A 67850-nucleotide genomic window follows, 5' to 3' on the forward strand; every position below is an offset into this window, starting at 1 on the left:
GGCGTCGCTCATCAGCCGCCCGGCTGCCGTGGCAGCCGAAATCGGCCGTGCTGGGGAAGGCATCGCGTGCTGTAGCGATTCCAGTATCTCTTGCAGAGGCGCAGCGAGGTTCTCCTGCCATCAACAGCCAATAGGGACAGCTCGCCGCCGCGATTCCAGTCGAGCTGCATGCCCATGGTCCGGTCCCACGTAGAACCTCGCCTTGGAGCTGCTCGACGTCCGGGGGCGGTGAAGGGGAGGACGGCGCAGATCATGGAGGATCTGGATGGTCCGCGGAGGACCACGAGAACGTGCAGGCGCGGATCTCCGGTGAATCCATGCCGCCGGCGGGCACGGAAGCCATCGCCATGGCGGATCGGACGAGCCGAGGATAGCAGGCGCAAACGAGGAACTGAATTGAAAAATAATCATCCGAATTAGGGGGTTTATTACAAATATTTGGATCGCGACTATTAATCGCGATTCAAGTCAGGATGTTTATTGAAAATATTCGGATCGCGACTATTAATCGCAATCCAAATCAGGGGTTTTATGTAAATAGTTGGATCGTGGAGAATAATCGCGTCCCGCCGCCGGGGGTCCGCGGCCGGCGTCGATGGCGAGCCCGCGGGGCTTCCGTCCGCAAGGAGACCACCTAAAGCTCCTCCAGCTCTTCACCGGATTCGCCGGAGGACACGCCATCGAGGCAGAGACGGGAGGCTACGCTCCCATCCTGTCCGCCACTGCCTGGCGCCGGAGACGGACGGGAGCGTCATCCAGAAGCTTGGAGACTTGGAGGTTGGAACCCTCGCTGCGCAGCGCCGAAGGTTGTCTCGCGTCCGCCGCCTCCACCCCATTGGAGCTGCCAAGCCGTGGCCTTTCGTTGCCCCTGTCGTAGCTGACAACCCATTCCATGGCAATGGCAGCCTTCGTTCCACGAGGAATTGAGGATCCATGTCTCCACTGAAATCTACACAAGGGTGTGATGTGGATCCTGGTGCTAATGGCTCTTTCCATCCCAATACCACACTCAAAACAAGTTATCTGATGTCAGTCAGTTGACAGTCAGAAATTTCAGTGCATCATCTTATTTCCTTGCTGGTAATGAAGATCAACACTGAACAAAAGTTCAGACACCTGCTGGTAATGAAGATCGACTAGCTGACTAGCACCAGCCACCAACAATCTCGCACCCAAGGCTTTCTTCCCAGTTTTGCTTCAACTTTTTGAAAGATAAAAGTCTTGCTGCAACTTGCATATATATGTTTTCCTTCACCCAAATAAATCCTCAAAGGATCACAGTGACAGTGACGATTGCGAACCACCGCAAAGGTAACAGAAGGCCATTGCCCAGGCCAATCACACAAAGCAAGCAAGACTGAAGGTGGTGGTTTATTGAACTGAGCACGAGTCCACTGAAGATGCCCTTACTCTTAGTGCATGGCAATGACACTGCAAATGCAGCTACATGAACTGCAGGGGTACCAGAACACAACAGGATTAATGAACACCAAAAGATTGACTCAACATTCATGGAATGCCTCAATGTTCACTTGCGCTATTAGGAAAATCTTGGCCAAAATTTAACAAGGTCTACTCTACATTTCAAGTGGGTAAGTAACCTTTCCCCCAACATGCAGGCGCATAAAATTTCCTTGACACTGTTCAATTAACCACGATAAAACTGAAAGATTCGCATTCAGGTAATTCTTAACCAATCACTGCGACCTCAAGGATCCTTTCCACTCCGTACACCATGCTGACAAAAACTCCAGTAAAAGTACATGTGTATTAGACATGCGAACATCTGAATTAGTCAGAGCGTAAAAGAAGAAGAAAAGAAAGAACCCAATGCATATATTTGAGTTTTGTAAGAACAAACTGTACAAACTGGCCAATTAGTAAACCCAGTAAGCACCCTCCTTGCACATTTTCTTCAGCATTGATATTCAGAAAAACATACTCCGTACTAGTTTAATGCAAATGGAGCTTACTCTAGGAAGAAAGAAACCCACATATACACAAGCACGTAGCAATGTGCAAAAGAGGCGCAGGGTTTTGGTTCTAGATTTGTACAAGTGTCTCAAGGAATTATTGCTGGAGGAGCATCACGGGAGGAGATATTGCAAGTTTGCAACAGTGGATGTGAATCGCCACCAGCACAAGCTGATTATATTCCTGGCCCCCTTATGCCTCACGGTTCTTCTGAAACGAAGTTAAAGAGAGATCGTCGTCGGTTTGTCGTCATACCAGAAAAGATCAGTGCTTTGCTTGGCTGTTGGCTCAAGATTAATCAATCCGGAAAAGATCACCGATTCTCATTTATGTTGTTTCTCTTTTCAGTAGTTTACCAAATGCACCGATGATGTTCATAGTTCAGGTTCTGATCATACCACGCGTGGCTCAAGATTAATTTTCCTTAAGCGCAAAAAAGGAGCGGAAATCGGTTTGAAAATAATGTACTCTGAATCTCTGATCGACAACTCAACCCATCAATGCTTTCCTGGGGAAAGCGTCGCGCAGCTCCTCCCAGCGGCGGGCCATCAATCGGGAAAACTCGCCAACGCGATTCCTGTCGAGGCGTCGAGCTGCCTGGTCCGGTCCTGTACAGAGTCAAGAGACTGTCACGGACCTGCTACCTGATGAAGCAGCCACTGACGAAGCTGTTGCTGAACTTGAAGGGGGTGAAGCCATCGACAGGCCGCCAATGAAGAGTGGACGGGTTCGCAAGCCCAACTTGCGCTACAACGGTCCAGATTGGCAGCCCAAGTAATGTCAGCTCACGAAAGGAGTCTACTATCTATTTGAAGAGGAATCAGAGGAGAAAGGAGGCAGGAAGGAAGATGACGTTGGCCGGCTGTGTCCGGAGGAGGCAACGGGGATCTACGGATCCCGTGTGTACCCTAGTTCCAGTGGTTGCTGAATGAATCCTTGCACTCGTATTCCTCGGTGAATTCATGAGAGCTATAAACACTATACACCACAAATTGGGTGAACGTCATAGTTGGTATTCAGAGCAGTCGATCCCAAGGGCAATCGGCGGTGGCGGCGGCATTTGGGGTCGTCTCTGATCGGGACGGCAACACTTGGTGATTCTGGCGACGTTACCCGATTATCTACTCCGGCCGCATTACCGGACGCGGGAGCAGAAGAAGACGGCGGCGATGGAGCAGAGTGTCAACGACATCATGGACATCCTGAAGGAGATGAAGGCCGATGATGTCGCAGATCGCAAGGTGATGGAGTCGGTGTAGAACTCCCTTGATGTGAAAATGGTGGTAGTGAAAGATCTGGCATCATGGAAGCCAGGAGTCGACTCCAAGGTTGAGGAGCTTACTACTACCTTGAGAGATCACTAGGACAGGGTGAATCGGTTAGCTGTGAAGATCGAAGAATACAGTATTCCCGCCCACAAGGTGTTCGACACAAAAGATCTTGACCTCACGAAGTCGATGGCCACCCATCTGGCCGCTCCCTCTTTGAAGGCGACTTCAGGCCTGAAGGCCACGGCTTTGCACATGCTCACAGGGGATTTGGTCAAGGGGTGGTCACCACCCTTGTGCCTTCCCCGGTCACAGGTGCGAAACAATACTCTGGTTACACTCCAGTACCTTTCTCTAATGGTGATAATAGTAATGCTGGGTTGTTTGCTAAGAATTAGAATTGGAGTGCTTTACTATCTCAGTTGAATTTTCCTGTGTTTGATCGTAGTTGTCCAAAAGTTTGGAAGAAGAAGTGTGAAAATCTCTTTGAAATCTATGTTGTTCCCAGTTACAAATGGATTAAGTTAGCTACAATGCATTTTGATGGCTCAGCGGCCTTTTGGTTGCAAGCCATGGACCCTAAAATTGTTGAAGGAACTTGGGCAGATTTTTGTTCGACTGTCTGCTGTAGATTTGAGAGGGAGCAACATAACCAGCTTGTTAGGCAGTCTTTCCATATAAAATAGTCTGGTAGTGTGGTAGACTATGTGGAGTAGTTTGATAATCTTGTTCACCAATTGCTAGCACATGATTCTACTATGCAACCCATCATGATTACTAATAGGTTTGTAGATGGATTGAGAGAAGATATCAAGGCTGTTGTAATGTTGCATCACCCTTTGGATCTAGATAATGCTAGCTCTCTCGCTATTTTGCAGGAGGAAGTCATTGGCGAGGTGTCCAAGAAGGATACCAGGAAATCTGAAGGCACTTTTGCCTGAACAAACTATCTAGTTTTTCTGGTAATTAGCCCTTTGGTGTTCAGGGATATTCATCAAACACCTCCAGAAATCCTGTAAGTGGCAGCCCTCCAGGAGAGAAGAAGCCTCTTGAGACATCATAATATAGCAATCATCAGAATACTGACAACAAGTTCACTGCACTCATGACTCATAGGAAAGCTAAAGGCCTGTGCTATAAATGTGGGTTGAAGTAGGTCCAAATCATAGTTGTGCTTCTACAGTTCCCCTGCATGTAGTGGAAGAACTTTGGCAACTAGTTCAAGATCCAACTACTAAACTCAATATTCCTGCTCAACTGAATGATTCTGATTCTGGTGATGATCTCTGTGCTCTCTCACTTGCTGCAGTCAATGGTCATGAAGGACCCAGGACAATTAGGTTCATGGGAAGAATAGAAAATTCAGAAGCTGTAATTTTAGCTGATTCTAGCAACTCTGGAAATTTTATCAGTGAGCTGATGGCTACAAATTTACCTGATTGGAAGAGGTTGCCAAAACCCATACATGTGAAGGTTTCCAATGGAGCTGTCTTGACTTACACTCATGAGCTTTAGAATTGCAAGGTATGGATTGATGGGCAGTACTTCACCATTTCTCTATTTCTCTGAAGATACTTCCTCTGAAATGTTATGATATTATTTTGGGCATGAACTGGTTAGAAATTCATAGTCCTATGGAAGTACATTGGAAACTGAAATGGATGTCTTTTAAGTATCAAGGGTCCAGAATTACACTTCAGGGTATCCAACCAAAGGTTGAGGCTTGTGAAATTATTAATGGAAATGAACTGGAGCATCTACAAGAGAAAGATGAAGTCTGGTGTATCCTTGTTGATGCTCATTATTGACATACTTTTAGTAACATTTAAGTGATATTTTTATACATATTCTTATACTAACCCGCCACTTGGCACCTGAAATAATCCCGTTTTCGCATGTGCATTGTATTTTAGAGGACATTCTGTTTTTGCAGGAAATTGGACCTAAAAGCATATTTTTAGATAAAGCCCTAAAAATGCAACGAACATGTCAAAGACGAAGGTCAGCAGGCTCAGAAAGAGCCTAGGCCGATCGGCCTAGTGAAGCCCAAGCCGATCGACCAGGGGTCTTCTGGCCCCCTCTGACGCTCATTTTTATCAAGCACTCCTCCAAAATTATTTAAGGGCTAAGATTGTGAAGATATGGAAAGTATCACTTCAGGATCAAAGAGGAATCGAAGAAGATCAAGCGTAGATTTGGAAAGTTATCAAAGATCAAGCGGGGATTTGGAAAATTATCGAAGATCAATCTCATCCCGAAGCTATCGATGTGCTAGGCCCACATGCATACAAAATAAGCTTCCAGAACATCAGTGGAGGCTTGGCGACGAAGTTGGGTGCGAGGGGATAAAAGGAAGGGCCAGGCTGATTGGCCTGGACCCTCCCAGGCCGATCGCCCTGAGGCTTTCCTTCTCCCCTCGCCTTCCAATTTTTGCCACACGCTCTCTAGACTATAAATACCCCGAAAATTTACCAAGCCTTGGGAGATCCATCTACTAGAACTCAATGAATAGAAGGACACACCAGAAGAAGCTGAGGGTTGCTGCAAGTCTTCGAGGTTGTTTAGGAGATAGCCTAGGCTAGACCCTAGCCACCATGGTTGTCCCTGCACGACGAAGCCATGGTGGGGTTTTAGAGCCGAGCCTTGTGATCATCAAGGTTTATGTAGACACAATGGTGATACCAATCTGTTCTTGTCTCTACTTTGATCCACTATGATGCATGTTTATTCTCATATGTTTAGCTAGCATATGTTTTTAGTAGAAATAGATGTAATTATGGTGATTACATCTTAGTAGTGCGTAGGAAGTTGGTGTGATTACCTTTGCATGGTGAGAGCATGTGGGAGGGAAAAGGTCGAACGATTGCGTAATGTTGAGTAGGATCAATGGTGAGTATTGTGAGAGTAATTGGGGTAAAGCTTTGGGAAACCGGATGCGTCAACTCACAGTGGCGACCACAAGAAAGTAGGCCGCTTGCAAGCCGCCTTCCTGAGAGATGACTCTTTATCAAGGTATGACATACGTTGCTTACCGCTTTGGCTGGAGCTGCAACTAGAAGACGATAGGCCCTTATTACCCCTAGTAGTGTTATCTTATTTATATCTGTGGATATGATCAATCTTTGCTCTTTCATTCATATCTATTAAAGTTAACCTTCATATGCAATCTATGCTTCATGTTAGGATTAAATCTGTTAGATTAGATGGAAAACCCTAGTCGGTTCGTTGCCGATCCATGGTTTGATAAACCTTGGATGGAATACTCTAAAAGAAAAGCTACGATGATCCGTGCACTTGCGGTTCATAAATTAGCGCGCTAACTGCTATCAACAAGCTTTTCTGGTGCCGTTGTTGAGGATCGGTAGCTCAAACATGGGACGATCTATCTAATCTTTCGGACTAACTCAAATTATTTTTATTGCATATACCTTATTTTTCTTGTTTGTGTCCTTGAAAGCAGGTAAATACTATATGCCAGATGATCGAATATGGACTTTCATCAAGTCTGGATTCACCCCGATAAGATGATAACAACATCAAGATCGACTCTTTAGCAGTAGGTGCTAACTTTGTTAGTGGCACATCATCTGTTATCGAGTCCATACCAATGAAGGCAATACAAATGATGATAAACAAGGTATGTTGTTGTGTCAATTATTTTTTTTAAGAGTTGCGAGTTGGATTATCAACATCTCAGGTTGAACATTGCTGTTGTGATCAATTTTTTTTTCTCATGACACAGATGTACAATAAAGGAAAATTGAATATTCAAAAGCTCTATCAAGTCTTATTTCCAATGCATCAAGAATTGCTAATTTTGGAGATCTGTATAATGAATTATGATAAAACCTTTCAACTCCTCGCGTTATGAAATTAGATCGGGACAGAACGTAGTGTCAGAGTAAAATGGGCGTAGCTCTTTCATCCGGAATCCATTCTGGGTGAATGACCACTTGTTGGAAAGGGATTCGATGCACTTTGTAATAGAGTAGAAGTTTGGTATATGTTCTATACTTGACACAGAGAAATTCAATGGAGAAGAGACAGCAGTGAATGGCAAAGAAGGTGGTGATGATGTTGAGGGATGTTTGGAGGGCCTCTTTGCACAAAAGACGATGACTTGAAGTTGATCAAGACTGGAGGCAACAAGATTAGAAGCATCATAATACTACCAATCTTCTCCACTGGGATGCTCAAGAAGCTTCTAATTGAGTGATGCAATCAAGGAAGAAAACCGCTCAAATCATCGACACAAAGTGCAGGAGCCTCCTCTGATCCCGGCACCTTGGTTAAAGCAAGAATTATGGAGAAGACGCACCATTGCCGTCATGTTACTCGCTGGTGCAGCAATGGTGATGACCTTGAAGCCAAAGGATGTGTTACATAATGCCCCAAAGACTACAAGGTCAAGATCATCGACATCTCCGGATCAATTCGCATGAAGCTACTGTTGTCATCAAGATTTTGCATGACCTTAGAAGAAAACAATAGAATATTTTGGATATTCAGAAGCCCTATGAAGTCTACATTCCAACGAATTAAGAATCAAGGCAATCGAAGATTCCTACAAGAGGTTATGGCCAAATCATTGAACGTTGCGCGTCCTTGAATCAGTTCTGGACAGCCCGCAGTGCTGAAATAAAACGGGCATAATTCTCTCATTTGAACTCTGTTTTAGATGAAGGATCATTTGTTAGAAATTTAATTTCATAAACTTTTCAATAGAGCTATATTTTGGAATATGTTCTGTTATGGACGCAAGGGAAAATCCACAAAGAAGAGGCAGCAGCAAGGCGCTGAGAACGAGACGAAGGAGATGAAGATGACAATAATGAAGAGGAGCTTGGGCAATGCTTTCATCAAGTGTACATGATCAAATTCAGAAGCTTGGAACAAATAAAAACCTCCAGAGCATCGGCACATGAAGACACAAGTGGGCTACATTCAATACATGGAGATGTTAGAAGCGAACCATGAAGGATTACAAAAGATGACATCAAGCTGCATGGACACTTTGGATTCGCGCGCAAAGGACCATGGTTTCGCATGAATATTATCGAGGTGAGAAGTCTAGCTATATGACTTTAACTAAAGCGCTTTCAGAAGGCAACCCATCTTTTTATTTATTTTCTTTACTAATTTATTTTCTTTACTAAGATGACGGTCTATATTATGCTTTTTAATCGAAACCATCAAGTAACATTGTACCATTGCTCTAGCAAATTTTGCAACCACTTGTTGTATGCTTTAAATAATATTGAGGGAGCACTTTGTTACTTAATCTTTGAAAACTTATAGACCTTTTTTGTGTGCTATTAGTGTTTGGAGCCTTTTTTTTATATTTTCAGAGAGAACTATGAAGTATGGCACCATCCTTTGATTCTAAACTTGTGGCCAGTTAATTTAGGCTAAATTTTGTTTTGTTTTAGACCACCTCCATTTCATGTCATGTTATTTTGTTCTTCCACCTCATGTTGCATTGCATTTTCATGTTGTTTTTATCAAAATCTTTTTCCACCTAAGCCTTCCTATTAGCCCTGCCGAAAACCAGAGCCAACAGAGGTAGGATTAACTTAGCCAACAGAGGTAGGATTAACTTGTGTTGATTAGCTTATTGCACCATTCACATCGGCCTTTGTTGTTTTTACCTCTATTCTGACTAAACCTTTTACTAGAGCCACTCTTCATAATCCCAACCATTTACACTATACTCTTACCCAGAGCCGTCCTAAAATTATAGTTTTTTGCTTTTCATTAAAAAAAGATAAATTTCCACTGCCAATTATTGATGAGTTCACGGATGAGTTAGTGGGGGCTAAATGGTTCACATCATTAGATATGAGATCTGGTTTTCATAAAATCAGGATGAAGGAGGCTGATCAATACAAAACTGCATTTCAAACACACCATGACCATTTTGAGTACAAAGTAATGCCTTATGGAGTCACTTGTGGTCCAACTACTTTTCAGAGAGTGATGAACAATATATTGGCACCATTATTCAGAGTGTGTGCCATTGTATTCATTGATGACATACTAATCTACAGCAAAATCTAGGGGAACACAATCGGCACATCACAGTTGTCTTTCAGATTTTGGAGAAGAATCAGTTCAAAGTAAAAGTGTCAAAGTATTCTTTTGCCAAACAAGAACTACCATATCTTGGGCATATAATTAGTGCTAGTGGGATTGCAATTGATCCTAAGAAGATAACAATTGTTCAGAATTGGACTACACCCCAATCTGTCAAAGAATTGAGAAGCTTCCTAGGATTGGCTGGGTACTATAGAAAATTTGTCAGGAATTTTGGTATAATTTCCAAGCCACTTACCAATCTTCTTAAGAAGAATGAATCATTCATGTGGACATCAATTCATGATGAGGCTTTTTCAACACTGAAGTCTGCTCTCACCACAACCCCTATTTTGGCACTACCTAACTTCTCTAAGCAATTTGTGATTGAAATTGATGCTTCAGATAAAGGAGTAGGTGCAGTCTTACAACAAGAAGGACACCCTTTGGCTTTTGTTAGCAAGGCTCTAGGTCCTAGAAATCAAGATCTTTTTATTTATGAAAAATAATACTTGGCAATATTTATGGATATTGATCAGTGGAGACAATACCTATTGCAAGGGGAGTTTTTGATATTAACTGATCAGAAGAGTCTTATACACCTTGATGATCAGAGAATGACAACTCCCTGGCAACACAAAGCATTGACAAAATTGTTGGGACTTCAGTACAAGATATGCTATAGAAAAGGCTATGATAATAGAGCTGTTGATACTCTTTCTAGAGTTCAAGCCCCCAATGAACAAGAAGTACTGGTAATCTCTCATTTACAGCCTAGTTGGGTCCAACAAGTTGCAGATGGATATCAGAATCACCCTGAAACTAAAGAACTGCTTTCAGCCTTGTCTGTCTAGAATACTATTGGTGTTTTTTATCTAAAAAATGGTCTAATCAGATTCAAGAACAGAATATGGGTGGCACATAATCCTGATGCACAAAAAAATATTATTCAAGCCCTCCATTCAAGCCCTGTAGGGAGTCACTCTGGAATATATCCTACTTACATCAAGATCAAGAGCATGTTTGCCGAGCCTGGTTTGAAGAAGATGGTCCATGCATTTGTTGCCTAGTGCTCCATACATCAACAGGCTAAGACTGAGAAAGTTAAGTACCCTGGGTTGCTCCAACCTGATTATGCTTGGCAAATGGTTACATTGGATTTTATTGAAGGTTTACACTCTTTTAAGCATTTCAATTGCATTTTAGTGGTGGTAGATAAATCCTCCTAGTATGCTCATTTTGTGGCATTGTCTCACTCATTTACTGCTATGAAAGTGGCTATGCTTTACATGGATAACACTTATAAGTTGCATGGCCTACCTCAAATTTTCCTTACTGATAGAGAGAATTTTCACCAGTAATATTTGGCATGGGCTTTTCAAGTTATCTGGTACTGATTTGAGGCTGAGTTCAGCTTATCACCCTCAAACTGACGGTCAAACTGAGAGGTTAATAAGTGTATTGAAGCTTATTTGCGCTATTTTGTTCACCACGAAATGGAAGGATTGGCTGTCATTAGCTGAGTTTTGGTATAAACCACTTATCACTCTTCTCTCAACAAGACTGTCGGTGTTTTATACCCGACAACCTACCGAGGGGTATCCTGAGGTAGTAGATTGGTTGGTGGGGAATCGTCGGACTTGGAACTTAATGGTAAAAGTGAGGACACAAGACACAGATTTATACAGGTTTAGGCCGCCAGAGTGGCGTAATACCCTACGTCCTGTTTGGGGTGTTATATATTGCGCCCTGCGCTTGGGTGTTGTCTGGTGTTGAGGATTTGGTCCTCTGTTGTGGTTCTGCCGATCTAGGTACCCCTGTCCTCCTTTATATACTCCAGGGGGTGGGATTACTAGTCGGTTACAAGGAGGAGTCCTAGTAAGATTACATGGTATGATACCTAGTAGGATTATAGAGGAATCCTAGTAGGAGTCCGTCTTCTTCCTTTCTTGCGGGTATTGGGAATCTATCCCCGATAAAGACCCCTTTTGAGATTCTTTATGGCCATGAGCCCAAATAACTTGGGATTAACAGAGTGGAATCTTGTGCTGCGGATGATCTCACAGAGTGGCTGTCCAATAGAAAGACAATGACTCAACTCATGCAACAACAAATAATCAGAGCTCAGCAAAGGCAAAAGTTTCAAGCCAACAAGAACAGGACTGATTGGTCTTTCTCTATAGGCGAAGTTATGTACCTGAAACTGCAGCCATACATCCAACAGTCTATGATGTCGAGGGCTAATTACACATTGTCTTTCAGATATTTCGATCCATTCACTATCATTGATAAAATTGGTGTTGTGGCATATAAACTCCAATTGCCACCATCCTTTGCAATTCACCCTGTGTTTCATGTTTCTCAACTAAAACGTGCGGTGGGTGCTACCTCTCAGGTCAGTCCCACTCTCCCTTCCTCATGTGTTCAATACCAAGTACCACAAGCAATTCTTCAATGTCGCACCATTATGAGAGATAACAAACAAGTTCTCAACTACTGATACATTGGTCTTCTTGGCCGGTGTCTATGGCGACTTGGGAGAACTCGAGCTCCAACAATAGTTCCTGGCTGGCTTGGGGCAAGCCGGTTCTCATGGAGAGGGAGATGTCACAGACCTACTACCTGATGAAGCAACCAATGACGAACTGTTGCTGAACCTGAAGGGGGTGAAGCCATCAACAGGCCACCAAGGAAGATTGGACGGGTTCGCAAGCCCAACTCGTGCTACCACGATCCAGATTAGCAGATCAAGTTATGTCGGCCCACGAAAGGAGTCTGCTATCTATTTGAAGAGGAAACAGAGGAGAGAGGAGGTAGGAAGGAAGAGGACGTTGTTGGCCGACTGTGTCCAGAGGAGGAGGCGGCGATATACGGATCTTGTGTGTACTCTAGTTCTAGTGATTGCTAGATGAATCCTTGCACTCGTATTCCTCGGTAAATTCGTGAGAGCTGTAAACACTATACAACACAAATTGAGTGAACGTCACGTAGACCCCTCCCCCCAACTTGGGGCAGCTCGACATCTAGTGGCAAATAAGGGGAGGACAGTGGGGATTGGTGGAGGAACAGCATAAGGGGCTGGTGCGGATCTTCGGCGAACCCAGCGGCAGACGCGGAAGACGGGGCCGAGGGAGATCGAGGACAGCAAGCGCCCACGAGGGACGGATTTGAAAGTTGGCATCCAGGTTGGGGGTTTTACGCGATCCATTTTAGGGGTGTTTATGTAAAATATTGGATCGTGGAGAATAGTCGCGATCCAATTGAGGGGCCATTTTGCAAAACCGCTCCTCCTCCCTCCCCGCCGCCGGACGCCGGCGGCCGACGGCCAGTGTTGATGGCGAGCCCGCGGGGGACTCCACCGCTCCCTCCTCAGTCCTCAGAATAGGGAACGCCTTCAGCTTCTCGCGCACTCGAGGTCTTCACGGCTTCCCCCGGCTTCGGCGGACCTACGGTGGTCGGACGCCGCCAAGGTCGCCACCGCGGCACCGGAGCCGAGCGTCGACACCGGATTCAGAAGCTTGGAGCCCTAGGCACGCCGCTCCTCACTGTTGCTGCTCAGCGCCTATTACGCTGTCTCGCGTCCACAGCTCCTTGCGCCTGACGGGTGTCGTAGCTTCAAGAAGCTGATGGCAGTGGCAACCTTCACCCCATGCGAATCCATGGCTGCACAGAAATCTACCAAGGATGAGATGTGCACACTGGAGATGGTGATGGCTCTTTTCACCCCAGTGAGGCAATCGAAAAAAATTACCTGATGTCAATGGAGGACCAGAAACCGTACGGCATTATCACCATCTTATTTCTAGCAATGCCAACATTGAACAAAAGTTCAGAAACTTGCTTGTCAATTAGGCTTTCTCCCCTATCGCTGCAACTTGCATATATGTTTTATTCCACTCGATCCAAGAATCACAGTGATGAAATGAAATTCACAAAGACAAGAGAACTGGTTGCTCAGAAATCAGAATATGCACATATTGCCACAAAGCAAAAGTGCCATTCAGGAACCAAAACTGAAGATGGTAGCTTCACGGATGCCTTCACTGAAGAAGTCCTTGCTTTTTATTGTAGATACGACAGTGGCACTGCAAAAGTGATCCCTGCAAAGCACACAAGCAGATGAATTGATGACCCCTGCAAAGCTGAAGGTGCTTCTCAATCTTTCAGGTTCCGATCCACATGCCTGTCAGGGAAAGGAATTATTGCTGGAGCATCATGGAAGGAGATATTGCAACAGTGAATCTGAATCGCCAGCAGCAGCAGCAGCAGCTGCTGATTATATTCCTGGCCTTCATGTCAGTTCAGTTTCAGTCTCAGCTTTTCATCAGACTAATGACGTGCCTCAAGATTAAGGATCCATCTTCTCGTTTTCAGTAGCTTACCATCGCATTGATCATGTTAAGATTCAGAGTCTTCAGATTCTGACAATACCACGCGTGCCTCAAGATTATTTTCGTATTGAGCAAAAAAGGAGTTACAAATGGGTATGAGAATAAGATACCCTAATCGATCACAATGACACGCGAGCTGTTTCTTGGCCAACTCAATCTCGTCACCGGCCCTGCACTTCCGTAGAGGGGTTTGCAGATCGGTGCAATTAACCACGGCCATGCAGCTCCAGTGCAGGGGAACATCACGCATCATTCATCAGCCGCCCGCCGTGGCAGCCGGAATCGGTCGTGCTGGGGAAGGCGTCGCGGAGTATCTTTTCCTCGATCGGGACAGCTCGCCGGCGCGACTCCAATCGAGCTCAGCTGCCATGGTCCGGTCCCACGCAGACTCCGGTGGTCGGCGGAGTCGGAGACCCTCGACGACTTGGGGTAGGGTCGGGGAATGGGGAGGCAGCGTCGAGTATGGAGGATCTGACCGAGCCGCTAAGGAGCACGAGAACGTAAAGGGGCGGATCTCCGCCGAATCCACATGCCGCCGGCGGGGACTTTTTTTTTGTTTTTGGTCTTTTTCATTTATGAAAGATTCTCACGAATACATATTTCAAAATCTGGACCGTTACCAAACTTACACATCTCGGCGCCAGCCTTCCTGGTGCCAAGATCCATACGCAGCTGCTGACGCGGATGCCGACGTAGCGGGGGCTTGGCGCCAACCATTGTGGCGCCAAGCTTGGCGCCGTAGATCTTGGCGCCGAGCAGTTATAGCTCTTGACGTTTTGAATGAAATAAGTATAATTATTCCGAGGAGCATGCAACAAACCACATTGTGGTTTAGTTGGCTAGGACATGGGCTTCTTATCAAACCCAAGTCTTTGAGATAGGAGGCCCATGTCCTAGCCAACCGAACTGCAGTGTGATTTGTTGTATGCTCCTCAAAATAATTATACTTATTTCAATCGAAACACTGAGAGGTATTGGGTAATTGCTCGACGTCGAGATCTACGGCGCCAAGCTTAGGGTCAAGATCCACGACGCCAAGCTTGGCGCCACGATGGCTGACGCCAAGCCCCCGCCACTTCGGCATCCACGTCAGCAGCTAGGCATGGACCTTGGTGTCAGGAAGGCTAGCGCTGAGATATGTAAGCTTGACGCTATCGTGGATGGCGCCAAGCTAAGGGTCCAGATTTTGAAATGGTTTCGTCAGAAGCGTATTTGTGAGAATCTTTCAAAAAAAGGCTAAAAAACAAAAGACTCGGCCGGCGGGTGCGAGAGCCCATCACCATGGAAGATCGACCGAGTCGAGGATAGCAGGCGCAAACGAGGGACGAAGTTGAAAAATAATCATCCAAACTAGAGGGGTTTATGAAAATATTTGGATCACGACTATTAATCGCAATCCAAAGCAGGAGGTTTATTGCAAATATTCGGATTGCGACTATTAATCACGATCCAAATCAGGTTATCTGTAAAAATATTGGATCGATCCAAATCGGGGGCTAAATTGAAAAACCGCTTCCTCTCCCTCCCTCCCGCCGCCGGCGCCGGGCGGTCCGCGGCCGGCGTTGATGGCGACCCCGTGGGGCTCCCGTCCGGAAGGAGACCACCTCAAGCTCCTCCAGCTCTTCACCGGCTTCGGCGGAGGACACGCCAGCGACGGCCGACGGGAGGCTTCGCGCTACGGACGCTCTCCCATCCTGTCCGCCACCGCCTGCCGCCGGAGACAAACTTTCTCGCCTGTGATGCATCAGTAGCTACGCCGCGCTTCGCGGTTGCTCCTCAGCGCCGTACGTTGCCTCGCGCCACCGCCTCCCTCGCGTCGCGTCTGACGTCTGTCACTCTGTCGTATCTTGAAGAGGCTGACGATAGAGGCAACTACCTGCGGAAGTGCGAATCCATGTCTGCAACTGCGAAGTGGACACTAGAGATAATGACCCACAGGAAGTGTCATTCACTCAAACAAATCGCCACAGAATCAGTGACAACTGCAAAACCGCAAGGGTAACAAAAAAACGGTTGCTCAGCGAATTCACACGGAGCAGAAGTGCCAAACAGAAACGAATACTGAAGATGGAGGTTTATTGAACTGAACATGGCTTCACTGAAGAAGTCCTTATTCTTAATGTACTACAATAGCACTGCAAACGCAGCTGCATGACTAGGTAAGGCAGTTGATGAACTCAACGGCTGTTGCAACCGCGCCAGCAGTGATGGCGTCCTTGATGATCTTGTCTTTGTGGTTGTTGGTGGCACCAGAGATCAGGGCACCAGACAAGGCGCCTCCGATCATCGCATTCTTCTGCAGGGGAACCGGAACGCAAGAGGGTTAATCAACACCAAAAGATGACTAATGGAATGAACTGGTTACAGATTCTAACATTCTTTTCTGAGAGGAGTCTCTACGTTGTTGTCATACTGTGCTTAATGGTTCCAAACTGTCCAGAAAAGGACCTATCTTGTTCTAGATTTACTGATTTCTAACAAATTAAATTAACATGACGATTATCTGATTTTTGGACAGAGAGATGGGGAACAGATGTTGCAAGAATCTTGATGTATGAGGTACCAGTGCCGTATAGAGCCACAATTTTCACTTGTACTATTTACGGAAAAATCTTAGCCAAACTGTAATGAGGTCTACATTTCAAGTGGGCACTTAACTTTTTCCCCAACAGGAAGGCACATAACATTTCTTAGACTGTTCAATTAACCACAATAAAACTGAAAGATTCATATTCAATAATTTCTTACCCAGTCACTGCGACCACGGACCCTTTCCACTCCATACACCATACCCACATAAACTCCAGCAACAGTACCTGCATATTAGAGAAACAAACACCTAAATCAGTCAGAGCGTAAAAAAAGGGAAAGAAACCATCGCATTTATTTGTGTTTGAAACAATAAACTGTACAAATTGGTCAATTAGTTACCCCAGTATGCACCCTCCTTGCACATTTTCTTCAGCTGCATAGATATTTAGAAAAGCATATTAGTGCAATGCGAACAGGAACTTTGTGAAGAAATAAACCCACAGATACACAACAATGTAGCAATATGCAAAAGAGGAGCAGGGTTTTGGTTCTCATTTCTATCTTGAGGAGCTGCACATCTAACTTCTCAGGTGAAAATGTACTGGATTGAGACTTTAGCTAGAGATTCAGTATTCATAACATTTCTTTTTGGAATCTCAGTAAATCATGATCCATGGGTGATAACGTAAGAGCATCCTTATTAAAAACATTTAGGAAGTTGAAACATAGAATTATCTAACTGGCAAGGTCTAGGAAAATTGAACCACAATATGTTCTCTAAGTGAAAAAGGGAATGGAGCTAGAATAGTTGAAAAACAGGTAGACAAACATCGCGAAAATACTTACCGCATGCTCAAGCTTGTGCTTTGAAACATCCCCTGCAAAGAAACAAGTAAATTTTGTCATAATGTGTGCAAGGGCGCACAGTACCAACTTCTTCTCCTGTTAGGCAGTGAAATATAGCAACAAACAATGCAAGCGTCCCATAATCTTTTGAGCACAAAAAACATGAATACATAATAAAATTACTCTGAAATGCCATTGGACAAATTTAAAGGTGCAGAACAACAGAATTGGCACAACAATAGTAGGGGGCCTGCTAGCAGTGCTTAATTAAAAGGAAGTGAGTTAAAATACTCTAGCAGATTACAAAATACAAAATAAGGAAGAGAAAACAAGAAATAAGAGAAGAAGTGTACAAGCTGGCACATAGCTAGTGTGAGTGCATCAATTAAGATCTGTCGAGGTAACACGATTTTGCACTGGTCAGGTCCAATGTTCAGAACTAAGCGAACCGTCAGTAAGACCATCAAAATTCTTTCCATTTCAGTCATCTAATCGAGACTGAATGTCAAATGCAGGCTACACAAATGTGCAGAAAATTCAGTGTAATACTGAATGGCAAATGCAGGTTATGCAAAATACAGTATGGGGTTGTAATGTTGTATCTGCTCCACTGTTCTGGTCCTTGCAGTTAATTGCGGTTGCAGAGTATGCAGATGTTTTGTGGCAACATATTTTCAATCTCTGACGTACATGCCGCAAAATGAGAACTTTTGCATCTAAAAAGGTCCTGGGCTATGGAACTGAGACTACTAGTGTTATCAACCACATAATCCTTTTTTGTAAAGAGAAAAAGCTAAAAACAAAAATAAGCAGAACAAGGTGAATACAGTATGACTGAACTCGAAGAAGAGCAATGAATAAGAAAAGGGGTAGAAAGCAGGGGCAGAAGAGAACCTCTGTGGAGGCACTCGAAGGTCTCCTCGGCGGCCACCTTGCAAGCGCCGACCTGATCAAGCATTCAACACAACAGCAGGGATCGATTAGAATAGAATAGATAGATGTGAGGCACATTGTAAACTCCTGATGTGCAGGCAGGAAAACAGGGGAGGGAGTGAGGAAGGGGAGGGGACTCAGGTGAGGGAAGAAGGGGAACGGACCGCGCCGATCTTGAGGAAGCCGTCGACGGTGCGGTTGAGGAACGGGTTGCCCATGTCGATGACGACGTCGATCTTGGGCGAGCTGAGCGACCCCGAGAAGCGGCCGTGGGGCATCCTGCCTCCTGTCTCTCTCTTCTCTTCCTTCCCTGGCAGCTCCCAGGCGCTGCGTGTGGCGATGTGAGATGGACACTAGATTCTCTCTCTCTCTCTCTCTCTCTCTCTCTCTCTCTCTCTCTCTCTCGCCTCGGAGAAGATAAAGAATGGGGAAGAGGGCGGTGGCGGTGGCTGCCAAGCCACGAAACCGATGGTGATGATCCCCACGGACAGGGCTTCTCCCCTTGTTTTGTTGCTGCTCCAACAGGCCACAGCACATCCGTCTACTCGCGCCGCGTGAGGCGCGCGCGCCACCATGGATGGATGGTCCTCCTCTCTCCTTTTCCTTGGCGTGGCGTGGCTGGGCTGGCCCGCGTGCCAGCCAGTGCCCCTGCACCTATCTGATCGATCAGGGCTCGCGGACAAGACGAGCCCGCCCGGCCGTCCCCTTCTTCCTCCTCGCCCCGTGTGGTCCGTGGCTCCGTGCAAGCATGGACGGTCCAGAATGTGCCCGTTCCGTGCAAACTGCGGAGTACAGACTGTGTGTTTGCTCTCGTGTAACGCCATGTCATCATGTCACGAGCTCGTGAGTGAGGCTAAACTCCTCTACAGCTCGTACTCTCGCTACCGCATGCCTGGAAAGCATGTAAAAACAGCTTCCTCTGTCAAAAATACCTCTTTTTTCCCCCTGTTAACTGAAAATGACGCGAGAAGTAAGCTCAACCAAGAACACACATGGCATGCATTGGAAACGGGCACATTCTGGACCCTCCTCTCGGTAGGCTCGTCCACGAAACAGAGCAATGCTCAGAAGTATAAGAAAATCATGAATGGACTCACATTTGTTGATATCGGTGCCAACATCTTCAGAAGATCAAATTAAAGGTGAAATAAACCGTAAATGTATATTGGATAAAAGAGGGTATTTGGTCTCAATACATTGTTGGCATTCCAAACGACAAGCAGATCACACAGCAAATAGTGGAGGCTGTCTTACAAATTACACTTAACAGTCTCTTACAGTATAGCACAACAATATATCACGCATTTATATATAATTTTATACCTTGAGAAAGTACTTTAACATGGTTGTGGACGATGTGAACCATCCATTACATAAAAAAACCCAAAGCTCCACAGTCGAAGGTACCAGTCCAATCGGCAAGTCATACATATGCATTTATATAGTGCTTGCTTAGTTTGTATCAGGTTTTCTGAACCATTGTTGCCAAGTGAGTACAGAGAAGACGTGCACCTTGTCGTATAGTTTGTCGAACAGGCTGAAATAGGCATATCTCCAAGTCTTCTTGAACAAAAGGCCACAAAATATTATCCAAAGGCCTAGCAAGAATCCCACGATTAAACCAAGATGAAAATCCATTTGAGTATTGTCATCTTCATACCACATGACGGGACCATCTTGTGTTGGCTGATCTCCAGGGCATGCCACTGGAAGTGGATGCCCGCAAAGATCAGGATTGCCAATGTACATTGAAGCAGGATCGTCTGCCTTGAGAGTGTCTAGTTGATGTCCTGAGGGTATTCTACCTGACAGGTTATTGTAGGACAAATTCAGATAACTTAGCGAAGTCAAATTCGACAAGCTCCAAGGAATTTCACCAGAAAGTTGGTTGTTGGACAAGTCAAGAGACTCCAATGATTGCAGATTGTCAAGCTTATATGAGATATTTCCACTCAATAAGTTTGATGATAAGTTCAAATTTATCAGTCCAAGAAGTGAACCTATTTCTTCTGGGATTTTCCCAGTTAATCTGTTGCAAGAAAGATCGATGCTCATAAAATATACAACATTCTCCCTGTAGTCAAGAACCTGCCCTTTAATTACCAATGACAAGCTATCATTATACAGACCCTCATCAAATGACACATACCCATACCAATAATCTCCTCGGAAAGGATTCTCTATTGGATCTGGAGCCACATCAGTGGTAGTCAGAGCTTTCAAGTTCACAATAGATTGTGGTATAACTCCAGAAAAGGTGTTATTTGCTAGATCAAGAATACGAAGAGAAAAAAGCCTCATGGTTTCAATTGGAATATGACCAGAAAAGTTGTTAGATCTTAACCTTAACATTACCAATTTAGGCATGTCCTCACTTATCCATGTAGGTAGCTTTCCAGTGAATCTGTTTTGAGTCAGATCGAGGAACCTAAGATTGTGGCATTGTTTCAAGAATGAAGGAAACCCACCTGAAAGGCTGTTGTTTTTTAGAAGGATGGTATGGATTTCTAAACTATAAGAGTTTGTAGAATTGACCCTTGAGTTGTCGCTAGATGGCAGGTTCCATTGTTTCAGCTCGTTGCTGGTACAATCAGGTAGTCCCATTGTAAGCAGATTGTTTGAAAGATCTAAGACCTTCAGTTGAGGCCATCGACAAATTGACTCTGGAATGGTCCCGGTTATAGAATTGGAAAAGAGAAGTGCAGCCCGCAAATATGGAGCTCCAAACTTTGATGGCAGGCGTCCATTTAAAGAATTTTTCGAGATGTCCAATATCTTAAGGCTTCTTGGTAACTGTGGTACTGAACCAGTTAAATGATTCGACTGAAGACGAAGCTGTTCTAATGACAATAAGAACTCCAAGTTAAGTGGTAACTCACCACTAATTTGGTTATAAGAGAGGTCTAAACGTATGGAATTAGAAAATGTAGTCCAAAACCAATCTGGAATCCTACCAGTGAGACCTGAATCTGAAATAACAAGGATTGAAATGTTCGATTGCCATCGAAACCAATTAGGAATCTGGGGACCCAAATAACAGGATGAAAAACGTGCAAACTGCAAGTTGAACGGAGGTTCCCAATCCGAGTCCACCATGACTTGAAGATCATTTTGAGACAAGTCGATTTCGTTTAAATTGGTCAAACCAGAGAAGTGATCTTCTGATATCACACCACTGAAGCTGTTATGGTCAATGTACAACACAGTTAAATTTCTTAATGTTCCAATCTCCACAGGCACAGAACCGCTCAAGTGGTTCCTGCTGATGTCAAGCGCGTTTAAAGTAGTGAGGTTTAGCAGCGATTTTATTGTCGTGCCAGTGATGTTGGCCTTCGACAAATCTAGCTCCTGCAAACTATTCCAGGAACATTTTGGTAGCCTCTCTATTAGGTCTGTTATATCCCCACCAATGTTATTCGTGCTGAGGTTTATCATCTGTAAACTGCACAATCTTTTCAGTGTTGATGGTATCATCCCCTCCATGTTATTGCCTCTCATGTTAAGGACCTCTAACATGGTCAAGTTTCCCAACTCATCAGGAAAGGGGCCTGTGAATTCACATAAATATAGGTCTAGACTCTTGAGGCTAGTTACATCCCAGTACCAATTGGGCGCAGCGGGACTGTTAAAAGAGTTGAGGCTTAGGTCAAGTTCCTCGAGAACCGTAAGGTTGTAGTGTGGAAGTGATGGAACGGAACTATTTAGTAGACAATTTTGGAGAGACAGCACTCTCAAATTTGGGAGGGTGTTCATCGAATGAACCCAGTCAACCGCTGCGCTAAGGTCTACATCGCTCATGTCAAGATACTCCAGTGAGCGAAGGCTTGCTAACCATGAAACATCTGATGAATATGTTTGTGCATATTCATATGCATATGTTACGAAATCATTGCGAATGCCGAGATATACCAGTTTGGTGAGGTTGCCTAGATGAGGAGGTACTCGACCACTGAAATTCATGTTAGAGAGATCGAGATATGTCAAGCTCTTCAGAGAACATATGAATTCCGGTATAGGTGTATTGCCCGCAAGAACATTTCCGCTAAGATCTAGATGATTAAGATGGCGTAGGGCAAGAAGAGATGAGCTTATCTGCCCGCGCAGCCAATGAACTTGTGGCACAGCGAATAAATCATACAGGAAGAAATCGTTGCGGAGGTCGAGCTTCACGACGTGGCCTGTCCTGGCGCTGCACGTCACGCCGTACCACCGGCAGCAGTCTTGGCCTCGCCACGATCGCAGCCGTCTGGTGGGGTCGCTGGTGATGCCGGCTTTGAAGGAGAGCAGCGCATCCCTCTCAGCCGCGATGCAGCTGCCGTTGAACATCTCGGCACTGGACACAGACGAAACGGCGACGGTTGGTGCAAGTAGGAAGAGTAGGAGGCACATGACTGCAGCTCCGTGAAAGGACTCTGGCGTAGCAGCCATTGTGTTGTTCTGGTTCAGTTTGCAGTGCTGGGATGAGTAACTGGCAATTTATGGTATTTATGGTATGGGAGTGAGCTATTCAATTCGACATTTCTTTCGATGCGTCGGTGTCAACTTTAATTCAGTCGGTCCAAATATTCGTCCAGGAGTTGACTGGTCCGCTGACCACCGGTCCACTGAGGTGACCCCCTGCTCTGATGGAGATGTTTAACCTCGACGATAACGATGTTTGCTGAGGGGCTTCAAGGGCAGCGGCAGGTTTTAAAGGCCTGGGGAGGTGGCCTAGGCGTGCGCGCCACGACGCGGAGGCGGCGCGGTCCGGCTCGGACTTGAGTTCAAGTCGGGCGTGGGTGGTCGGAGGTGGCGAATGACAAGCGAGCTCCACCTGTCATCGGGTGAGGTGGAGAGTTTGCCGCGGAGTGGGCTGGTGCGGAGGATGGGTCGGCTGCTGGGCTGCTGCGTAGCTGCGAAACTGAGCTGAAAGAAAGAAAGAGCGGGCCGAAAGGAGAAGGAGAAAAGAAAAAGAAAAAGAAAAATTTTCCTATTATTTTAAAAGGGATTCAAACAAATGAATTCAAATATAAATTTGAATTCAAACAACCAAAATCAATGCACCAGCATGAATGCAGCAATAAACTCCTATGATTCATTAATTCAATTTAGAAAAATATTTGAATGCCTAGGAAATTAAATAAAATTTTAGAAAATCCTTAAATCCTTAAACAAGCAAATAAATTCTAGCAAATTCTAACAAATTTTATTAATTTGCAAAAGTAAAAAATGAGGGTGTTACACATTTGCAGCTCCATGAAAGGAGGGTCGTCCGTGTAAATTCAAGTTAGTGGGACTCAGAATGCTAGCTATTCCATTCTTGACCACTACCTTTAAGTCATACTTTTTCTCGAAAGGCCTTCTGAATCATACTCCGTCAACAATGCAATTATCATTCTTTTGCAGAGAAAGATGGATGCGACAAGAATACAATATTACGTAGTGATCGGCTTGATCAAAAGCGCGTGCAAGATAATCAAGAAATTGCGAGCCTGGTTGGATATCAACTTTTGCCAAGCCAATATCGTGGCAAGCCAAAATTAGGGCTTGTTAAAATCAAGACCTACCAAAATTAAGGCAAGAAAAGTTTGTATTCACTTGGTTTAGTGACAAAATATGGCAACCAATATTTTCTTTCGTGTGAGCTTCAAGAATTTTCTAGTGCCTTGCCATGATATTAGCTACAAATGTTGGTGCACCCTTTTTTAGTGCCCCTTTTTTAGTGAACCAAGTTGGGGAAATATTAACGACCTCCTTATACCCCTTAAAACAACAATCATAAAGGTCCAGGCCAACCTGCGGAAATAGCGATCTCCGCCGACCCAGCATAGGCAAGGAGCATCCCACTTCGCCTCGCCCGACCCAGGGCCCCGGGGTCGGACACGCCCGACCCCTCGCTGGCGAAACTCCACCTCGCCCGACCCACGATCCCAGGGTCGGATGCGCCCGACCCCTCGCCATAAGGCTCCACCTCGCCCAACCCCGGGCGTAGGGGGTCGGACCCATCCGGGCCCCCAAGACAAGGGTCCGCCTCGGGCGCAGACCGGCAGACGAGAGCGCGGATCTCGTGGGCCCCCACCGATCTCGCCATAAATGCGCCGCGGCTCTAACGCGCAGAAAGGCGCCCGCGCTCCTCGACGTGACCCGCCACAAGTACCCGTGCAGTACGCTATAGCCACGACCACACAGTCTACAGCGGCCGCGGCCTTCCCTGATTCATCGTAGGACACTCATTGCATGCGTCGCCCGGCACAGGAGGGAGCGCCGCCCGTTCTCGCGCTCAGCCTATCCGGCGATAGGGACGCGATGTCCGTGTTCCACGGGCCATAAGCAGGACAACAGAGGTCAGCCGTCTCCCCCAACGTGCACGGTTGCCACGGCCGAACACCATCATTATGCTCGGCGGCAACGGTCGTCCGGAGGATCGTCGACAGGATCCGGCGACAGCCGTCCTCCTCCGATGGCTGTGCTGATAGGAGACGAAGGCCGGGCAGAAGGCGGCGACCCGGAGACTTGGTCATTTTCCTTATTTTTTACTTAGCTTATCTCTTTTACTTCTCCACACACCTGAGCCCTCCTTGCACTATAAAAGGAGAACCAGGGGCCCCGAGACCAGGAGGACTCTCAAGCCAACAGAACCCACACACTCATCTCACGAGCATCAGTGCACACCCAAGAGACTTGGGACCGGCTCCCTCTCTCGCCTGTTTGTAACCCCTACTACAGACCACGCGTGAGTAACACGAGCAGCTCCTCATACTGGACGTAGGGCTTTCCTTGTCCGAACCAGTCTAACCCCCGTGTCCTCTCACGCTACCATCCGAAACCTTACGCGCATAAAAGAAATTTACTAGCCGTACTTTTGATCCGCTAATCTCGACAACGACACAAGTGATAGCTAAAATTTTTAAGCATGTTCTAATTTTGGTTGGGCAAACTTTGGCACCCAACCAACTCTGCTTGCTTGCAAACCGCTGGCCCTATGATTGGGAGACCTGGTTGTCCCTCAAAGTCAAAAGTTTATTCATAGAAACGCAAAAGTGCGTTCATAAAGCAGTTACACAGTATGTGTACGTGTAAAGCTTGAAACATCAAAAGCTTTTGACTACGTAATGTCTATTGGCCGGGAGCTTTGGTTTTGGTTAGAAATGGAGAGCTTGGATTACCATTATGGTAGCTACATCCTCTCCTCGGCTCGGTTACTCTTAAGGACTTATTCGGTTGATCTCCTCCTAAAGAAATTGGAGGTCATTAAGCTAGATGGGTCGATACTCCTAATGACCAACATATCGTTTTTTTCTTTGCAGCACCGTACCTTGGAAATTTTTACGCATTAAAAGGTTAAGTTTATTTTGGCTTGGAATTGTAGTATATGGCAATATGTGGCCACTGCATCAATATATGTGATTTTTGTTTTAATAATTAATTCCTTCAAACATTGTAAACGTGTTCTTGTTGTTGTTGTTTCCCTGCAGCTGTGTCTCATGGATTGTTTGCCAAGGAATTTATGGCTTTAGTATCAGCAGGCTAGAAAAGGGCGGGCGGTGGAGACAGCGGCGGCGACGGGCGGCGATCTCGCTGGAATTCGCTCGAAAACGAGCATCCGGCCACCGTTCGCGATGAGGTTTGGCTCTGAAGCGAGCTAGGGAGATGACGAACGCGACTATGGTGTCCTTGCGGTGGTTTATCGTGGCAACAGCGGCACGTGGCTCAAAGAGGCGACTCGGCGTGGTGGCGGTAACTCCGGTGAGCTCGTGCGCGCAAAAGAAGGCACAGGAGTGCACGGGATCTTCACGGGAAGCTTCCTCACCTCCTCGCGATGCTTCGGGCGATGATCTTATCGACGGGAAGGCGGCGATGGAGGAGATCGAGGGTGGCGGCTAGCGACTAAGGCTCAAGCTCGGGCGGCGGCGCAGGAGCTCAAGGCGGTAGGGCGCTAGGGTTTGGTGAGGGGCTTCAAGGGCAGCGGCAGGTTTTAAAGGCCTGGGGAGGCGGCCTAGGCGTGTGCGCCACGACGCGGGGACGGCACGGTCCGGCTCGGACTTGAGTTCGAGTCGGGCGCGGGTGGCCGGAGGTGGCGAATGACAAGCGAGCCCCACCTGTCATCGGGTGAGGTGGAGAGTTTGCCGCGGAGTGGGCTGGTGCGGAGGATGGGTCAGCTACTGGGTCGCTGCGCAGCTGCGAAACTGAGCCGAAAGAAAGAGCGGGCCGAAAGGAGAAGGAGAAAAGAAAACGAAAAGAAAGATTTTCCTATTGTTTTAAAAGGGATTCAAACAAATGAATTCAAATACAAATTTGAATTCAAACAATCAAAATCAATGCACCAGCATGAATGCAGCAATAAACTCCTATGATTCATTAATTCAATTTTAGAAAAATATTTGAATGCCTAGGAAATTAAATAAAATCTTAGAAAATCCTTAAATCCTTAAATAAGCAAATAAATTCTAGCAAATTCTAACAAATTTTATTAATTTGCAAAAGTTGAAAATGAGGGTGTTACACATTTGCAGCTCCAAGAAAGGAGGATCGTCCGTGTAAATTCAAGTTAGTGGGACTCAGAATGCTAGCTATTCCATTCTTGACCACTACCTTTAAGTCATACTTTTTCTCGAAAGGCCTTCTGAATCATACTCCGTCAACAATGCAATTATCATTCTTTTGCAGAGAAAGATGGATGCGACAAGAATACAATATTACGTAGTGATCGGCTTGATCAAAAGCGCGTGCAAGATAATCAAGAAATTGCGAGCCTGGTTGGATATCAACTTTTGCCAAGCCAATATCGTGGCAAGCCAAAATTAGGGCTTGTTAAAATCAAGACCTACCAAAATTAAGGCAAGAAAATTTTGTATTCACTTGGTTTAGTGCCAAAATATGGCAACCAATATTTTCTTTCATGTGAGCTTCAAGAATTTTCTAGTGCCTTGCCATGAGTTTAGCTACAAATGTTGGTGCACCTTTTTTTTATGAACCAAGTGATGGCTAAAATTTTTAGGCATGTTCTAAATTTTGGTTGGGCAAACTTTGGCACCCAACCAAGCAGGCTCTGCTTGCTTGCAAACCGCTGGCCCTATGATTGGGAGACCTGGTTGTCCCTCAAAGTCAAAAGTTTATTCATAGAAACGCAAAAGTGCAGTTCGTTCATAAAGCAGTTGCACAGTATGTGTACGTGTAAAGCTTGAAACATCAAAAGCTTTTGACTACGTAATGTCTTTTGGCCGGGAGCTTTGGTTTTGGTTAGAAATGGAGAGTTTGGATTACCATTATGTTAGCTACATCCTCTCCTCGGCTCGGTTACTCTTAAGGACTTATTCGGGTGATCTCCTCCTAAAGAAATTGGAGGTCACTAAGCTAGATGGGTCGATACACCTAATGACCAACATATCGTTTTTTTCTTTGCAGCACCTTGGAAATTTTTACGCATCAAAAGGTAAGTTTATTTTGGCTTGGAATTGTAGTATATGGCAATATGTGGCCACTGCATCAATATATGTGATTTTTGTTTTAATAATTAATTACTTCAAACATTGTAAACGTGTTGTTGTTGCTGGTGTTTCCCTGCAGCTGTGTCTCATGGATTGTTTGTCAAGGAATTCATGGCTTTAGTATTCATCAATGTGATGTTTACATCCAAATTTGTTATTTGGGCCGTCAAATTTTGATGAAAACTTGAATGAAAACAGATACACGATCGATCGAGAGCGAGCCTGGAGCTAAAACATTTCCTTTTGTTAAACGGGCAGGGCCAGGCGTGTGGCGCGTGAAAGGATAGCCCAGCCCATTTATGATGATGGATCCGCCGTCCTGAATTGCAGAGGCAGCTCCACACCTCGGCCCATGACCCATGGATCCACGTCTTGGCGGCGGCGTTCCCATACGTATAACTCGGCACCACTTCGACCTTCGCTCGTTTTGTTGCTGCTGGCATCACCAGACTTGACGACACCCAGATCGACGCGAATGCGATGGCCGATGAACTCAGCAGCGGCTGCGATGGCGGCTCCGGCGATGGCATCCTTGACCACCTTGTCTCTGCGGCTGTTCCTGCCGGCGCCGGTGGCAGCAGACATGACCGCACCAGCTAGGGCGCCTCCGATCACCGCGTTCTTCTGCAGGACCAGAAACAACAGCAACATAAAAACTGAAGATCGGTACAGACAGCTGCGATGCCGATCGACCAATTCAAAGCTCCCTGAAAACATATTTACCCAGTCAGTGCGACCACGCATCTCCTCCACCGTAGACTCCATGGCCCCATAAACTCCAGCAGCAGTACCTTGACAAACAATTCAAGGAATTGTTGTTGGAGAAAGAAGAAACAGTGATGATCAAGAGAGTGCTAGGAGATGAAGGATATGGACTCTGTCATTGAGCTAGTCTGAAACAATCTATCAGTCAGCTGATTACTTACCCCAGTATGCGCCCTCCTTGCAAATTTTCTTCAGCTATGCATATTGATAGGAAGAAAGACTTAATAAGCTATATATGATATCCCACTGCATTTTGATGTAAGTTGCAACAAACAAGTAGCATGCATGATGTTGATGATGTGTGTTTACCGAATGCTGAAGCTTGTGCTTCGAAACGTCCCCGGTGGCGAAGCAGTGGAACGCGTCCTCGGCGGCGACCTTGCAGGCGGCGACGGCGGCGGCGTTGCGGAAGGCGCGCACGGCGCGGTTCAGCACGGGGCTGCCCGCCGCGATGCCATTGTTTGGCCACCACCGCGACCCCAGCCACACCACCTCCACCCAGAATTCTACGAGCTCAGGCATTTCGTCGATCTCTTCCTGAATCTCTCTCTGCGACTCTGCGCAAGTACCAAGATGGATACAACAAGTTACATACTACTAGAAGGGATGCAGAAGCAAGGAACTCTTTCGTTTTTTAGTTAAGTTTTGGAGAAACGCAGATGCAGGAAGCAAGGAACTTAACCTTTGCTTTGGTAGTATTTGGTATCGAATCGAATTATCATCGATCAACACAGGGATGGAGTGGAGTTGAGGGAGGGAAGCAAAGCATGCACAAGTATTAGGCCCCCTGTCACAATGAGCCGGGCCAATGGCTTTATTGTGGTTTACATCTAACATTTCAATTTTTTAGGCATCATCCAACATTACAAGCACGCAGGTTTTCAGCCTTTCAGGTGCAGGCGAGCGAGCCCTAAGGCTGAGGGATGGGGAGGAAGAAGAAGAGGATCGGTCAGCCGTGTTATTTTCCGCACTCATCTCAAATATTAGAAGGTCGATAAGTTTTTTCCTTTCGGAAGATGGATAGGATCTCCGAGTGCCACCTGAGGTAAAAGTTTTTTCTAAGGCCGGCTGGGTCCGGTCTTATCCAGACGGCCTTGACTTACCAAAGCTAGGAGTTGAATAGAACCTTGTAGCTTTTGACTTATTTTTTTGAATTGTTAAGAGCTTAATGGTTGGTCGCTATTGAATTTGCATCATTTTCAAAACAAGTGCGTGAAATTTCGCACAAAAGTACAAGTACACTTGCCTTCCTTTCCCAACTTTTCCTCAGTAGGGACTATACTGCCTAACTTCCTTTCTAGAGGAAACGGGAGACTTATTATTCACAAGCCTTTTTTACGGCTTGTGTTCTCGAAAAAAAGCCTTTTTTACGGCTTGTGTTCTCGAAAAAAGGATTAGTATAAAAATATTTGACGGTCTAGATTAATTGCGTACTATTGAAATCTTCACCTATGATATGGGTAGTATACAAAAGTAGTATAGGTAGTATAAGGGTACCATGGTAAAAAAATACGGATGACGTTACTAAAATTTTAAAGGTACCCCGGCAAAAGAATACCTATGGTTCGCGAATGAGTGGATTTGCATGTAAAGAACCATTTCCCAAAGCAGGCTGGGCTAGCTTGCCCGATAAAAGGACATTTTGCAGGCGGCGTCAGTCCTTGGCCCACAGCCCACAGATCCAATCGGTGGCGTTTTTGAATTCCCAAGATTTTACCATTTTGGCGCCACTTTTATTGGCATCTTGGGGCACCTCCCATATTTTAATCTGCTCAATTTCATCGGTATCCTCGAGTCTAATGGGACCGAAAACGACGTGCCTGCGGTGGCTGATGAACTCAACAGCCGTTCCAATGGCGCCACCGGCGATGGAATGCTTGATCACCTGCTTGGTGTCTCTGTGGCTGCTGTTGGCGGCGGAGATGAGAGCACCAGCTAACGCGCCTCCGATCATCGCGTTCTTCTACACGATCGATCGATGGAGTACCAAAAATAACAATGTAAATGGTGAAGATTTCTGCAGACATCAGAAAAACATGGCTCCCTCAAATCATTGGATCAGTGTTCGTGGTTACCCAGTCAGAGCGACCGCGCATCAGCTCCAATCCATACTCGATGGCCTCAAAAGCTCCAGCAGCAGCGCCTGCGTGCAGATTTGATTTGTGAAAGAGAGAAACATCTGATCGACCAGAAGAGGGCGAATTAAAGGAGATTATGGATTGATGCCGATGCAAACAATCAAGTTTGGAAAACAAGTAACAGAATTACCCCAGTACGAACCCTCCTTGCACATGTTCTTCACCTGCATACATAATAGATATTCGAGCAAAGATTAAAGTATACTCGGATTAACAAGTTCGATGTTAAATGTATATACTCGGATACTCCCTCCAATAACAAACAAGTGATGTTTTTCTTAGACATTGACATGGTCTTCTAAACACAGATTTTTGTTTTACTACAACTTTTTATTACTAATATAGTGAAGAAATCTATGAAGGTACTCACTGAATGCTTAACTTTGTGCCTTGAAACACCCCCTGCAAACAAAAACGAAAGTTTGTTGGCGAAAGATAAAATTGATCAAGTAAGGAAATGAGATGCTGATGAGCAGAGCGCCGCAGATTATAAATGATGGATCAAGAAAGAGACCTGTTGTGAGGCAGTCGAAAGCATCCTCGGCGGCGACCTTGCAAGCGGCGGCGGCGCCGACGTTGAGGAAGCTGCGGAGGGCGCGGTGCGACAGCAGGAAGCCATGGAGCTTGGGGTTCAGCACGGGCCTGTCCATCTCGATGCTCACCGTGATGGTGCTCCGCCGCGGCAGCCCTAACCAGACGGCCTCAGCCTCGAATGATTCGGCTCCCGTGATCTTGGCCATCTCTCCCTGTCTCTCGCTCGCAGCGCCAAGAAAAAGAAGAAGCTCCTACTAGAATGAATGACCTCACTGAACTTTTGTGTGGAATGCCAGGTGCTGCAAGCAAGGAATTCCTTCTTTTTTCTTTTGAAAAAAGAAATGGATACTGCAAGCAAGGAACTTGGGCTGAGAGACTAAGGCAAAGAAGCACCACTGCCCTTTCCGTAACGGGCCGGCCCAAGGATTTCTACCGGGCCAGACCACCTGCGGCAGTAAAGAAGGCCCATGGGCTGCATCCCGTCTTCGACTGTAGTGCCCTTCTACGGAAATCCTATCCATCTTCAAGAAAAATTTTTAAGCCTTCCAATATTTAAGATTCGTGCAGGAAATGAGATCCATCAGATCTGCATCAACTGCGCTGTCGTCGCGGCCACCCCTGCTCGCCGTCACGCGCTCGTGTGCTGCCGCCTGACGCCACCCTCCCCTCCCGCCCCCACCACCGTCACGCTGCCCCGCGCCGCCACAACCGACTGGCACCGCCACCCCGACCCGTGCGCGAGCTCGCCGGTCGCCAGAGTCGGAGAAGAAGGTTAGATTAACTTTTTTTAAAATGTTGGTGCAACTTTTTTCGAATAAATATTGGTCCAATAATTTTCAGTGGACCGTTATCAAATGGACTTTCGGTAGTCATACCTGTAGTTGCTGTGCTGGGTGATGCGCGATTTGCTGGGCTTTCGTGGGCTTACATTTCTTGTACATGCGCAGGAGCCCCCGCTCTTCTAGGCTCTCTCTGGGCCTGCTTTACCCTGCTTTCTCTTCCAGCCCCGTCCTCCAAGAAACACACTGAATCATGGACGCCGCCGCAGCTTCCGCCGCCGCCACGGCCGCCGGCGACGAGGAGCAGGACCAGGCGCGGATGGACGCCATCACCGACAAACTACAGACTCGAGACGCGTAACTAGTCCTTTCTCTCTCTATCTATTCCGAGGAGCCCTTCCCTTGCTCGCTCGCTGAGCCGCGTCTCCCTCTCCCCCCGTGTGGTGCCTCGCAGGATGCGGCTGTACAACTGGCTCTCGCAGCGCTGCTTCTCCGACTGCGTCGTCACCTTCTACCGCCGGGCGCTCGGCAAGCGGGAGGAGGAGTGCGTCCGCTCCTGCGTCCGCAAGTACCAGCTCTTCTCCACATCGTCGGCCGCGCGCTTCGCCTACCTCGCCGACCCCACCTCCTCCTCTTCGGCAGCATCCGACGACTGATTGGCCGATGCGCGTGCCCATCGACGCCTCTTTACGAGCCCAGTTAGTTGTCATCTTGCTCAAGCCGGCTACTTTGTTTGCTTCAGTTTTTCTTCAGTCGAGCTTAGCTTTAGCTTTGTGATCTCAAGGAAATTGAAACGCGACGCCATAAGATGAGAGTAGAAGTTTACTACCATTAGAAATTGGAAGGCCAAGAGTAATTTGTGCCACACAAGGAATTTGGAATTTTGATGAATGGATGGATGGATGGATTCTTCATGTCCTGCGGTTTTCACTCTGAATGAATTTTGCTTTCCATTTGCACCTTGCCAGGCAGTAACTTGATATATATGCAAAAGGAGTTATTTTTCATCTCATGCGATGCTTTATGTTTAGCTTCAGTTTCTATCCTGTACAACAACATCATTGCAATCCAGCTCATTTTTTCTTTCTCCACCCTGGGTGAGGCAACAATGTTTCATTCAAAAGATGTGGTTGACCAGAGTAATGTGGCAAGCACAAATGAGCCTCATATTACTGCCACAGAGACAATGCCATTAACAGAAATGGTTAGCCCTAATCAGTAATTCTGTATAGTGCATTCCTTGATTCCAGATTTTTATGGGGACAGTGATTTGGGCCTAAAGCTGCAAACAAAAATGCTATGATGCTTCTGGGCTAAAGAGAACATCCCAAATTTACAGTAGCCTGCTAAGATATTTGATCTCACTAGTTAAGATCAACACCTGTTGGTTAATACTCTTAATGTGTACAAGTTTGACAAACTATTTGGAATACTGTTAAAGATTAAGTTTGTATTCTTTGTGGTATTTATTTACAAATATTGGTGACCATAGCATGTAAGAGTTCAGCTCGCGAACAGCATGCAGCAGTTTTATGAATAATTATTTGAATTTTCTGTAGAACCTTAAATCATCTGATGCACCAAGAAAACCTTTAACTATTGTGGCCGCATCCTTCAGTTGATTACAGCCATAAACCCTCAATCAGTCATGTTATCGCCATTAATGCTGAAGTGCAGAAGAAATGTGCAGCGGAACAGCCAAAACCTTCTCTTTCTCTATTTTGTGTGTAACAATGCATCATATCTTGTCTTTTCCATTTTAGATGAAATTTGTTTTTTCAACTACACTTAATCTGCTGCCTTGATATAGACCTGAATTTCATATCCTAAGCGATGGGTGAAATTTATTGTTCAACTTCTGATATTCCTAAAAAGATGGCCAAAACAGTTTATCTATCCCATGACCTGACCTAAGATGAATCGTTATTTCCGACCTCCTGGTATCTCCATTTCCTGAAAGGTTTCCCCCCCTCACAAGTTCAAGAGATAGAGACAAGAATGATTCATTTGAGCAATTTGATTGATCAGAGTAATACAGCCAAAATCACAAATGGACCTGAAATAGCAAATATAATGACACCAGGGAATAGGTTGGAAAGCCATCATGATTGCATATTGAGTGCTGCATATGTCGGTCTCTAAGCATCAGCGAGACGCTCCCATTGATCAGAGCACTCAGCAGGAAGCAGATGAGTTGATCGGTTAATGGTGGCAGAGGCCGGTCCATTTGCATTTATGGTTCTTGCTTCTGATAACATGGAAGAGCACACTCACTGCTACAACAAGAAGAATAGAGTCTTTTTTAGTCCCAAGAAAGTTGGATGAACAGTTTACACATCACAGCTCAACTAAATGATTATTTTGTTTATTTTGTGCTGTGTCTGATCTGAGAAGGTTAGTAGCACTCCTTTCATCTCATTTTTGTGCTATCCAAAATTTTTCAGATGGCTTGATGTTTAGAAACCAAGTTCCTCATTACATCAATTATGAGAACCTCATTGCATCAATTATGGGAAGGGTTCTGTTTTCACTGTGCAGGTCATTCTTAAGGTCAGAACAGTACTGGTTCTTAAAAAAAACAGAACAGTACTGTGTGCACATCAGCCTATGGAGGCTCCTTCAAACTTAAAATTCGACCACAAAAGTTAAAAGTTAGATTGAATCTTTGCGAACTCTGGTGAAGAATTGACTGGATTACTTTCTTCATGCATTCATGTAAGAAATGAAATGAATGATCTGTAACAGCGGAAACACCTCTGCCAACGTCCAGACTGATCGTTCCTGAGTCCTGACATGCTTTACGTTCTTTTTAATTTTTGTTATCCCTCGTGTAAGATTGATTGTTTATTTTATACTGGCACTTAGGTCACCTTTAAGTGACGGTAATTACTATTCTCGAATGACAGCAAATTCAATCTGTGAGTTTGCTGATATTTCGAACATAAACGACCAAGTACCAATGCAATTCAGGTACAAGAGGTAAAAACATCCAGCTACAAGCCACCACCATCAACATACACAGCTAATTCTGGCTCAGGCATCGTCAGTCTATTGCAATTCCATGTTTCAAGTACTTGGCATACAGACTAGTCCATAGCAATTTACTACTAGCAAGACTTCTTGTGCGCAAGAGACTCATTTGGGGTTCCTGAGAACAATGATGACTGAATCCCCACGGAGGAACATCTTGCTTATGAACCTGTCTTTGTTCACTGGAAGAGCCTTCTTCTTGCCTTTACCGGTCTTTGGTACCTGTAACACAAGCAACAATTGTTCACGAATGAACAAAGCAATACTAGATGAGAAAAAATACAAAAACCAGGAGAATAAGGTTACATACCTCAGTCCACATCTCCCTAACATTCTCAAGCACCATGTTGCAATGCCGATCAAATGCTCTCACACGACCAAGTAACTTCCTGTTGTTCCGGCAGTTGATAAGAACCTAAGACATAGGGCACAGCACATAATAATCAGGATAAGGATTGCAAAGCACTATCTGCAGTCAGCACCATGCAATTTAACAAAAAATCTCTTAATATGCAAAACAGCAGAGAGAAACAGTACAGCACTTAACAATGATATAGTGACCATACTTGTAGGGAAAGATGGCCTTGCATAACATGCACAGTTTAGGTCAGGTGGGTGGAAATACGGCCTTATGGGGTTTGGTAATTGCTTGCCCAGCAGTTGGCAGCAATTAAGCAGGCAGGACAGTTACCAGATACATCTTATAGCTTATTTTTGCAAGTCCTCAAAGAAATAAAGATCCACAACGATTTTGGCTAACTGAAATAACAAGTGAGAAACAATTTTTGCTGAATGGGTCAGTTAGAGCCAAATCAATAATTCCACTCAGAAAATAGATACTGGAAATTAATCTAACCCTTGATAATGCAAACAATTTTAGAATGATGCTTGATGCACGGTGGTAGTGCAGGAAAATTAGATACTGTAGACAGGAAAACCTATGATTGAGAGGTACTAGTACTACAACTTTCAAAATCATGATGCAGTGCAATACTGAGTACCAAGACTACCACATCACTTTGATGAACAATTTTTTTTTAAAAAATAAACTGTAAGAACCACAGTTAAGTCATATAAACACAATACTGATTACTGAGGCTATTGCATCGCTTCCATGCAAAAAGAAAAAAAATAATGTTCGAATCAGTAAACCATGTGAGAATCACAACCAAGAAACATATTTTAGCTAAGAAGCTTTACTTGTTCCTATGATTTGCTCAAACAGAAGCTTCAGGGTAAAGAGAGCTAACACTTGTCTCAGCCCAAATAAGAAAGACATGCAATAGCAACAGCCAGTAGGATAAAGGATACACAGAAACTTTGGTGACTCACAACCTGACAATGGATCTAAATTTCAGGACTACGAGGAGGAGGTGGCAGGGTATTGACACAGCAGGATAGGTACCTTGGATAACTAGTGACCATGGTAACAGATTACACGATATACACGTGAGCATAAGCATACTTTTCATACTTGGACAAGAAAACCGTATTTTCCAGTGGAAATCAACCAACCTGGGTATTGTTCTTGACGCTCATCATGAGCACTGACAGAGGACCGGTGCTGAACTCCTCCTCTTCCTTCTTTCCCTATATCAACAAAGAAAATGGGAAGGCCACACAAGAACCAAATCACAATTAATTCCCGTTTCACGGCACCAAGAGGATGACAGCATACAGCAGCATAAGAGAAGAAATGCAGTAATTCTGTGCTTACATTGGTTTCCTCCGCCATGAGTGCTTAGTAGAACCGGCAATCTGCATATGGATTAAAAGCCAAATCACTCACTATTCGCATGAATGAGACCAATATGTAGTGATTCACAGATCCATATAGTAACAAAAAACTGCTTGTCTGCTAGTTGTTAGCGTTGGAGGCTCCAAATTCAGCTCCGTGGCGGAGCAAAGAACGGAATCTGCGGAAGCGAAATAGCGGTCCTTGCGAGTAATCTAGGGCGTCTAAGCAACAGACGAGGGGATCTCAAATTCTGAAGCCCGTATGGATCTCCACCACCACACCAGTTGCGTCCATCAGAGAGGAGCGGGTGAATACGACGAGTAGGACGGCGGGAAACGAAAAATAAGCGCAGGTGCTTCCGGAAATTACCTGGGTGGCGCGGAGACGAGGCGAGGCGAGGCGAGGCGAGGCGGCGGCGGCGTGAAGGAAGAACCCTAGGCTGGGCGGGACAAACGACAAAGGGTTTTTCCTTTTCTGGAGGACGAAGACGAACGGGCTACGGTTTTACACAATGCCCCCTGATTGCTGTGGAATTTGCCATAGCGTTGGCAGATGGGCCTTGTGCAGTTTCACGGTACGTAGTATTTCATCAGACCGGCGACTGATCCCGGTGAAATCAAGGATTGGCCGGTGCGTTCAGCGGATAAACAGCATGTTTTCGGTGTGCTATGGCCTGTAACTCTTCGTCGAATCGGAATCCCGCCATGAGCTTCATCTTCTTCGTTGTGGGAGGTGGGGAAGACCTGAACTGCGGCAACGACGATCGGCGACGGTCTTTGGGTGCTCCTACAGAGGATTTATCTGTAATTTTGCTTTTATTCAGGGTACTCTCTTAGGGGACTGGATGTAAAAGTATTGTATTAATAAAATCCAACCCATTTTCTAAAAGAAAAGTAGTATTTCATCGGACCACTCGCAGGAAGTTAAATAGCAGAAAGACATAAAATCGCCAATAACTCGAGTACCCATAAGATTAACCACAAGGCTTACTTAAAAACTAGAGAGGAAACGAAATACTCGTAATATAAATGAGTCGCACTCGGAGCCTGATCCTTTTCTCAACTCCTATCTCTACATAAAAAAAGAAAAAAGAAGACTTTTTTACGGTTCGTGATCTTACCCCCGCCCATGCCCTCCCTCGAGCCGATTTCAGCCCTCCGATCCCTTCTTCGTACACCATCCATCACTCATGTGCCTCCGCCCCTTCCCTTCGATCCCTCCCCCCGTGAACCGTCCAATCGGCCCAGCTCTCTTCTCCGCCCTCGTTTTTCTTTTCTCCTTCCTACGACACCTCCCTCGCCTAGCCGCTTGCCCGCTCGCTCAACCAAGCCGTCGCGGATCTCGTGGAGCCTGTCCGCCTCGCCATGGCCTCCTAGCGTTGGCGCCCCCCGCGCTCAACATCGTCGAGAAGGGGTTCCCGAACTACCCAATATCCTCTGGGGGCTTCGTACTCAGTCGTGCAAGCCTACAGGGTACTCGTCCTACTTCCTGGTCTATGGATCAGAAGCCGTCCGTCCCACCGACGTCATGTGGAAATCTCCAATAGTCGAGCAGCCCGAGGAGGGCGCAGCAGAAGAAACAAGGAGTCTAGACTTAAACAGCCTTGAGGAAGCTCGTTGTGCAGCACTCATCCAGTCAGCAAGGTACCTTGAAGGAATCCGCCGCTATCATGATCGCAACGTCAAAGAACGTTTGTTCAACATAGGTGATATAGTTCTCAAGCGTATCCAACACACCAAGACACCAAGGGATTGTACAAGCTAAATTCGTCATGGGAAGGTCCTTTCATTGTCTCCAGGGTCACTGGACCTAGGTCGTATAGGCTCCAATACCTCTCTGGCAAAGACGTCGACAACTCGTGGAACATCGAGCAACTTTGTCGATTCTACCCTTAGTTACATATTTTTGTAAAATTGACCATCCCCAGTTGTATAATTACAATTTAATAAAACACATCTATTTTTATCGTAAAATGACTACCTATTTCTGCATGATTACGACTTGCAAAAGCAAGTTTGCCGAGCTATTCAACTCCCCGGGTACCATCGCCCAACTCAGCTTGTAATCACAAGACTGTACAAAGCTACTCAGTTTCTAAGGCAAAATCTCCTTGGACAAGTCTATCCATCAACGACCTCCAGAAAAGAAGTCATCAGTAATTTGACCATCATATTTCATCAGCAGCCGGGAGGAGTACTCCCGCTCCTTGCCAAGTTCCCGAACGGCGACCGTCAATGACAGAAATAATCTAAGCAAAATCCAAACCCTAACTTGACTAACTCTACTGAATATAAAGTGTTTAGGAACGTGCAAGACCCCTGGACGCGCCCCTAATGGGCTCCAACACAATACACGGCCCAACGGCTTGAAAGATGGTGGCTCAACACCTTGACAGATTCTGGACATCCAATTGTTTCAACGATTCCTGTTGACTCTGATGGAATTTTAGCATGGGACCAGCTCCATTAAAAGATCTATCAAATTATCTTTCCATCCATATATAGAACATCGCAATCCGACTCCGTATGCGGCCTGGGCGCCCAATCTAAGGCAGACTGCTCCTAGACTTCGAGGTGGACTCGAACTTGATGTACATTGGACCTCCATGTGACTTGGACGCCCCTTGTTGGACCTCTCCACCTTCATGCTTCTCCTCAAGTACTCCTGGTCATCTCCATTATTCCTAAGCACAATAACATCATTGGGTAGCAACCCATTCTCAAAATTACTAAAAGAAATACACAAGAACGAGCTCACCTGTTGATTCAATTGTCTAGCTCAAGCTCTAGTGATTGGTCCTTGCAGAACAATTGGAGGAGTGCCATGTGTAACTAAAGGAGCGATATACTTATTACCTGTAGCCCTGGAGCATCTCCGACTTCCGGCATGAACATTTGATTAGATTCTGCAAAATAGAGCAAATACTCGTGTCAAGATATGAGTACTAATTTCAAGTTGTAGACAAAGCAAAAGGAAGCTTACCGCTGCATATTCACCTACATGGCGGTACATCTCCATCATCGTGACCTCCCTCTCTATGGTGAGCAGCGGGTCGGCGATGAGTTGGATGTCTTCAAGGTCTGCTCCTATAGCTACCCATGGTTCCTCGTGCTCTTCTGCGATCGTTGCACTAAATGGAACCAGGGCACAGCAGGATGGAGGCCAACACTTCCAAGACGCCAGCAGCTTCAGCCTCTACCTCTAGCTTGGGGGCTAAAGGGTAGCCACGACGCTAGAAGTAGTCGCCTCCGCCGCTCTGGTCTCTATTTTTGGCTCGGGGGCTACAAAAGTAGCCACGACACTGAAGGTAGTCGCCGCTATGACCTCGGCTACGGTAGCTCGGGGGCTGGCACTAAAGTATCATTTAGTGATGAAATTACATCGTGCATTAGTGCGGCAACAAGGGATACAACACCTGGAGTTATTTCCAATGCAGGCTGCTCCTCCGACGGCAGACTTGTAGGTGTTGGGACGAGGTCTTAGGCCGAGTGGCTACTGCCATCGGTCGTAGATTTTGGGCTCGGGCCTCCAATTTCCACGCTGGAGGATTTTCTGCAAAAGACAAGTGTCAGAAGAAATACAACAAGGCAATATCAAATTACAATTAGTACTCAAATGAAGTACAAGTACTTACTTTAAAGACCTCTTCACCTTCAAAGAGAGCTCCCTTGACAAGCGCATAGGCTTGATGATCGGCGACAGCTTCTTTGGTGGGGCTTGTTGGATCACAGTCTGATCCTCACTAGCCTTGGTCGCTGTCTCCGCATCTCGAGTAGATTGTGCACTGACAGAGTTGACTCTAGCGACAGGAGGTTCTTCGTCATCCTCGATCTCGATGACCTCCACAATCACTGGCAGCTGCTGCTGCACAGCTTCGGTAGTCATCCTCTCCGCCTCAGTCACCTCCCCGACTACCTGCAATCCACCAATATCGTATTGAGTAGACATGGTGGTAAGGAATTTACTTACAGGTACTTGATCATCAGGATCTTATCCTTCTTTGAAAGTTATTACTGGTGGAGGCACGTCCTCGGCGGTGAGAGGCTTATTCACCACGCGCTTCATGGTGACAGTGCGCTTCTTCTTCGGTGGCAGCGACAGTCCAGCCTCTAGATCATCCTCCACCGCACGCTTGGATGACCCGGAGGAAGACCTGGCTTTGTTTGAAGGCCGTGCCTTGATTACAAAATCATCAGCAGCCTCAGAGTTGGAGCTGCTGAAGGATGAAAATTCCTCTGACTCCTCCTCCTCGACTACCTCCCGTACACTTGCAGCCGTGTGTATGCGTGGAGCGGCGTCAGAGACATTTGATCCGGGAGGAGAGGAGCGGAGCAGAATAAGTGTACATCTTCCTGCATAAGAAGACTAAGTTAGAACATCAACAATTACAAAAATCGGTACTCAGGGGCTCCGGCCACAGGTACTTACACTACTTGGCGGGTTGGCGGCGCAGTACTCCCGCATGATTGTTGGGATCTCGCTTGCATGCTTGAAAAGATGCCTCAATCGCATCATGACTTCATCCACGGTGAGGTCATCTGGTGATATCCGGATGGATCATTGAGGTCGGAGTAGTCGTACCTCCATGTACACCGCAGTTGCAGGGGTTGAATCCACCTCTCCATGAAACTAAAGGCTACCCCCCAACTCCTGCTCTATATTTAAATAGCGCTTATTTTACTTTATCTGGTATGTTGCACATTAGGTCTATTCAATTATTAGCTGTCAGCTGAGAGCTTGTACTATGAAGTTCACTGTGTATTATACTAATGTTGCTAATTTTGTTGTTGGTTGATGTACGGTTGTCAGACTACAGGGATGGATCACGTAAACGAACAGGGGATGCGCTTCATTCAGATACCTGTCGTTTAGTAAGGCTTTCTTCTTTCTTTGATCAAAATTTTGGAATCTGCCGTGTCTGGGCATCTATGCTCTTATTTCTTCTGAATTGGGATATTTAGGATAATAATGATTTGAAGACCTTTGATCACAGCAAACTCGGACCTATGCTTTGCAGTGCTTCGAAGGTGGCTAGGCAATAGATACTTATTCAACGAAGTTGGCGTGTTAGCATAGTGTGGTACTGCCAGTATTGCTGGAGCAGTGGAGCTTGCTCTGCCAAGGTATCGTTCTGATGGGAATTGTTCCAAGTTTGATGTTAATCTATCAAATTGTTACTTCTGGATGTCTGCTAGAATCTTGGCATGTATATTCAGAATTGTTATTAGAATATGTCAGTGGGGGATTCTGCTACTATTACATGCTCAATGCCTATTAAACTTAGTCATTTCTTAGAGATCTGCATGTTGTTAATAATAATTTCAGTTTGCCTATCCTTCATGCAAGATTGTGAATTATACTACATGGTTGAAAAAACATATACTATGAGTTCATTAGCATGTGGTATGAACACTGGCACTTTACTAATACTAATACCTAGATTGTGGTTAATTGAAGTGAACCTTTTTTACATTAATTAGATTTTAAAATATGTAATTAGATAGAGATAGTTTTATGTGAAGTTTTGTCTAACTATCTGAAACTATATGCAGAAGCAATCTATGGAGAGGGGTGGCTGAGCCCATTGACAACAAACATATCGCTTTACGGTAGATAAAAGTTTTTTCTTTTGTTTCCCTAATAGAACGGAAAGGCCTTATGATTATTTGAGTCTGTATCTATATGTTGGTTGATGATTTAAATCCGTTGTATTGGTCCTATAAACTGTGAGCAAAGCTTGTGTTTTGTTCTTGTAAAAGTACTACCGTAATTACTTGTTTAATTAATGCACTGACTTTATGTGAACCGTTAGACTTATTATCAGGACGCGCATCTATTTGCTGGAAAGGATCAGGGCGTTGCAGCTGTTCATTGTAAAAGTACTACTATAATTACAAATGTGTCACTTAAGATACATGAGGTTTTATAGTGTGTCGCCGTTTAGTGAAGTGTGAACAATACGGTTGATAGTTGTGTAGGCAAAATAACCAACAGAAAATCCATTACTTCTGCGAGCAGTCCTTTACCAGTAGCTCTTTTGCATGTCCGATGAATAAGGAGTATAGATTCTCCTACTTGTAGTCTTTTACCAATATCTCTTTGCATGTCGGGTGACTAAGACTAGAGTATATTTTCATTCCAGTTTTCCTGTTTATGCATCCTTCATGCTTGTTCAAATATTAGAGTTCTGCCAAGTGTTTTGTGCATTTCAATGGTACTAGAACGAACTAGAACGAATGGATCTGAATTTGTTCTGAAATTCATATACTCCACCCTTTTAACAGCTATATGCTTTTGTCGTTGTTGTGTTGAATACAATTTGTCATGAGATGCACAGTGCTGCAAAATTTATCGTATTCATAGGAACAGTGAATATTTATCATGCTTCATCTATTGCACTAAAAATTTTTTACCACTCGTAGCAAAACACAGGCACAATCCTGATCCTAATAATGTACAGAAGCTTACAGTTTATAAGCTGCTGACTAGAGACCACGAATTCGAACCACCACCCCCACATCATCATACAAAACACATATAAAATGAATATAAACACTGATCGAAGTATCGATACATGGTTCAGATTCAGGCAACCACAAAAGAAATCTACTTTACAGACCCTGTGACGCCATACAGGCATCTCAACAGAACCAAAAACACACCTGATTACCAAGGTATCACTTCAGTAATTCGTAGCCCTAACGTAGGGCTGCCTACCATACCCTCCTGATGCAGCACCCACACCAGGGCAAGCGTTGGCAAAGTGCCCAGGCTGATTGCATCTGAAACACCGACCAGAGCCAGCATCGCCAGGTGAAGAGACATAGGAGCTAGCCGTGTTCGCAGCAGGCTGCTGCTGCCTATACATGCTTGCAGGACAGCTCTGGGCATTGTGCCCGCTTGACCCGCAACCCATGCAGGTCTCCACATTCCGTGTCGCAGATAATGGAGTGGACACCCCACCGTATGTGTTTGCTTGCTGCCCAAGCTGGTTCCCGGTCTCCCCATACCTTGGAGTGCCCATACTCGTGGCATAGGCACTGTTGGAGGCTGGCATGCCTTGTCCAGCGCCCGAGGTATTGAGACCAGCACTATAGGCCATGGCACCTTGCACCTCAGAAGGTGAGCCCGTATCATCCTGCAATAGGGCACCAATCCCCTTCAGAAGGTAAGAGCACTCTCTCGACAGATCAAGCTTCTCAGCTTTCACAATGCTGCACTTGACGCGCTGCTCGTCATTAAAGGTCTCCTCATAGACTTTCAGCTTGAATAGAAACTGCTGCCAGCGAACCCCCTGTATGATATCTGCAAATCGTTCCGTGTCTTCTTCTTTCATGTTGTAAAGCTCTTCGGCGCCGCAGCCCATTATCTCCACACCAGCCTCTTGGAATGCATTAGCATAGGTGAGCCCAGTATGATCCTGGATCTGACACATCAGTAAGTACCTATACTCACAATTTGGTAAGCTCTGGTCGCATCTGTCACAATGCCATGTCCCGTCACCGTTATTTATCACCTTTTTGTTGCACTGCCTACCATTCACCTCCATGGTGCAGGCAGGGTAACAAAAGTTATCAGTGTTCAAATGCGAAACTGTACCTTTAACAGTGATCCAGTCTGGCTTCTCTGATCGCCCCAGATTTTCATCCTTGATTTGCACAACTGTTTTCCGTACATCAGTCTTGCCCATACTTGCCACTGACAAAGAAACACAAGCAGCAGTCTTTCCTTCAGTTACATACCAGCGCTGCAGCTTCTCAGCCTCAGGAAAGTCTGGGTTTATTTTTAATTGGGTTGAGCTGATTGAGCTCACAGATCTACCACTGAATTCAGTAACACGAACACTTTTCAAAGCTAGTACAGGATTCAAACCAGAATCACACTGCAACTGCAGCTGCTGGCCTTCAGCATCACAGAATTTCCCCCAAAAGGTTATTTCTACACTTCGACCAGACATGTCTTTCAGTTGAAGAGTTCTTTTCTGGGCTTCCGAACCATCCTTTCGCGTTATTGTGGCAGAAGGGTTAACTGATGTAACAATCCCAACCAAGTCCACAATAGCACCAACCTCAATGTTCTCAATTTCACTTATCTGCCGGAAATTGTACTGCTGCCTAGGGATGCTGCTATCATCACTAGGGCAAACTTCAATAGAAGTTCTGAAATCCACAGTTATTTCGTACTCATGATTCAAAGGGTTAAACTTTTTCTGTGCAGGTTTCAGCGACCCTCTAGATATCAGGTACACCTTATCAACCTCAATTAGGTCAAAAAACTGATCAGCCTGCGCATTGAAGCATGTTGCACGGATTTCTCCACTTGCATCAAGGAGATCAAAGGAGAAGACTTTTCCAGGACCTCTCGGATTGTTAAAGTGTCTAAGATCAGTCTTTGAAGCCACTCTAGCCTTGATTGTCCATCTTTCTTGGTAGGGGTTCAACTGAGCCACTGGGACAGCAGCACGGGTAGCTTCATTCTTGGTAACAGGACCTCTATTCATATGCCCTGGAGGTGGTTGCTGATAAAAGGACTGTGCAGGGCGGCCGTAAGTATTGCCAGGAGTACCACTGCCACCAGCCATGGCAGGAACTGCAAACCTTTGGTTCTGGTGAGAGTTCAGTGAAGGCTGCTGCAAGTTTGACTGCATCATGTCAGCATGCATTGTATTGTGTGCTGAAGCTGTACCATAAAAACCATAAGAGCCACCAGATGACACATTGGGAACCGGTTCTACTGCCCGACCAATTGAAGGGCCCACCGTACCCGGATAACCACCATAAGATCCACCATGTGATACATTATTAGCAACCTGAGCTGCCCTTGGAGCAACTGAAGATCCCAGCATGCCTGTGCCACTGGAATATAGTCCACTATTAACTTGAGCAGCATTGGCCGGGAAATTGGGGGACTGCTCAGTAGGTAGGTTTACATTATTAGCAACCTGAGCTGCCCTTGGAGCAACAGAAGATCCCAGCATGACTGTGCCACTGGAATATGGTCCACTATTAACTTGAGCAGCATTGGCCGGGAAGTTGGGGGAATGTTCAGTAGGAAGGTTTTCATTATTAGCAATCTGAGCTGGCCTTGGAGCAACAGAAGATCCCAGCATGCCTGGGCCACTGGAATATGGTCCGCTATTAACTTGTGCAGCATTGGCCAGTAAGTTAGGGGGCTGCTCAGTAGGAAGGTTTACATTATTAGCAACCTGAGCTGCCCTTGGAGCAACAGAAGATCCCAGCACGCCTGGGCCACTGGAATATGGTCCGCTATTAACTTGAGCAGCATTGGCCGGTAAGTTGGGGGGCTGCTCTGTAGGTACATTTACCTCATAGGGTTTCGAGTTTCCAATTATGTCACACTCACTTTGCAGAACTTCAAGTTTGATAATAATAATGATCCTGAATAAAAGATAAAGGCATGGTCAACTCAACTGATAAGAAACAAGGCATAAAAAGGTATTATCAAACTAACGTTCAGTTAAGATATTCCTCTCTTTAAAAGATGCCTAGTCAACTCTACAGAATAGGTATTTCTAAGAATTAACTGAAGTCATAGAACCAAAGAAGTTAGGCAAACAACTATTCTTGAAATATTCAGGAAACAATATTGACCCACTTCAGATCTTAGAATTCACACTATCAGTAGAATGGTATTCTGTGACAATTCATGCTCTATAATTATGCATACTTAGGCCACAAGAATATACAAAGTTCAGATTCAGACCTGATTAACAGAGCTACTTCAACAACTTATTTGAATGGCCACAGCAGCATGTGTTTTGCTGATTTGACATGGATGTCAGAATGAAAGCTTGTTGAGTTTTAAGCACCGGCACAACACTACAGCACCATTTCACTGCACTAAGGATCATCAACAGCATATGATGTTTATACGGAATAAAAGGTACTTTGCAAAGTAAGTGCCGCATGTTTGAAGGTTTTCTTTGTCATTGGAAGGTTGCTAATGCCAAGGGAAATAACATCCATGTGCATTGTTGGATCAAAAACAAAACATGCAGAGAAGCACAGCAAGCACAGAAAAGAGAACATAATTGGCTGCAAACCTAGTAGACTCCATGGACAAGAACACAACCTATTCAGCGGCTAACCAAAAGATAGTGGAAATCCATCAATGAGAGTATGAGACTTCCCCCTGATTTCTGGACCGAAACCGAAAGTACTATTAACACTACCATCACATCGACCAAATACTATTGTCTAACATCACAGAATCCCAACCTATCATTTCAAAGCCGCGGCCGCAAATCTCCTATGAAAGTTTCGGAAAGTTTGCATCCACAACTATCGCACATCAAAATAGTACTCCCTAATGAGCGAAGCGCGCGGGAAGCAAACCAAGATCCAATCTTTCTAGGGAAGCAAAAAAATAAATCTGTGATTCGAACCGGGGACGGAGCCGGGAAGCGAACGCAGGGGCAAGATTAACCCTCACCTGCGGTTATGGATGGTGCTGCAGGTGAACTCCTGGAGGTGGATGATGGAGCCCTTCTGGATGGTGCCGTCCCGGATGTGGTGGTTCTCGGCGGTAGCGAGCATGGACTGCAGCGCGTGGACGCCGTCGGAGAGCACCATCCGGTAGCGCTCGGAGGCGCTGGGGTTCTGGTTCTTCTGGGTGACCCTCCGCACGTCAACCACCTGCAGCACCGGCTGCAGCGTCCCCTCGCCGTCGGCGTGATTGGAGACGGCAACCACCCCGCCGGGGGTCAGCTGCGCCGGCGCCGCCATCGCGCTCGGGAGATTTCTTGGAGCTTCCGGGGGGAGGAAGAGGAGAGGGGAGAGGAGGCGGCTCGATTTTGGGGGAGAGAAGGGTTAACGGGATTTTGGGGAGACGGCGGTTCTGCCGAGAGGTGGGAAACTGAACAGGAGCGAGGGAGAGAGAAAAATTTTTGACACGAAAAGACGGGAATGCCCTCTTATATGGGCTTTATGGGCCGGAGCCTCACAGAAAGGCTGTACTTCACTTATGGTGTGTCTGGAAGACTGGGCTGGATCATTGTTTAGGCTTCTTTATAGCCCAAGGAGCCTTTCTGGAGAACCATTTTTTTTAGGGCGCGTTTCTGGAGAACTAACTGAAGGCCTTGGCTATCAAATCAATTGTTTTTCTCTAAAAAAAATCAAATCACTTTTTTTCTAGAGTCCGGACGTCCAATAGGAAATTTTTCATTGGACGCTCCAACGAAATATTAGAAATAATTAGGAAATTTTTCATTGGACGCTCCAACGAAATATTAGAAATAATCTAGTACAACATCAGCGGTCACTATTTGCAACATGAAATATAATGTGTAAAAATGACTACGTCATTCGATTTTGGGAAATTCCCGTGCAACATGAATGCAAGATTTACTGTGAAACATGCAGAAATAATAGTTGCAATATCGATGCTTAACTATTACAACATATGTCGGAGCGTCCTATTTTTTTAAGATTTCAGACGTCTGCTCGTAGCATTACCGATTGTTTTTTATAGAATCCTTAAAAAGGAGTTTTTATAGAGTCTAAGTAAAGAAATCGCTTATTATAAATTCTATAGAAAAAATGGTTATTTTTTGCAGCACTTAAAAAGTCTTTTACCTTCCACCTAAAAGAAAAAAATGTCTACGTAATACTTGTTTTTTTTATTTTGTTATTCCTTACACTTAATGCCCCTCCCCCTACTTATGGCTAGCTATTTTGGTTTCATTTAGGTGGCATGCAAGCCTTTTCCTTAGCATTTCCTCCCGTCACTAGGTTCAATTGGGAGTTTATTTTAGTTATTTTTAAACTTTATACCAACCAATTTATTCTCAATATTTTTTGTTGAACAATTTTAAAAGGTACATCAATTCACCTTGAGAAGTACTCCAGTTTTAAACATGCTATAGCTTTGCTATGTTTTGCATACCTTTTGTATCAGTAATTAGATGTCGATATAGTATTACCGTGTCTAAATATATGAAATTATATTCTTTTGTGACAGCAAGGAGTAGCTAATCTCAAGGTTTTTTATTTGGACATCATCGAAGTTACTATCTGGACACTCCTCCTGTTTAGGAATATAATTGATTCAGATCAGTATATATGTAGTAGTTTAGATTTTTTTTTGCACCATTAATTACACGTGCTAACGTTAAGGCTAGCTATTCAAAGGAGATCTTGATGGTTTGATAGTACTAGCACGACATAACAAACCAGTTTAACATAACATGACCACAAAGTTAGTTAGTTAGTTAGTTAACACGGAAGTTAACAAGAACAGAATGATTATACACATCCTGATCAAGCTCAGGCTCACAAATCAATCATCAATCATTGACCAGACGACTTTCACGAGCAACGTAGTGCCACCAACATACAGTGATTTCTTCCTCATCTCCACCGTTCACTCAATTTCCTTTTCAGTATGATCACCACAACCAGTCCGAGCAACAATTGTCACAAACAGCGACTCCTTGAGAATTGAGATAGACAGCTACCATGCACGGACCGCAAGAGTTCCATAGCTCCTTCACCCACCACTCCATCACTATCGTAAAGCACGAGACAATCCCTAATGCTCGTAGTGCAAGCAGTGATTTCTCCACAGAAATCTCCACGCACGACCTCGATCGCAATGGTAGCCTCCACCGCATCTTTCACCACTCCGTACACCACCTCCACCGTGCTGAGCCTGGTAGCAAGAAACCTGCTTTAATTTCAACCACACAATATGTCAACCATCAATCGTAACGAATCCTTTGCTGAGCTCTCTGTCCTCCTGCTCTCATCATCACCCTTGATCTTCAGGTCAATCTCAACGTATGCGAGTCCTCGCTTTGGGCCTGTCAGGGTCAAAGGTTCACCCTGCAAAAACAAGTAGGAAACGTAAGATTATTAGTGGTAATGTATAGTGCTGTAATCAGATTAAACTTGAAGATATTTCAGCTACCAAGCATATGAAACCAATTGCAGAGCATAGATTTTGCTAATTTCGTATGAAGTTATCCTATGTACCCGAGAGTTGATGAGCTCGGAATGATCTCTATCACGGCGGAAGAGATAAACACACTTGAGATCGATGGTGTCTCTGGCGATGACAGTTCCATACACGTTGATCAGTTCCTTCTTGCGCGTCTCCTTCTGCCTCAGCTTCTCCTTGGCCGCCTCCGCCGCCGCGTGCTCGGCCCGCACCGCCGCCTCGTCGAGGAAGAAAGGTTCCAAGCCCAAGTCGCCGGCGCCGTCGCCATGGAGTTCGCCCCCGTTAGTTCAGCCCCAGGATTCCGCAGATCGCAAACTCCACGTAGACCTGACTCCTGACTTGACTCATACTACTCATACGTATACGCATGCATCTCAAAGATATGGACTTTAATTTGCCTACGACTCGGAAAAAATCAGACACTACTAACACGTGCAAGCAATACATGCAGATATGATACAAGCATCCAGATGGCCGTGACGGATCACTACAAAGGGCCAAGGGTTTGATGATCTGGGGAAAAAAATATTACTGCCTGAACACTTCACAAACCAAAGAGAAGTATGATAACATCAATCCATCAATGAACTGAACTAATATAACATGGAATTTCGATTCAATTAGTCTAGAACATAAGATAAACTTAAAGCATATAGCCCATTGAAGTGCCCATCACATACCTAGATGCTGAAAACATGACTACTGACTACTGTACATGATAGAGCAGGTGCTAAAGCAAAAGCAAACTTCATAGAATCACTTCATCTGATAGGTCTTTAGCAGCCCGCCAAGTAGCTCGGACAGGACAGTTCACAGGCCAGTGCCCAGACTGATTGCATACAAATTAAAACACGGGGTTTGCACAGTCATTGATTACTAACAGATTGGACCTGCGCCACCCACACCAGCGGTGTAGCCATGGGCATCATTGGAGGTCTGCATGCCCTGTTCGGCTCCCAAATTGCCAGCACCAACATTTGGGTTGTAGGAGGAAGCATCCTCAGGGGCAGAGTGTGAAACGTCCTTCAAAAGGTTGTCAATCTCTTCCAAGAGATGATGACTCACATCCAATGCATCCAACTTCTCAACACCGTCAATATAAAATTTCAAACGTTGCTCACCGTTAAAGGTTTCCTCCTTGATTGTCAGTTTGAATAGGTATTTTCGCCAAACGACTGCATCCATGATTTCTCTGAACCTCACCTCATCTTGATCTACATTTCGAATGATGAAAAGCTCATGTGCTGTGTAGCCAATTATGGCCTCACCAGCCTCTTGGAACGCAGTAGCAGAAGTAGTACCGGTGTGATCCATGATCTGACACATAAGCAAGTACCTGTACTCACAGTTTTCGAAGCTCTGATTGCATCTACCACAATACCATGTCCAATTACCGTTTCTTGTTACCTTTTTGTTGCATCGCTTGCCATTAAACTCCAAGGTGCAAGCTGGATAACAGAAGTTATCAGCCACCACATGTGAGATTACAGCCCTGACAGTGATCAACTCAGGCTTATCTGATCACCCCAGGTTCTCATCCTTGATCTGTGCAATTGTTTTCTGCACATAGATCCTGCTTATGATTGATATATCCTGAGACAAAGAAACACAAGGAGCAGTCTTTCCTCCAGCCATGTACCACTGCTTCAGCATTTCAGCCATTGGCATGTCTGGGTTAACCTTTAACTGGGTTGTGCTGATAGTGACCACAGATTTACCACTGAAATCACTGATGTGACCACCTTTCAGAGCTAGTATAGGGTTTGAACCCAAATCGCACAGTAACTGCAGTTGTTGTCCTTCAGCATCACAGAATTTGCCCCAGAAGATTATTTCTACACTCCGGCCAGACATGTCTTTCAGTTGAAGAGTTCTTTTCTGTGTTTCAGTGTCATCCATTCGCATTATTTTGGCTGAAGGTTCAACTGTCATAACAATCCCAACCAAATCAACAATAGCACCACTCCCCATATTCTCAAGTTCAACTGTCTGAAACTGTAATGCAGCTTAGGGATGCTGCCATCATCACTAGAGCAAATCTCTATAGAGGTTCTGTGATCCACAAATATTTCGTTATCATTATTTAAAGGGTTAAACTTCTTCTGTGCTGGTTTCAGTGACCCCTCGGATATCAAGTACACCTTATCAACCTCAATTAGATCAAAGTACTGCTCAGCCAGCTTGCTGAGCCTGAGCCCCGTGAATCAAGCAAGGCTCGTTTCCTAGGTTACCAGAACAGGATACACCATTAAGTTGAGTTGCATTGGCCTCATATATTGTTGGACTGCCGATCAGTGTACACTCAGCTTGAAGTATCTCAAGTTGGATAACAACAATGACCCTGAACGTAGAACCAAGGCACAGCAGGAAAAAGAAGTCAGTGAATGGTCAACTTAATTGACAAACATGAATCCATGAAATGATCTTATCATGTCTATGTTTGCAATAAAAAATGAACTATTTGCAGAACTCAAATGATCGAAAGAAAATGAACCAGCACCAAAAGAGTTAAAAAAAAAAAGGAATAACACTAGTATAAAAAGCGACTCGGAGATATCTTGTGACAAAACAACTAGAATGGTGAAATAAATGGAAGAACTTTTGACTCAAAGCTGAGGTATTAACCGTTTAGGTAACATGAGGATACAAGAACTTTTTTTGAAACGAGAGGATACAAGTGAGATAATATCATACTATTTTTAACATAAGAAACTAAGGTGACAAGTTGGAAAATCCATGCCTTCGTATGATTGTATCCATGCAGGTAGCAAGAAAAATGGATAGATGCACCCAACTGCTCTAGTAACATACAGGTAAACATCAAATCTATGTGGAAATGAGAACCAAACAGATATGGCTGTTTTGCTCCCAATTAAGTAGACAAGATCGAATTTAACCAAATAATCTTGTAGTTTTAGTTGTTGTTTTTTCAGTTCATGGAAAAAGAATAGGCTCCTATCCCCCAAAACAGAATCATTCAATCTGATCAGGGCTTTCGGGCAATAGGTGGCGTGTTACATATTCAGAAACTTCATGTGCATAACTAAACCTACAAGAGCAATGCCCATTAGAGATCACAGGCTGTTCCCCAATTTTTCCATGTAAGCACTGACCACAAAATCTTGTGCCCAAATTGTTGTAACAGCCGACGACACACACTCCTCGGATGGGTATCATTAAACAACAAGGACAATCACTGAATCAGCACAAGATGCCATTTTTGCAGAAGCATCGCCAGGCACAAAAGCAAAGTTACAAAACTCTAGTAAGCATGTCCGGCCTTTCTTGGCAACACACCCACCCCAGGATCCAGCAAGGGAAGGACCACAGGATGCAATTTCCACAGTAGCTAAGCGCACAGCCAGAGGCAGGAGCATTGAAGCACAAAACTTACAAAACCCTCAGCATTTCTACAGTAATTAACTGAGCACACAGTAGCACATCACTGAAAATCCAATCTTGTCTTCGGGTTCCAACCGCATTTAGACTAGAGAGGGGGAGCGATGGAGCGAGTCGTCACCTCTGGTTCTGGATGCAGCTGCAGACGTAGTCGAGGACGCGGACGACGCTGCCGCGGCGGAGCGCGCCGTCGGCAACGAGGCCGTTGAGGGAGGTGGCGAGCAGGCCCCGCTGCAGGTGCGCGCCGTCGGAGAGGACGAGGCGGTACCTCGCCGCCGCCGCGGAGGAGCCGACGAGCCGCGGCGCCGGCCCGTCCGCCACCTGCAGCACCGGGCGCAGCCCCTCCGCCAGCTGGTGGCGCGACATCGCCGCAACGGCCCCGCGCGACAGGTCCACCTCCATCCTTCCTCCTCGTGCAGCTCCTGGAAGTAGCTCCTGGAATGGAACGGGAGCCCTGCAGTTGCAGGCGATCGATGGCGACGGGGAATGGAGATTTTTTGGAGAGGTGGAGAGCTGGAGATGTCGAGATGATGGATTGATGGAACGGCCGCGGGAGAGATGGTTCTCGCTGGTTGGTGAAGAGGGGCGGCGTTGGCGTACGTGAGAAGCTTGGTTTCGAGGCGTAACGGGTGACAAGGGAGGACGGGTGCCTCAAGATTTGGAATTTGGTTTGGGAGGGAAAGAACGCAGCGGAGGGAGGGAACCTCCCCTATGAGCGAAATGACGGGAATAGCCCTCGACACCGTGGGCCGTTCTAAACTGGGATTGACAAATGGGCTCGCTTGTTGGAGGCCTTTTTGAGCAATCCGCCGCTGGTAGTGCTCAGAACTTTTCTTAAAGATCGAAGAATTGTATTAAATCAAAGCTGAGTACGTCGTCACATCACACACGAAGAAAATAAAATTACATTTAACAACAATCAAGGACTGCAGCTCCAAATCTCAAACTTAAACACGTATAAAGATTCATATATACGCTCAGCAAGCAGGCCCAAAGAACGACGACCTAGGCTAGATTCATATATACGCTCAGCAAGCAGGCCCAAAGAACGACGACCTAGGCTGGACCGAGCAAAATCTTCTGCTTCCTTGCATCTTTCTTCTTCCTCTTTTTACCACCGGTGAAGAAGAGAGACTGATCCTAATCTACCCAACCCAAAGACTGATCAACATCAGCTCAAGGGGCAGAATTATTCTCACAAGCCTTTCATCGTGTTTGGATCTAACCACGACAAAATGGAGAAGGGGTTGGAGAAAATTATTCCACGACAGCAACATCATCCCGCCTCAATATCACCATCCGGAAACCTAATTATCCATGTCGTCATGCCAAGGAAGTTGCCGACGCCGTAGTTGCCACCATCATCTTCATTTGAGTCACCATGGACAGACCAAACCCACCCTACCTCCTCGCCGTTACCGGAAAAAGGAGGAAATAAATCTCCAATACTACGAACCGCGGCATGGAGAAACCTAAACCTTAAAACTGGACTCGATCTACTAAAACCTATTAGAGAGATGGATCCTCACTCCCTCCGATCTCCGGCAAGATGACGGAGGTGGGAAGTGAGGGGGACCAACGGTGGTGGAGGCGGAGCGCCGGCAGCGGGATTGCAGTGCCGCCCGTGTCGCCCCTCAGGACAACGCGGGGGCGATCCCTTTTTTTTTTCTATTTTTCGGTAGTGCTCGGAACTGGGAACTGCAATATTCCTCTAAAAAAACAAAACTGGAACTGCACTATTCCTCTCAAAAAAAAAAAAAAACTGGAACTGCAATATAGAGTGCATGTTCCAGGGCAGCTTTGATGGTTTACCGATGGCCATGACAGGTCTTTAACAAGAGCAGAGCTCCCTAAAGTCCCAGAGAAGACCTACACGCTTGCTTGGTGCTGTAAAAAGAATGATCGTCGAATTAGGAGCACCGGTATTCCGGTAACATCAACGACTACCATGCAGATGTTAAGTTCCGGTAACATCGATAACGACATGCTTACTGAGTTAAATAGAGCCACGCGTTCATCATAAAAGAACTCCAAAACTTTTAAGCTGTCAAGCACCAGGTAGAGGCATTTGCCGGCAACCCCGTCCGATCCATCCAGCGCAAGTTACAGCAATCAAGCGCAACAGATTATCCTACTACTAGGCACTGCAACCAGCCTTAGTGCATTTCCCTGCTGTTTCTACGCCTGAATACCAGAGCTCTTCACATAAACAATAGGGAGCCATCAAACCGTCGAGGAACTAAACCGTCGAGTATAACACTAAGGGCATTACATTCAAATAGTCTAGAACATAAACATAAAGTGCTTGTATATACTAACAAAGGTTCCAGAATGGTAAAAGCAAGCTAGCCGAGGAGGCGAGGGCACACTGACCATGTAACTACTGTACATGATAACGTAGGAGGCCATACTGATAATAAGCAAAACCAAAGTTCAGAGGACTACTGATCTGATAGGTTTTTTTTTAGCAAAAGCAAACTTCCTGCCTGAGATTGCCTGAGCCGATGCATTAAGTGGCTCGGACAAAGCAATCCTTAGCCCAGTGCCCAGGCCGATTGCATCTGAAACACAGGTCATGTTTAGTTGCCTAATTTTGGAGTGCCAAATCAATGTGCCAGCACTGTAGCACACTGTAGCGTTTCGTTTATATTTGTGAATTATTGTCCAAACATTGATTAATTAGGCTCAAAAGATTCGTCTCGCAAAGTACAACAAAACTGTGCAATTAGTTTTTAATTTCGTCTACATTTAGTACTCCATGCATATACCGCAAGTTTGATGTGATGGGGAATCTTCTTTTTGCATAGTGCTAAAGTTAGGATTTAGGGGTGAACTAAACAAGGCCACAGACTTGTACCGCCCCTCCCTGCTGGCTGACTGGACCAATCCATCAAGCCATCATTGGGAATGAAACCCTTGGACGAAGCTGGCAGTGGAGGCGGCATCCTGTTCAAGCGCCCATATCCTGCAAGATCAGCAAGACCCTTGAGAGGGCCACAGGCACTGCTGGAGCTTAGCATGGTCTGTCTGGCTTCCAATTTGGCATAGCCAACATCTGGGATGTAGGACGAATCATCCATCAGAATGGGGTGGGTAATATCATTCAAAAGGTTGTCGATCTCCTCCAAGAGATGATGATCTATGCCCAGCACATCTAACTTCTCAACACCAACAATGCAGCATTTCACACGCAGCTCACCACTATAGGTTTGCGCCTTGATTCTCAGCTTGAATAGGCATTCACGCCAAAGGATCTTCCTCATGATTGCAGCTAACTTCGCGTCATCTTGTTCTACATTTCGTATCATGAAGAGCTCTTGCGCTGTGTGTCCAAATATCTCCTCAGCAGCCTCTTGGGACGCAGTAGCGTAGGTACTACCTGTGTGATCCTTGATCTGACACAGAAGCAAGTACCTGTACTCACACTTTTCAGAGCACTGATTGCATCTATCACAATACCATGTCCCATCACCACTGCTAGTCACCTTTCTGTTGCATCGCTTTGCATCAAGCTCCAAGGTGCAAGCTGGATAACAGAACTTATCCACCGCCACATATGAGATTACAGCCCTAACAGTGATAAAATCAGGCTTATCCGATTGCCCCAGGTTCTCATCCTTGATCTGTGCAATTGTTTTCTGCACACAGATCCTGCTTAGGCTTGATATATCCTGAGACAAAGAAACACAAGGAGCATTCTTTCCTTCAACCATGTACCACTGCTTCAGCCTTTCAGCCACGGGCACGTCTGGGTTTACTTTTAACTGTGTTGAGCTGATTGTGACCACAGATCTACCTTTGAAATCACTGATGCGGCCACCTTTCAGAGCTAGTATAGGGTTTGAATCAGAATCACACAGTAACTGCAGTTGTTGTCCTTCAGCGTCAAAGAATTTGCCCCAGAAGATTATGTCCACACTCCGACCAGACATGTCTTTCAGTTGAAGAGTTCTTTTCTGGGCTTCTGTGCCATCCTTACGCATCACTATGGCAGAAGGACCAACTGATGTAACGATCCCAACCAAATCCACAAAAGCACCAACCTCCATGTTCTCAATCTCCCTGATCTGTCTGAAATTGTACTGCTGCCTAGGTAAGCTGCTTTCATCACCACAGCAGATTTCTATAGATGTTGTGTGATCGACCAATATTTCATAGTCATTATTCAAAGGGTTAAACTTCTTCTGTGCAGGTTTCAACAACCCTTTGGATATCAGGTACACCTTATCAACCTCAATTAGGTCAAAATACTGATCAGCCTGCAAATTGAAGCATATTGCACGAACTTCTCCACCCTGTGCATCAAGGAGATCAAAGGAGAATACTTTTCCAGCACCTTTGCTGTTGGTGAAGCTCTTAAGATCTGCCTTTGCGGTCACCCTAGCCTTGATCTTCCATCTAGCTTGGTAAGGGTTCAATGCATCAATAGGGGTTATGCAAAGAGGAGCATCATTCCTAGCAATATGGCTTCTATCCATATGCATTGGAGTTGAATGCAGTATTGAGTTTCCATAAGTATTGCCAGAAGGGCCAGAGGCATCACTTGTTGCGGTCACCACAAACCTTTGGTTTTGATGATCATTTAATGAAAGCTGCTGCATCTTGGCATTTACTGTGCTCTGTGCTTGCATTGGACTAAGACATCCTCCGAATGGCATATTATTCACAGCAGGTTCCGCGCTTGGAGGAATTAAAGAATCCAACAAGCCATGACTAGAAAAACACGATGAGTTGCTAACAACTTGCTCAGCATCTGGCATGAAGCAAGGCTCATGGCTCTCAAGACCACCAGAGCAGGATACACCGATATGTTGAGTTGGATTGGCCTCATAGATTGCGGGACTACCGATCAGCGCAAACTCAGATCGCAGTATCTCAAGTTGGATAACAATAATGACCCTGAATGAAGAAGCCAAGACACACAACGAAAAATAGTCAGAAAAGCCAACTTAATTGACTATGAATAGAATTAATCCATGAAACACACCACTAGTAGCAAGATATAACATGTGAGGAGTTTGTTTATCCAGAAAATTCATCTCGTGTAATGAGCTAAAATTGCAGAACAGAAATGGTCAAAGAAAATTGAACAGGGCCGAGGAGTTAGAAAACTATAATGGTTATACTGGAAGAAACAGAGCCTGTTTGTGGCAAACCAACTAAAACAGTATAAATAGCAGAACAGTTGGCTCAAAGGTGAGCGCTTTGTCATTTAGTTAGCATAGCCACAAATATTTGAACAAAAAGTTATTTAAACTTAAGAAAATAAGCTGACATGTTGGGAGTTCTATGCACTTGTCTCCTCGCAGGTAAAAATGGGCCAATACAGCCCATACGAATTAGTAACATACAAGCATAAACTAAATGTAAGTGGAAATGCACAATAAACAGTTGCAGCCATTTCACTAACAAAATACCCAAATCACGTTCAACCAAACAAACCGATTATTTCAGTTTCACTTTTTCGAGCTTGGTATCTGACATCTGAGGTAAAGAAAAAACCTTTTCAGAGTCTGGTACGGTAAAAGAGTAGACGATCAGTGTGGTTTTTTATTAAAAACTCTTAACTACATCATGGTATGATCAAATAAGAAAACCTTATGCGCATACTCTAATTAGAACTATAAGATCAGGGCCTATTCAGGGGATCACCGGCTCCTTCTCGATTGATTCTATGCAAAGGCAGAACCATATACGCAATGCCAAGGCCAACAGAGTTAGGATCGATCTCTCACTGCATGCAAAAGGTAACCACAAAATCTAGCCCTTGTTGCCAGCAGGACATGCAGTTATGATGGCAAATGCTATACTGTGGTCAACCTCTAGATAAAGATCTTGTGGTCAACCACCGTGTAGAACCCCCAGAGAAACCCACCCCGAAACTGGAGTAACAGCCCAAGCCTTCCGACAACACCCGCCCGCACGAGCTGACCAGCATATCATTTCTGCCAAGAAGAATCACTACACATCTAGACGTGATTTCCCAAGCACAGCCTCCACAACCGCAAGTCTCAAAAGTAGTTAAAAAAAGGTTACGAAACCCTAGCCATTTCTACAGTATGTGGAGGGGAAGGAAAATCCCAATTTGATCAGCCCCGTGCTAGCTACACTATAGAGGGGGAGAGTAATCCGTTACCTCTGGTTCTGGATGACGCCGGTCAAGTACTCGAGGACGCGGCGAGCACGCCCAGCTGCAGGTGCGCGCCGTCGGAGAGCGCGAGGCGGTACCGCCGCGCCGCGGGCGGAGACGCGGCGAGCAGCAGCCGCGGCGCGTCCGCCAGCTGCAGCACCGGGCGCAGCACCTCGGCGCCCGGCTGGCGCGACATCGCCGCCACCGCCCCACGCGACAGGCCCACCTCCATCCCTCCCCCTACTCCCATTCCCGCCTTCCGCAGCAGCCAGCAGGATCGATCGCGATGGGGAAAAGAAAGGAAAGGAAGCTGTTGGCTTCGCGGCCGGAAGTGGGCGGAGTGTCTGGAGAGTGGAGACGAGACGAGGCGGGGGGCGTGGGGGAGTTAACGCTGGTTGGTGACGAGGAGCGGTGGCGTACGGGGGAAGCCGGAGCGTTTCGCGACTCTCGAGGCAGAGAGGGAGAGAGCAGCAGCATCCGGGGGGAAATGACGGGAATGGCCATGGACCGTCCTAAACTCTCCCAGTTGGGCCCTATGGGGATCAGTCACTGGGCTCGAGGCCTTTTTGAGAGACCATGGTATATATTCGCCTTTTGCTGGGAACATGTGAATTTGTGCAGAGTTTCAGGCCAACATAAGCACCCATTCCAGCAGATAAATACTTATGCACCGGGTGATAAAATACAAACACAAGGTCCTGGAAAGCAATAAACACACACTGAGGGACCGTTTGGTTACTTTTGCTTATTTTTAGCACCCATCACATCGAATATTTAGATACTAATTAGGAGTATTAAATGTAGACTATTTACAAAACCCATTACATAAGTGGAGGCTAAACGGCGAGACGAATCTACTAAGCCTAATTAGTTCATGTTTTGACAATGTGTTGCTACAGTAAACATTTGCTAATGATGGATTAATTAAGCTTAATAGATTCGTCTCGCCGTTTAGCCTCCATCTGTGTAATGTGTTTTGTAAATAGTCTATGTTTAATACTTCTAATTAGTATCTAAACATTCGATGTGACATGTGCTAAAAATAAGCAAAGGGAACCAAACACCCCCCGAGTGATAACTTACTGATGCATCATGTTGCTGACCCCAAGCCAAACAACTACCATGATACTGCTGAATAATACATGGTCCTGATAGACTCAAGCCATACATACCTACGTGGATACATCTACTACATGGACCTGATTCAAGCACCCAACACACAACTTGCTTGGCACATGAACCATAGCTTCAAGGCATACAATACAACTACTTTGGCATGTCTGCATATAGACCGACCCAGCTAGAACTTGCTTGTTGCTTCACCCAGGCAGGAAACGCCTGGTGCCTCCAGCATGATCCATCTTCTGAAACAGCTGCCCATGAAGCCACAAGCCATCACCTACCAAGATTGTTCAGGGTTTCTTCGGAGACCGTTCAGCCCTGCGAGCAGAGGTCCGCGTACTGTGGATGCAGCGCACGTCAGGGGCAATGTTGACACGAAGCACCATAGAACCTGCCCATGAAGCCATCAGGTGCCGATGATCGCTGCCCATCAATGTCTAAACCGTGGACACGACACCCGCAAGCACCAAAAGCTGAGAGTGCAGAGGGTTTGACACCATACTCGTCTACCTGCTGACCGTATCGATCTGCAGAGCACAGCCACCTTGCACGGCCAGGACTAGCGGCATGGCTACTGTTGGAGGATCGAGCAGTTGAACGGCCCTTGAAATCCGACAACCACGAGTAGGTGGGCATGGAACTGCCAAACTCCCAGCATGAGTCTGGACCATCCCGCAAATATGCGTCGATCGCCCCCAGGAGGCAATGGGATTCAGCTGATGGGTTCACCTTTTCTGCTCTAAGAACAACCAGCCCGTTCGGTAGCGCTGCAGGCTGGCTGCGCTGCTGGCTTCAGCTGCAAGCGGCGGTAGAAGCAGCTGGCCACCACTGCTAGTTGCTGCTTGGGTTAGAAGCAGCTGGCCACCAATGCTAGTTACTGCTTGGGTTATTGGGGCTGGTTTTCGTACTGCTGCGCTGCTACATTTCAAATTTAAATTTGTAACGGTAAAGATCTAAAAAATTCAAAATTTTTGGCGCAAACTTAACCAACTTCATCGAAGGTACTAACGTACAGAATAAGCCACACAATTGCTTACATACAACATACAACACAAACATACACAACATACGCATACAGCTACATCAAAGAGATTCCTACCGCGATCCAATTTCGTACACTGGCCATATCAAGAGTAGCATTTGCTGCGACCCATGTGGACACCCCATAGTCCGGAGTTCGCGCCATGTTCGAACCTGCAGTACTTGCATCGGCAAGGTCCAGCAAATAATTGTGGAGTGCGAAGCAAGTAATAACGATCTTCGTTTGCCTCTCTCGATCATATAATGGAACTTGCCGCAAAATATGACACCTGGATTTGTGCACGTCAAATGCTCGTTCGACAACATTGCGAAGACTGGAATGGTGGAAGTTGAATTTCTCCTCCAAATTGTCAGCCGCTCTTCTGCTAAATTCCTCCAAATGGTACCTAGTACTTCGATACGGCCCCAGATAGCCTTCACGAACTGCGTACCCTAAGTCCACCAAATAATATCTTCCTACAGAAAATCAAAAATATTCACCATTAGTGCACCAATTTTTGCAATTGCTGCGTCATGTGCGTAATTAGGCAAGTACCATACCTGGAGGTGGATGCGAGTAGTTCGTTGTCTCCATACACTCCCGCAACACCGACATGTCATGACTGGACCCTGCCCTCCCCGCTCCTACGTACGTGAATCTCATGTCCATATCTACTATCGCTAACACATTAAAGCTTGTCCACCCTTTTCTGTTAATGAAATCCAAACGGGACTCACGCCCGACCTGTACGGGAACATGTGTTCCATCTAGAGCACCTATACACCCATCAAAGAACGGTGCATATTGGTTCAGCCTATGATTAACCTTGGAGTATGCAGGATCCTTTGGAGCGATTACCGTTTGGGCAAATGAAAACATTACATCTGCCACATGCGCCATCTTCCTACTAACTGTGTCCAAACTCCGCTCAAATCTATCTCTAATTTGACGACAAGCCTGTTGTGTCGCACAAGCCCACACGAACATACCTAAAGCCTCAATAGATTCTACCCCTTGTGACGATTGCAACCCATGATTGTTAACCAAGATGTCATGCAACTGAAGGAACGCATCGGGATACATATGAAAATTGTCGAAGCACCTCCAGCTTTCCCCGCATATTGAGCTCAACCCATTGCTGTCCGATCATGCGTGGCAACTCCACTGGCGGATTCACCATAGGAGGTGGCCTTCTGTTCACCTCCACATATGCGACTATAGCTACTGCTACACTCGCCAGCTCGTACACGATAGAGCTGGAATCACTGCTGGTGTCACTGTTTGGTTCCTCAGCACTACTCATACTTGAATGAACTTGTGCATGCACAAGCGGAGGGGCATCAACCAACACAGCCTACACATGTCTAGTTGCACCACATTTTACAAATGCATTTGTTTCAAACCTGTCAAGCGCCCTCCCTTTCCTTCAGGTTGTTTCAAACCTGTCAAGCGCCCTCCCTTTCCTTCAGGTTCACCAGTCAAGTAACCAATCCTCCTCCTCGGACATCTGCTGAGGGCCTCCAATGGCCTCCCCATCCTACTTCAGGTTCACCATCCCCACCTTACTTCAGGTTCACCACAATAAAACCAATCCTCCTCCTAGTTCACCCGTTGAGGGCCTCCAATGGGCTAACCACCTTCCTATCAAAGGACGTAGACCTCCTCCTAGTTCAGGGCCTCCAATGGGCTAACCACCTTCCTATCAAAGGACGTAGACCTCCTCCTAGTTCGCCTGCTGAGGGCCTCCAATGGGCTAACCACCTTCTTGTAAAAGGACGTAGACAACAGACATCAAAATTCCAGATCACTATTAAGACAAGCGTTGTGACACAAGTTTAAAAAAGTGGTCATGAACTACAGATCATGGGCAACATTGAACTTGAAAAAAATTTAACTTGCACTACAACACAATGTGCCATACTTGCACTACAACACAATGTTCATGGCACAGGACACGTTACATAAGCAAACATTATCGTTTCAACCCATCAGTACACATCACTAGAATAAAACAAAGTCATGTCACAATCACTCTACTTGTTCTCCCTTGTCCCAGTTGAATTGGATCCAATTCAGTCGACCCTCTTTCGTTTTTATCTTCGTGAAGACCCTCCGATACATTGCGTTCCTACATAAATAAAGTGCCTGGCAGTACAGCTCAGACCCCTCCTGTAGACCATCTTCTTCTATAAGAAGCATTGCACGGTCCAGTTCCTCCTGTTCACGGTCACCACGTTTCTGGCTCCTTGTTGCCACAGTTTCAGCAAGATCTCTGATGTAGTCCTCCAAGCTGCCACTTTTTGTTTCCGGAGGATTGTCAACAGAGATTTCCCAGGATGGCCTTTTGGACAAGTTATGAGCACTACTAGCAGCCATGAGGTCCTGGTACAAGTCCTGTGCATTGGCCTCAGTCCCCACGCTAGGTGTCGCCTTACGAATACCTCCTACCGTCAGCAAGGTGCCCTTGTCTTGGGTGTCAAGACCACAAGCCCCATGATATGACAAGCCATTAGCACTTATCTCAGCCTCAGAGGCAATACAAGACTGATGAATGTGTTGGCCTCCAAAGTAAGGTTCACAGTCAGGCCTAAGAGCATATCTCACTGATCTAGTGGTGAACTCCCTAGATTTCCTTGTTGGCTCATAGGGCTTGAGACTGCCAATCAGTGCGCACTCAGTTTGCAGTATTTGTAACTGAATGACAGTGATGGTCCTGAAAAAGAAGATAAAGGATATAACAGGGAGACAGGAATGATCAATATAACTTTCAAGCAGTAAGCCACTAGGAAATGTCAACACAGTACAGACTCCTTAGGTTACTAGAAGACGTATTTCGACGAGGCTCATATTTCCCAACCATATGACTACATGAGCTCAAATAGGATTAAGGATGGCACAACAGTGCAACTCCTTTTAATGCCACCGTCTGTACAGCTCATCTTGAGAATGCAGAGTTATCTTTTGAAACATTTAGCTTACCATAAAACAAGTTGGATAAAATATTACAGCGGGACAGTGATGACATGAAGTGACAATAGCATACAAATCAACTAGCATGTAAATTACCGGTCACTAACAATTGGCATCTTAGAGCTTGCTTTTCTTTGGGTTAAGCTAACACCGAGGAGAAAGGAGTGTGGTTACAAAGTCCAATCGCTACGCCAAGAACATCTTTTTAGAAAAAGTTTCCTCTGCTTTTATCCAAACCAAACAGTTCACACTAAACAAGAACATTTATATTTAAAATCCATAAGGACATCGATTTTACATGGACTGTCCACTAACCATCTACCAGTGCTTAAAAACTGGCATTGTCTACCATTTATTTCGGACATGGAAAATATGGGAATGAAGTAAATGATAAATCGCGAGGAATGGGATGGAAATTTATTTCCTTAGGCAACTGTTGCATCTGCAAACTTAGGTCAGCGGCTATTTTACCGATGAAATGTCAAAAGACAAGCTTATCCCACGCATGCATAACTGAACATTGGAACTGATGGAAAGGAGCAAATGGGAGCACCAGACAAATTGAGTGTTTGTTTAAGGGCTTTACAGATCTGCGAAATTTTCTGTTCATAAAGTACAGTACTTGCCCCCCCCCCCCCCCCCCCCCCCCCCCCCCCAACAAAAACAAGAATGGGGGAATCGACATCGATTCTTCACCTGCGGCGGTAGTCGCAGACGAAGTCGAGGACGCGGACCACGGAGCCCCGGCGGAGGGTCCCGTCCCTGACGAGGCGGTTCAGGGAGGCGGCGAGCGTGCCGGGCTGCGAGTGCACGCCGTCGGAGAGGTCGATGCGGTACCGCTGCTCCGGCGCCGGGGAGAGGCCGCTGCCGTCCGGCACGTGGCGCGCGTCCGCCACCTGCAGCACGGGGCGCAACCTTGACCCCGGCGACCACCACATCGCCGCCACGGCCCCGTGGGACAGGTCGACCTCCAGCCCTCCCCCCATGTTCCCGGCGCTTCCGGGCGGCGCGGCGATCGCGCGGTGGCGAGAGGTGGTGGAGGGTTTTTTTTTTTCGGTGTGAGCGAAGTGTTTGTCAGCGGAGTGACCGAGTGACAGGACAAGGCGGAGTGATGGGGAGGAGGCGTGCGAGCCAGGGAGGGTGGATGCCGCGGATCTCGAGGCGGTGTGGTGTGGACGGTGGGGATGGGAGCAGGCGTGCCGCGGTTTGGTTCACTGTTCAGCCATTGATGGTGAGCTCAATGCAGTTGGACACGAAATGACCAACGGCTTCAGCTTATTCAGCCGGCTTATCAGCCATCAAACAGTGTTTTCCTCTCACAACAAATCAGCCGTTTCAGTTTTTCAGCCGGCTTATAAGCTGAAGCGAACAGACACCAAAATGGCCCTAGAGAGGGCTTTGCTCCGGACGCATCACGCATGGCAGGATTGACCGTCGGAGAAAGGAGCATTTGCCTGTCAGGGAAACAAGGAGGTTCAGAACACTTGTTCATCGGTAATGGCCATAAAATACCCACCCTGTTTCCAAAAGGAAATATTGCTAATCACGCCAAATTCCTGCAGTTACTTGTAAGCGTGCCAGATAGTTTGCATTATTCGATTGGGTATCACTCACTAGCATAGCATGGCAAAACCAGATCACTGTATTTCTTCTTTCGTATTCAGAAATCAGAACCTGAATACCGAGCAAAAGCATCTATAAGTCATATAAGCAGCATTTGATCAGGAGTTAACACAGAGCAGCAATACCATCCCATGACCTTCAGGATAGCATGATACACTTTTCCTCAGGCAAGCTTAATGCATAGAGTAATAGTTATATGGATTATTATATGCAGATGGGATAACAGGCATATGCAGATGGTTCCTAGGTACATTGTCCTGAATCGGTAGAGCTAACAACATACACCAAACATAACTTAGATGGTTCGTACAATACAAAAGCTGTGCATACGCAGTATTGGAGTCATCGGCCATGCATCAAACCTACAGGTTAGCTACGCAGAAACAACTGCCTGCAGCGGACGATGGCATTGCCTCTCCCATCCTACTGGCAGTTGCTGATTATCTGCGATACCAAGTATCACACAAATGTTCAATTGTTGATGCAATGGTCATTGCTGGAGCTCTATACCCTCAGTCCGTCAGTAGGGCTTCTAAATCGGTTCTGGCGCCTGCAAAAACTGACTGGATGCTCCTGCAGAAACTTGTTGATCACCCTCAGAAGTTGGCGACACTCGATCAAACGTATTTGCCTTTTCAGCCTTCACAATGGTGCACTTCGGATACTTCTTATCATCGAATGCCTCCCTTTCCAACTTGAGCTTGAACAGATACTCACGGAACTGAACGCCCGCTACGATATCATCAAAAAAGGCTAACAGCATGCGTCCAAAAACGAGAATGCACGTCCGGTGTTGCTCTGTTGCGTGCATGTTGCATATATCTGTGGATGTATCGCCTGCATGCATCTATGGGCATTGGCCGATGGCTCGATCGCTGACCTCAAACCTAGAGTACACTTGTTGGTGCCTGCCACGACACCAGGTGGATCAGAGAAGCTGCACAGTGTACAGTACCGTAAAGCGTGTCATGACTGCCATGCAACTCACAGGTGTCGTGCGTATAAAGTTGCCCGCCTGAATTGACACGTGCATGACGAGTCCTGTACAGTGGCAATTCATGTTTTTTTTTTGGCCTTCTGATAAAGAACCGGCGATCGAGCTGCTGCTGGGAGTTTGGCCGGCTGGGATCGTGACCGTCTGCTTGTGATCGGCGCGAATCTCAAGCAAGCAACGGCAGCTGGGTGCTGCCGTGGCCGAGCGGGGACGTTGTTGGTACGACGTGTCGGCGTGGGACTCCGATATCCACCGGCAACACAGGATCGGAGCTGAGCCGCGCGCGTTTCCCAGCAGCATGTACGCGCATGCATGCATGCATGGCTGAAGTGGATGGAAGGATCGACACGCGTGATCCCCGAGACCCAGGAGCCAAGTGCGTGCGTGCTAGCTCGTCGAGCTTACACGCACTCCACGCATGGTGGGCGCCGCACGCACAAACCCAGCGACACAGTGCGTACGTACAGCCTACAGAGCCATACAATGCGGACACAGTGGCAGCCGCGCCCGGCTCTCAAGAGTTTCCCACACCACTGAAATACAGGCGCTGCTACGGTGCCTTTAATTTGTTGAGAGATTAATTATATTGGGGCAAACTACATAAGAGAGTTAATAAAATTTATCTGACTTGATTTTGAGAGTTTCAATTCAACTCAAAATTAGTCTCGATCTAATAATGTCGTGTGGCGCGCGTAGGCACATGATTCGAACATAGATAAAAGCAATTGGGACGAGATTAAGAAAACGCATGAATATTTCCTTTCATTTTTCTTTTGACATTTTAATCTTTACTCGACCCACTCTCACCTTATCTCCTCCCTCCTTCCCACCCATCTCTTCTCCTCTCGCTACTCAAGTGAAGGCGAGGGCAAGCAAGGACCGACGACTAGACTTGTGGGGGTATGTCTTTGCCGAGGAACTAGTGATAAGACACGAGAAATTCTGACTTGGACAACTGCGATTATTTTTGGACAAGACATGACGACTGGCCTCATGAAGTGTGAAGAACTTTTTCAGAAAGGTTCAGGAAACTCCTAACAGTAGACTTATTAATTGCTATGGTTATTTTTTTATCGAGGCCGAGATCTTATGGACAAAAATGTTAAACGAATGACGTGACCTAGCGAGCGATCGAGAATGTTACCACATTTCGATCTCTTAGCATTA

The 67850-nt window shown here is 45.8% G+C and overlaps 11 protein-coding genes and 2 pseudogenes across 11 annotated transcripts; 2 read left to right on the forward strand and 11 right to left on the reverse strand.

Moving 5' to 3' along the window:
* Positions 1 to 3143: 3143 nt before the first annotated feature.
* LOC140222090 (uncharacterized) lies at positions 3144 to 4183 on the forward strand (annotated as a pseudogene).
* An 11581-nt stretch (positions 4184 to 15764) lies between these two features.
* LOC117850958 (outer envelope pore protein 16, chloroplastic) lies at positions 15765 to 18577 on the reverse strand. Its single transcript, XM_034732847.2, has 6 exons — positions 18181 to 18577; positions 17978 to 18029; positions 17084 to 17115; positions 16637 to 16670; positions 16454 to 16521; positions 15765 to 16001 (listed from the first exon to the last, which is right to left on the reverse strand). Exons 1-6 carry the CDS (start codon positions 18292 to 18294, stop codon positions 15861 to 15863), a joined length of 441 nt encoding a protein of 146 aa, XP_034588738.1. The 5' UTR covers positions 18295 to 18577; the 3' UTR covers positions 15765 to 15860.
* Positions 18578 to 19164: 587 nt separating this feature from the next.
* LOC117847990 (receptor-like protein EIX2) lies at positions 19165 to 22586 on the reverse strand. The gene has a single exon (XM_034729298.2). It carries the CDS (start codon positions 22442 to 22444, stop codon positions 19469 to 19471), a length of 2976 nt encoding a protein of 991 aa, XP_034585189.1. The 5' UTR covers positions 22445 to 22586; the 3' UTR covers positions 19165 to 19468.
* Positions 22587 to 27576: 4990 nt separating this feature from the next.
* On the reverse strand, positions 27577 to 29602 carry LOC117847825 (outer envelope pore protein 16, chloroplastic). Its single transcript, XM_072292275.1, has 4 exons — positions 28558 to 29602; positions 28410 to 28443; positions 28207 to 28274; positions 27577 to 28107 (listed from the first exon to the last, which is right to left on the reverse strand). The coding sequence occupies exons 1-4, from the start codon at positions 28768 to 28770 to the stop codon at positions 27781 to 27783; spliced, it is 642 nt and encodes a 213-aa protein (XP_072148376.1). The 5' UTR covers positions 28771 to 29602; the 3' UTR covers positions 27577 to 27780.
* Positions 29603 to 29750: 148 nt separating this feature from the next.
* On the reverse strand, positions 29751 to 31183 carry LOC117847826 (outer envelope pore protein 16, chloroplastic). Its single transcript, XM_034729110.2, has 5 exons — positions 30901 to 31183; positions 30757 to 30788; positions 30517 to 30550; positions 30324 to 30391; positions 29751 to 30211 (listed from the first exon to the last, which is right to left on the reverse strand). Exons 1-5 carry the CDS (start codon positions 31124 to 31126, stop codon positions 29903 to 29905), a joined length of 669 nt encoding a protein of 222 aa, XP_034585001.1. The 5' UTR covers positions 31127 to 31183; the 3' UTR covers positions 29751 to 29902.
* A 702-nt stretch (positions 31184 to 31885) lies between these two features.
* LOC117846818 (mitochondrial import inner membrane translocase subunit Tim9) lies at positions 31886 to 32613 on the forward strand. Its single transcript, XM_034727911.2, has 2 exons — positions 31886 to 32056; positions 32154 to 32613. The coding sequence occupies exons 1-2, from the start codon at positions 31953 to 31955 to the stop codon at positions 32353 to 32355; spliced, it is 306 nt and encodes a 101-aa protein (XP_034583802.1). The 5' UTR covers positions 31886 to 31952; the 3' UTR covers positions 32356 to 32613.
* Positions 32614 to 34599: 1986 nt separating this feature from the next.
* On the reverse strand, positions 34600 to 36967 carry LOC117846817 (uncharacterized). The gene is made up of 5 exons (XM_034727910.2): positions 36837 to 36967; positions 36447 to 36487; positions 36245 to 36319; positions 35040 to 35144; positions 34600 to 34951 (listed from the first exon to the last, which is right to left on the reverse strand). Exons 2-5 carry the CDS (start codon positions 36462 to 36464, stop codon positions 34835 to 34837), a joined length of 315 nt encoding a protein of 104 aa, XP_034583801.1. The 5' UTR covers positions 36465 to 36487; positions 36837 to 36967; the 3' UTR covers positions 34600 to 34834.
* Positions 36968 to 42992: 6025 nt separating this feature from the next.
* LOC117849635 (replication protein A 70 kDa DNA-binding subunit C) lies at positions 42993 to 47323 on the reverse strand. Its single transcript, XM_034731252.2, has 2 exons — positions 46920 to 47323; positions 42993 to 45865 (listed from the first exon to the last, which is right to left on the reverse strand). The coding sequence occupies exons 1-2, from the start codon at positions 47210 to 47212 to the stop codon at positions 43150 to 43152; spliced, it is 3009 nt and encodes a 1002-aa protein (XP_034587143.1). The 5' UTR covers positions 47213 to 47323; the 3' UTR covers positions 42993 to 43149.
* Positions 47324 to 48678: 1355 nt separating this feature from the next.
* On the reverse strand, positions 48679 to 49708 carry LOC140222091 (uncharacterized; the record flags this gene model as incomplete). The annotated part of the gene is made up of 3 exons (XM_072292273.1): positions 48679 to 49151; positions 49197 to 49309; positions 49460 to 49708. Coding segments are annotated over 3 exons (612 nt in total), but the record flags the coding sequence as incomplete, so codon positions are not given.
* Positions 49709 to 49950: 242 nt separating this feature from the next.
* Positions 49951 to 52832, reverse strand: LOC140222093 (replication protein A 70 kDa DNA-binding subunit C-like; annotated as a pseudogene).
* On the reverse strand, positions 52566 to 53596 carry LOC117849636 (replication protein A 70 kDa DNA-binding subunit C). Its single transcript, XM_034731253.2, has one exon. The coding sequence runs from the start codon at positions 53223 to 53225 to the stop codon at positions 52941 to 52943; it is 285 nt and encodes a 94-aa protein (XP_034587144.2). The 5' UTR covers positions 53226 to 53596; the 3' UTR covers positions 52566 to 52940.
* Positions 53597 to 55571: 1975 nt separating this feature from the next.
* On the reverse strand, positions 55572 to 57712 carry LOC117847380 (replication protein A 70 kDa DNA-binding subunit C). Its single transcript, XM_034728587.2, has one exon. The coding sequence runs from the start codon at positions 57581 to 57583 to the stop codon at positions 55646 to 55648; it is 1938 nt and encodes a 645-aa protein (XP_034584478.1). The 5' UTR covers positions 57584 to 57712; the 3' UTR covers positions 55572 to 55645.
* Positions 57713 to 62957: 5245 nt separating this feature from the next.
* Positions 62958 to 65165, reverse strand: LOC117847381 (replication protein A 70 kDa DNA-binding subunit C). The gene is made up of 2 exons (XM_034728588.2): positions 64763 to 65165; positions 62958 to 63809 (listed from the first exon to the last, which is right to left on the reverse strand). The coding sequence occupies exons 1-2, from the start codon at positions 65050 to 65052 to the stop codon at positions 63125 to 63127; spliced, it is 975 nt and encodes a 324-aa protein (XP_034584479.1). The 5' UTR covers positions 65053 to 65165; the 3' UTR covers positions 62958 to 63124.
* Between the last annotated feature and the right edge of the window lie 2685 nt (positions 65166 to 67850).

Source organism: Setaria viridis, chromosome 3 (assembly GCF_005286985.2).
Source record: "Setaria viridis chromosome 3, Setaria_viridis_v4.0, whole genome shotgun sequence".
NCBI lineage: Eukaryota > Viridiplantae > Streptophyta > Magnoliopsida > Poales > Poaceae > Setaria > Setaria viridis.

Excerpts from the sequence above, each read along its gene's own strand:
- LOC117850958 (XM_034732847.2), bottom strand. The coding sequence starts at position 18,294 with ATGCCCCACGGCCGCTTCTCGGGGTCGCTCAGCTCGCCCAAGATCGAC. Across the intron at positions 17,116-17,977 it reads CTTCGAGTGCCTCCACAGAG|GGGATGTTTCAAAGCACAAG; the intron begins GTTCTCTTCTGC and ends GTTTCTTTGCAG. Across the intron at positions 16,002-16,453 it reads TCCGTGGTCGCAGTGACTGG|AAGAATGCGATGATCGGAGG; the intron begins GTAAGAAATTAT and ends GTTCCCCTGCAG.
- LOC117847990 (XM_034729298.2), bottom strand. The coding sequence starts at position 22,444 with ATGGCTGCTACGCCAGAGTCCTTTCACGGAGCTGCAGTCATGTGCCTC.
- LOC117847825 (XM_072292275.1), bottom strand. The coding sequence starts at position 28,770 with ATGCCTGAGCTCGTAGAATTCTGGGTGGAGGTGGTGTGGCTGGGGTCG. Across the intron at positions 28,444-28,557 it reads AGCACAAGCTTCAGCATTCG|CTGAAGAAAATTTGCAAGGA; the intron begins GTAAACACACAT and ends CAATATGCATAG. Across the intron at positions 28,108-28,206 it reads TGCGTGGTCGCACTGACTGG|AAGAACGCGGTGATCGGAGG; the intron begins GTAAATATGTTT and ends CTGGTCCTGCAG.
- LOC117847826 (XM_034729110.2), bottom strand. The coding sequence starts at position 31,126 with ATGGCCAAGATCACGGGAGCCGAATCATTCGAGGCTGAGGCCGTCTGG. Across the intron at positions 30,551-30,756 it reads GGCACAAAGTTAAGCATTCA|GTGAAGAACATGTGCAAGGA; the intron begins GTGAGTACCTTC and ends TTATGTATGCAG. Across the intron at positions 30,212-30,323 it reads TGCGCGGTCGCTCTGACTGG|AAGAACGCGATGATCGGAGG; the intron begins GTAACCACGAAC and ends TCGATCGTGTAG.
- LOC117846818 (XM_034727911.2), top strand. The coding sequence starts at position 31,953 with ATGGACGCCGCCGCAGCTTCCGCCGCCGCCACGGCCGCCGGCGACGAG. Across the intron at positions 32,057-32,153 it reads AAACTACAGACTCGAGACGC|GATGCGGCTGTACAACTGGC; the intron begins GTAACTAGTCCT and ends GGTGCCTCGCAG.
- LOC117846817 (XM_034727910.2), bottom strand. Across the intron at positions 35,145-36,244 it reads GCGTCAAGAACAATACCCAG|GTTCTTATCAACTGCCGGAA; the intron begins GTTGGTTGATTT and ends CCTATGTCTTAG. Across the intron at positions 34,952-35,039 it reads TTAGGGAGATGTGGACTGAG|GTACCAAAGACCGGTAAAGG; the intron begins GTATGTAACCTT and ends CTTGTGTTACAG.
- LOC117849635 (XM_034731252.2), bottom strand. The coding sequence starts at position 47,212 with ATGGCGGCGCCGGCGCAGCTGACCCCCGGCGGGGTGGTTGCCGTCTCC. Across the intron at positions 45,866-46,919 it reads AGCACCATCCATAACCGCAG|GATCATTATTATTATCAAAC; the intron begins GTGAGGGTTAAT and ends TCTTTTATTCAG.
- LOC117849636 (XM_034731253.2), bottom strand. The coding sequence starts at position 53,225 with ATGGAGGTGGACCTGTCGCGCGGGGCCGTTGCGGCGATGTCGCGCCAC.
- LOC117847380 (XM_034728587.2), bottom strand. The coding sequence starts at position 57,583 with ATGCCAGATGCTGAGCAAGTTGTTAGCAACTCATCGTGTTTTTCTAGT.
- LOC117847381 (XM_034728588.2), bottom strand. The coding sequence starts at position 65,052 with ATGGGGGGAGGGCTGGAGGTCGACCTGTCCCACGGGGCCGTGGCGGCG. Across the intron at positions 63,810-64,762 it reads GTCTGCGACTACCGCCGCAG|GACCATCACTGTCATTCAGT; the intron begins GTGAAGAATCGA and ends CTTCTTTTTCAG.